Source organism: Martes martes, assembly GCF_963455335.1.
Source record: "Martes martes genome assembly, chromosome: 11".
Classification (NCBI taxonomy): Eukaryota; Metazoa; Chordata; class Mammalia; order Carnivora; family Mustelidae; genus Martes; species Martes martes.
Window position 1 is genome coordinate 832 of NC_137899.1, and position 72,089 is coordinate 72,920.

Sequence of the window (72,089 nt, forward strand, 5' to 3'; positions counted from 1 at the left end):
GGTAATCACTGTGGCCTTTTAAGTGCAGCATCCTCTATAGCTCATGATTTAAAATATGTAGAGTATTTTATTCTTAAAACAGGTGTCAGTTGTTACTAGTAGTCATTTAAATTTTCTTGAAAATAAAATTAATATGGGGGTGGTAATGGGTCTTGCACAGTGAATGTCCTCTTCAAAGAACAGCAAGAGTTCTGACTGGTTTTGGTGTGGATGTGGCAGCTTCCTGTCATAAAGTTCAAAACAGTCTTATTCCATAGACAAAAGAGGAAAAAAACTTTAGAGACACAGAATTTAAGATAACTTTACATTCATTAAACAACTACGGATAGGATTGTAACCCATTACTTACAGACCAAAACTGGAGTCAGGCTCAAAGCCAGTCTCAAATTTATCTGCTTTCTTCAGGATCACCTCAGAGCATATTTTGAGTGGGCTGTGATTGGTGTTAGTGGGGAGGGCAGGCGTATCAAGATGTGGGAGCTAATTAAATACTCTGTGACTGCAGTGTTTAGTGAAATTGAGTTAAAATCTCCCCAGGAAATTTTTCTTCATTAACTTGACCTTAAACCACTTTTTCTGGGCTCTTCTCAGGACATCTTAAAAGCCTATGTCACTTTCTCCCTACAAAATCTGTCTAAGAGCACTCTGAAACAGTGCAGACTTTTAAGATGGAGGCATCTTCTGTTTGCTCTTTGGGCAAAAGATTTTCAAGTACTAAAAGCCTCATGAACAACCTGATGCCCGATGACTTTGGTAAAGATGGCAAAGCATAAGGAAGGTTACATATTTTGAGAATGTCTAGTAATGATGTACCAGTCTGCTTGGGCTGCTTTAATAGAATACCTTAGACTGGATAGCGATGAGAACAAGCATTTATTTCCAATCATTCCAGAGCCTGGGAAGTCTAAGATCAAGGTGCTGGCAGATTCAGGTCCTGATGAGGAACCGGCTTTCAGCTGGTCACCTTCTTGCCGTGTCCTCACATGGCGGAGAGAGAGCTTTGTTCTCTTATTATAGGTCCACTAATTCCATCGTGGGAGCTCCACCCTTATGACCTCATCTAAACTTAATTATCTCCTGAAGACCAGCCCACTGAAGGGCATCACCCTGGAGATTAGGACTCAATTTATGAATCTGGGGATTACACAAACATTCAGTACATAACAGGTGAGTTTCCACGTTTTCCACCGGAATTGTACATAACGACAGAGCCCTCTTCCCCAGCGTCCATAGGCATGTGTCTTCCTGCACACCTGAGAAAGCCTTGATCACCTCCCTCTAAAAATCCGCATCCTGTCACCTGGAGACAGGTGGCAGGCAGGAATCTGAGTCTCTCTCTCTCTAACTTTTTTCTTTTTTCTTTTTTTTTTGAGATATAATTCACATGCCATACAATTAATCCATTTCAAGTGTGCAATTCAGTGGAAGAATCCCTTTGCAAGTTTTGTGGGAAGGCTACTCTTAAATGAAACAGAACTGTGATGAAAGAGAATATATGGTAATCTTTCACACATAACAGGAGTTGATTAGTGGCTGTGACACCACCAGCTCAAACACAGGAACTCTTACTCCGTGAGCTAGATGTCCAGGTTATTTGGGGAAAATGCTTCATAGATAACTCTGAACGAGTGTTGGCCATTGTTCCTCACTGGCTTGAATACAGGTCTTGCCCATTTCCATCCTTCTATTATTTGGGTGGTTTCTTGTGTTCAGCTATTTTCGAAGTGGGGTTATTTGCAATGGAACAAAGAAGGGGATAATTTTACTCGAGAATTTGGTAGAAGAGAGGTGAGAGAGAGGTTATAAAAGAAAGGGAGGAGCGTGGGGAAAGACGAGTGGAGGCTTGGCTGGGTCAGCACTAAGTTGCTAACAGTAAAACCGCTGTGCTTACTTTGGAGTCTTCGTGACATAGAATCTAATTGCACTGTCTGCCTTGTCGAGGATTTTGTGTGGGGATGGGGGCTATGTTCCTCCCTGCACTCTGTGTGTTCTTGCTACCTGTTGCCTGGGTCCACAGACAGACAGATGCGATGATGGAGTATGATTAATCGGGTGTGAGCTCATGGCAGGAGCTGCAAATGATTCAAGACTTTCACCCAAGAGTTTGGACTAAGACTATGCAGGTAATGCTGCAATCAGTCACAGAGTAGAAAAACTGCCTCAGTCTGCCAAGGGCAATCAGGGAGGGCTGTCTCAGAACCCTGTCCATTGACCTTGTGGTGGGCAGAATGGCAAAGGGGTCTGTTCATGGCCATCATGGGGTGATCGGATACTCTTCAGGCTGGGTCTCCTAATGCAAAGTTTGAGTGTGTCATCTGGACTTTTCCTCTTTTCCAGCAGAAACAAGTGTGATAAAATGGTCTTGGAAGAGCATTTGAAGGTCTTTTGTTGGTTTGTTTGTTTTAGGCTAACATCTCTTGTTCAACAGTAAGGGATGTCATTATGCTTGAAATACTACAGGCAATTTGAGTTATAAAGAAAAGCAAAAGGGATTTTCTTCAATCAGGAGATTTTTTTTAAAAACACCTTATTCCAATGACTTTTCTTTCATCTCTCCTGTTGAGGGAACCCAAACTGCACATTCTGTTGTGCAAATCAAAATGACTGATTTTCCCATTGGTCACTTACCTTCAAGTATCTGATGAAGAGGGTCTCCACGCAGTCTCACGTGTTTCAGGGAGTTGATCAAACTTGATTACATAGGACTCATAATTTTAACTGATGTCTTTGAAAATGATATCAAATATAAGAAGTGTTACATTCCTCAGAAGTCCTCAAAAGCTGGTCCTCGGAGCAGGGAGTAATTTTGGGAATGAGGAATGTGCTTCTTCATTATCCTTGTCATTATGTATTTTAACAATCCACATGTGAAGAGTTTTATACTGAGCCTGTGAGGTGAAAAAGGTTACGTTATTAATAATATTAATAAGTTCTGTGGAGTTACAATGCTATTATAAACACATGTATTGATAAAACTAGCATGTTCAGAGTTGGGAGATTTCTGTAGAAGTCAGGAATATTTAGATCATGTCAAGTGAAAGCAGAAGGAAGGGATATTTAGATGTTGTGAAAACTAGATATTTGGGTGCTGTGGGTAAAGACTTTGTTAGACTGGTAGATGCTACAATCATTCCTCATTTCCTACACACACACCTCTGCGCAATATATGCTGGCCCTCATCAAGAACCGGAGTCCTCCCCTCCCCCACCGTTTGTGTACCTGGGATGGCCTCGTGACTGGCTTTGACCTGAAGAATGTGGACTGAGTACCATTTGTGACTTCTGATCTGAGGCCACAGGAGAGAGTCATTGCACCTTCCTCTCCTTGCTTAAAAGGTGTGTCTTTGTATGAGGAACCTTGGAATTAGCCTCCTAAGGGTGAGACCCATGGACTGACAGGATCTCCCAGCTGAGGTACCCCAGATGAACCAGCCCCTGGTTGAACAGCCATGTAGGTAATCACAGATGAGACAAGCAGAAGTGAGCCTGGCCCAAACAGAATCATGAGCAAATATGAATGCTGTCTTGGGCCACCCAGTTTAAGGGTACTTCCTTAGGCAGTTATTCGAAATGCCAGTGTGCAGCCTGATGTTGAGTAAAAGGACAGAGAATTTATGATCTTGTGTTTTCTTCCTCTTTAAAGTTCAATTTAACTTGTTTTCGGCTTTTGATCAACCATTGTAAGAAACTGAGTAGTTACGAAAGCTCAGAATTACCAACCTACCATGGATGATTCTTAAGGCATTTTTATCGAAGCCCACACTGCTATCAGGCTCTCATCACTTCCCTGTGTGTAACGGCACCTCCTTTTCTAGTCCAGCTCCCTCCCTTTTCAGACTGAAAGTCTTAAGGGTCTGTCATTTGTTGGTCTCTGAATCTCCAGTTCTCAGCACAGTGCTTCCCACAAGTAACGTGTTCACTGGGTGATCATTGATGGACTGGGCACATCTCTGTTGTCCTCGTGCCAGAGCCGACGGTCTGTGCTGGCAGGTAACTCATTCTCTGACTCCAGGATCCAAATAACTGCCTGGTCGGTGGCAGCTAATCAATACTTGCTTGGGGACTGACTGATGCCTTTTGCTTATTTCTCTAATCTCTGTCAGGGAACGTAGAGGAAAGCTATATATAAAAATAAATGATTTTACTTCTGTGGGTGCCAAGAAAGTGCTGTGTGAATCTATCACCTTCAATGAGTTCCTAGCTCAGAACTCTGCATGGGAGACTGTAACGTGACTGTAAGTACTTCACGCCTTCGTCATCATTTCGGAAACAGGGAAATGGAAAGCATCTTTAAAACCCACAACTCCTGCATACATTTAAAAGGGATACCCCTGTTACAAGTGGGCTCCTTCTTACGAAGGCAAGTGTTTCCTGCTCTGTGCTAAATAGACATGTTGGCCTTAGGACTCATCAGTGTCTTTTCTGTCTTTATCAGAACAGGGGACATCAGGAAGCTGACCACACCCCCTCCCGCTAAGACAGTGGCATGGACCGGAAGAACTTCAGGGGAGATGTGGGGACACATTGCCTGAGTTCAGCTCTGAGCATGAGCAGAGGCACAGCCAAGCAGCAGGGGAGAGTCAGCGGGGCTCTTGGGTTCTAGACGCTGTCTTGCTGTGCTCAACAAAATCCCATCAGGCCTTCTCGGATTCACTATTATGTTTTTTAAAGTGACAAAACAAACCTCTGATTTGAAGAAGGGAGGACCGTGAGTGACATGTAACATAGAGACTGCCCACATGCCCATTAGGTGTCATACACTTTACATAGTTTAACCGTTGGGGTTGAGGTAAAGGTGTCAATGGTGGATGTTTAGGAAGGATCTAGAAGCAGATGCTCTTTCCAGGGGTTTGCATGTTCTGGGGACCCCCTAAGAAGCTAATGCGTGCACATGATGCATCAGCATCAGGCCAGTGGAGGAGGAGGTTGGAGAAGCTACCTCGGAAGATGGAAAAGCATCCCTTTTATGAGGTCAGTATAACCAAGTAGCCTAAAATATGTTGCAGGCTCACTTAGGTTGTGAGATTTAGATGTTAGAAATAGGAAAATTACAAGTTCGCTTGATGTCCTAATTTCAGTATGTGCTAAGGGGATAAGCAACATATGCACAGATTTTTGGTGTGTGTGGGGGGGAAGTACAGTTTGCTGACCCCAGGATACTGGGAGTAAACCAGAATTCCAAATCTCACAGGTGTTTTCTTTTGGCTGATATTAAGAATAGTACTTCCAACCTCTTTTAGGGGGGATTGTGTCCTGCCTTTTGGGTATTGTAAATAGCATTGCCATTATCTCCATATGAAAGTTTTTATTTATACACCTGTGTTCAGCCACTTGGAGTATGTGCCTTAGGAATAGAACTGCAGTAATTCTACATGCAAATTTTTGAGGAACCGCTAAACTGTTTTCCACACTGACTAAACCTTTTCACGTTCCCACTAGCAATGGGTGATGGTGTTGATTTCTTGGCATCTTTGCCAACAGTTGTGACTTTCCATTGTTTTGATTATAGCCATCCTAGTGGGCATGAAGTGGTATCTCGTTGTGGTTTTGATTTGTATTTCCCTAATGAATAACGATGTGGAACCTCTTCCATGTGCTTGCTGCCATCTGTAAGTCTTCTTTGGAACAGTATCTGTGCAAGTTCTTGGCTCCCCGTATGATTGTCCTTTTGTTCTTGAGCAGTACATAGCTTGCTTTTCCGTTCTTGTCCTTTAAAAGTGGCATTGTGAAGCATGTCCTCATTTGTCGTGGACTTTTTTCACACAATGTTATGTTCACGGATTCTTCATGCATGCTAAGTGCTGCCTTGTTGCTCACTTTGCATTCATAGTTTATGTTCCTTTATGCTTCTGATGGGCATTTCATACTTTCCAGTTTTTGCCTATTCCAAAACATGCTGCAGTAAAAATTCTAATGTGTCTCATGGTGATCATTTCTATTTGCATCTGTTGGTGCTGGTGGCTATCGAAGGATTCACTGATAATAGCTTATACCGTGAGCAATTGGTCTGAGTGATCTGGAGCCTTGGACACAGCTGGGATCCATGGGTTATCATTTCTAACATAGAATCTCCTTAAATGAGAGATTCTTGACCCCCCTTAGCAAGCAACCACCTCTTGTTATATCGGAAAGTACGTTGACATGCAGCTGTCTCCCCTTCCAGGGGAGAGGGGTTTCTAAGGACAGAAACCATGTCTTGCCTTCATTGGTTTTTCTGTCCCAGATGGGATTTGCCTCCTTTGGAGTTAATAGATGCAGTGGAGACTTAATGGACCAGATGGTTATGGAATACCAATAAAATGAAAGATCTCCCTTAGTAAATATCGTAAGATTTGCTAAGACATGGTGTTTTCTTTCCTTTTTGCTTGTCCCTAGAACTGTTTGCTCTGCGCTTTCTTAGATCACTGCATGGAGTGCTCGTACCAGTAACGGGTCAGGACCTTCCACTCCGGCTGCACATGGAGGTCCAGAGCAAAGCTGCTCTGTACTGGCCCTTCAGTGAGTGTCTTTCTGCCTGTGCCAGACATGTATTTCTCGAGTTCTTTAAAGATGCTCTAGATTATTTTATGAGTTATTTCATCAATTCTAAAGTAGATAAAACTCTAGAGCTAATTGATGGACTTGCCTTCACTTCCTTTGATGTAACTAAGAATGTCAATATTATTCACTTTGCTTATTAGAGTAGAAGATAAAAAACACTTCTGGATTTAAAGTTTGAATGGACATGGTGTATGATGTCTTTATGATGATCTTTTACCTTGTTTGCCACTAATTAAAAGAAAGAATGAGATTTCTTCAGAAGAAAAAAAATCCAAATAACAATATACTTTGGCTAGGAAAACTTTCCTTAAAATTCTCACCTGGCTTTATGAGTTTGTTATTTTTAGAAGTTCTATTCCTGTGACTTTAAAACCCTTTTTCTACCAATTATGACCGTACAATATAGACGAGATATTTATTTAGTCCATTTATAAGCCTTTTTTGTCCTGGCTTAGTTGTGTTTGTTCTAGATCACTTAGTAGATTAATGCCTGTGCTGCCTGCAGAGTGAAAGATTGGGGTTTTTAGAACTGGATAGACCTGGTTCTCTTCTTTATCACTGGAGTGTCCACAGACAACTCCCTTAATCTCCCCGTCTTAGCCTCTGCATGTTTAAAATAGAAATAATAGTATTTGCCTTGGAGGGTTGGTATGAGTTAAACCCCATTAACAGAAGAAGTACAAAGAGATTACAACACAGTAATCAAGAAGAATTGTCTTTCCTTGCAAAAGTGGGCCACACACACAGGGAGGAAACAAGGTGCCTGATAAGAGGAAACACTAGGGATGCCTGGCTGGTTCAATCAGAAAGCATGCAACTCTTGACCCCGGGCTCAAGATTTGAACCCCCCATGTTAGGTGTAGAGATTATTAAAACAATAAAAGGAACTTAAATAATAATAAAAAAACCTTAAAAAACATTTTCAGGTTTGAAGGGAATCCTGGCTTTCATCAGGGTTCATGTGAACACAGCTGGGTGATCAGTGTCTTCACGCAGGAAGGCTTAATCTGGGCCCTACCCACAGCACTGTGGACACAGGGGGTTTGGTGCCCCTCACTTCTGGTTCTGGAACATGTGCACCTGGGGGCGGACACCCTGAACAGGGGAGAGAATGTGGGGAGAGAGCAGAAGGGAACCTAGAAGGGTAAATGTTTTTCGAATCTTTCTATAAAAATAGAAGGCACTTTTCTTTTTTTAAAGATTTATTTACTTGTCAGAGAGAGAGAGAGCGAGCGAGCGAGCACAGGCAGACAGAGTGGCAGGCAGAGGCAGAGGGAGAAGCAGGCTCCCTGCTGAGCGAGGAGCCTTGATGTGGGACTCGATCCCAGGACACTGGGATCATGACCTGAGCCGAAGGCAGCCACTTAATGGACTGAGGCACCCAGGCATCCCAGAAAGCACTTTACTTTACAAGGCACCCCTGGTGACTGGGTTCTCTCATCTTCGGGGGATAAAGGCAGGCACCAGGAATAGTAGTTTTTCAGGAGACAGAGGCACCTGTTTTTGTTTTTCCCTTTTATCTCACTTGTGCAGAGAGTCTGTGTCCCTCAGAGGTATGTAGAGTAAAAAGACCTCCTAAAAATCAACCAGGCCAGAGCTGCTCCAAGTTTTGGAGTAAGAGAAGTGCTTGGCAATGTGGCACCTGTAGGCAGAACTTCTCCTGGGAGCCAGAAGACCTACCATTGTCCTGTAACACTCAGTGCAGCCCCCCAGGCTTTGTTCTGGGAACAATGGTCAGGGGGAATCTGCTCTCCAGTGAGCTACAGGCAGAGTCTTCAGGCCTCACCAGGTTGCCTTTATTTGTACTAACAAGGAGATCCTGGGAATCATTTCCAAAGCCCAAACAAGGGAACACAGGCTCCTTTTGTTAGGGTCAGGGGAGACTATTCAGGAGCGGATTTTAACATTATAATGAGGCTGAGGGAACTGTTGGTCAGTTCTGGCACTTTCTGATTCATCTGGGTGAGGACTCTTCCTCAAATGGGTTTCTGTTCTAACAGGCAACATTGATATCTAGGCAGAACTTTCTACTAGAAATTTCGTAGTTCAGGGGCTCAGGCCAGTGACAGAACCGGGGTTCGTGGTCTATTGATTTGGTCTATTCATCATATCTTTTCATTGATCCTTATTCCATGGTTTTACAAATAGAATGCCCCCAAAACAACATGTACTTAGAAGAATATGCACCATCAAAAGCTGATTTCAGGGGCACCTGGGTGGCTCAGTGGGTTAAAGCCTCTGCCTTCAGCTCCGGTCATGATCCCAGGGTCCTGGGATTGAGCCCCACATCGGGCTCTCTGCTCAGCGGGGAGCCTGCTTCCTCCTTTCTCTGCCTGCCTCTCTGCCTACTTGTGATCTCTGTCTGTCAAGTAAATAAAATCTTTAAAAAAAAAAAAAAAAGCTGATTCCAAGCTGTCATCCTGCTGCATTTCAGGAAGGCATTTCAGACTTTTCAAGGTGCTGGTAACTGCTGCCTTGTTCTTTGGTGAGGGGTTGGGGCCATGGTTTCTGTTGATTCCTGAGTCCACTGCACATTCTGAGCCACTACTCACCATATGAGCTAGAGAACTGACAGAAGTTTCAAGAAGCAGTAAGATGCTGGACAATACTCATTCAAGGGGTGCCACGTTTCTACCTAGAAACTCCTATACCCATCGAGACCCACCTCATAGCTTAATTCTTTTTTTGTTTGTTTGTTTGTTTTTCCTGAGGATGTCTCTGTGCTCTCTTCTTTCCATCTTTATAAGTAATTCTACCCTGAAATTGGGAAGACATTTCAGTTATGGTTCTGGCCACACATTGGGTGATTTGGACATTGCTTCAAGCCCTGTGTCCTGACCCTTTACTAGAATGGAGTTGGGAGTCATTCCCTGAGGAGTGGTTCTTGGTTATTTGACAACTGGAAAAGATGATGTGTACAGTCCTTACTTCCTCGGGATAGATTTTCATGTGGGCTATGTGATCCCAGGGTCTTGGTTCCCTGGAAGTCATTCCCTCCAAATTCTCCAGTGGTGGAAGCATAATTTACTTCATCCTTTTCCAGGTAAAATATTTTTCTGAATAATGGAGACTTAAATACTATTGCTGGTCCACTAGCCTAGTATAGTAAATCATACAAAGGTGGTCATATTATTATAGCTGCTGTTTGTTCTATGCATTCAACTATTATTGATTTAGTGCCTACCATACATCAGGCACAATTCTTGACACGGGCATACAGTAGTGAACAAAATGGCCCAAGTTACCTGCCCTCATAGAGCTTTATAATAGGCAGTAACGTATTATTCTGTAGAAGAATAAACAAAACTCAGAGAGTTTCTGTGGCTTTTGTCACTACCATTAGGTGGTCATCAGTGTTTGGATTTAAACCCAAGACTTATCTCAAAGCTAAGATTCCATTTATTGCTTTTGAAATGTGTAAACAATCCAAATTATGGACAGAAACAATTACCTTCCATGGGAGATTAGTATAAGTATCATTTAAGTTAAAAAAGAAAGGAAGAACAAAATATTACTCAAATGTTAGATTTGTTCCTGATTTTGGTCTTAACTAAAGCAAATGAAAATTTTGGCACTGATTATCCTTTCTTTCACTATGGTGTGAATACTGGAAAAACAGAAGGAAACCTATTTTAGAGGATCTGCCAAATAATGGAAGTGATGGGGACCAGCGAGCTCATGTCAGCCTGGGGGTGTCATCCGTTTTCTGGAGAATTTCGCTCTCCAGTCAGTAATGAGCTGCGGAACCTCACAGGAAGCAGGTGTCATAGACCCTGCAGAGGAATCAAAATACCATCATACTTGCCTAATATGACAGAATTATCTGAGAGCCACAAAAATAAAATTAATAGGAGAAAAATTATCCCCCCAACCCAGGCATTTGGTAGAAACCAGAAAATATTTCTTTGGACACAACAGTTGAAATAGGTCACTAGTGGCTTAATAGGGACACGGTGTTGCAAATACCCATGCTCTCTGTCCTTCACAGCCCCCTGCTTTTCTAGAACAGAGACGGACTAGGATTAATTGATAATTAGGCCAGGGTTTTTCCTGTCTTGGTAATGAATGTCCTGTCTCCTTGCGAGGCTGTTTGATACAATATCCTGTTCCCACATCTAAGGACCTGGAATAGCATAGGAAATCTTTCTGATAAGCCAAAAAAAAAAAAAAAAGAGGTTATAATAGCCATAAGCTTATAATATTAAAAGGGATGAGGTTTTTTTTAATGATTTCTGCTTTGGTCAGTACAATGCTTTAGTCTTCAAGGGGAGGGGGTTCCAGTTTTCAAGGTGAAAACAGAAAAACAAAGGGATAAGGAGAAGGTCATATACTTTCCTTTGGCAGCTGGCAAAAATCAATTCTACTTCAACAATGCTTTGAAAACGTTCCTGTTTTGAAAATAAGGTCTAAAGCTATGTTAAGGTTTCATAGTGGCAATCTGAAAAATCTACTAAAGACAAAAGTGTAATTTTAAAAAATATTTCATTTTCCATCATAAAATCCCATTTCTGCTTGACAGTAAATAATCTCATCAATTCCAGATTTCTCAATTCATTGAGGAAATTTTTCAAGTTCTTTGTGCAACTGTTGTGTGAGGGGCTTATGGACATGCAGAGCTGGTGAGGGGTGGAAAGGAGTCCCTAGTCCATGCCTTTGGTTCTATAATACCGTGTCTCGACATTGTGATACCATTTTTCCACATTGACCCATGGCACAAAGGTGTCCAGATCACCTTGGGCTGGTCAGTGTGGGCGTTCTCTCAGGTCCCTCTAACTCTTCCGGAATTGGCATCTACTTCAGAATATCGTTTGTCTTATAAGTCACTGCTCTGTAATGCCAAGAGCATCGTCATTTTGGCCTGTCTGCCTTCCACCTTCCCCAAATGGCAGTTCAGTGTCCCTCCTTCCCTCCCTTCCTTCCTGGTTTTGTTTATTTATCGATTTGAGAGAAAGAGAGAGAGAGAGCACAAGCATGAGTGGGAGGAGGAGCAGAGGCAGAGGGAGAGGGAGAATCTCAAGCAGACACCAGACTGAGCGAGGAGCCTGACGTGGGGCTCGATCCCATGACCCTGAGATTATGACCCTAGATGAAACCAATAGTCCAAAGTTCAACCAACTGAAAAATCCAGTTATCCCTCTTATATTTCATTTGAGGAGTGGGCATGAATGGAGAAGGGAATAGGCATTCACTTGGAGCTCATTACTGTTCCAACATCCTCAAGGCAGAATGCCTTGGGCCATATTGTTGACCCATGGGAACCTCCATAAAATGTTCCCAGAAGCTGGGGCACCTGGCTGGCTCAGTGGGTTAAAGCCTCTGCCTTTGGCTCAGGTCATGATCTCAGGATCCTGGGATCAAGCCCCGCATCGGGCTCTGTGCTCAGCGGGGAGCCTGCTTCCTCCTCTCTCTCTGCCTGCCTCTCTGCCTACTTGTGATCTCTCTCTGTCAAGTAAATAAATAAAATCTTTAAAAGAAAAAAAATGTTCCCAGAAGCTGCCTCACAGGGGAGAGGTTAGTTAACTGAGGTGATCCTGAAGGAAACATGTGGACTTCTGAGGTGCTCAGTGCATGGCTGCTACCTCTTTCCTTCTCATGCAGTTATCTGTCAGGGGACCAGGAGCCAAAGCTCAGGTGGAATCTTGGGGTTAGGGTGATCCTGATGTCTTCTCCATTCATAAACTGTATCTCATGGTCTTTCTGCAGCAAAGATTCATGAAAAGCTTCAAGTTATTAGAAAAAAAGGTTGCTAGGAAAATGCAGGATCATTAATGTGACAACAGTGCTACCTCGGTTTCATTCTGCCCATACCCTACAAATCTTTTCTTCTTCTCTTGTCTTCTTCAGTGCATGATTTGCCCCAGGTGCTGAGTGACAACTACATGATGTCCAGAACTAAATGATATCCCAGTGAAGCTAGAGGCGATTTCTTTGGTACAGGGTACTTCCAAAGAATGAAACAGTGAATGAATGTTCTTTGTGGAAATATTTTTGCTTAAACTAATGTATTGGAGGAAAATCTTTGTCACCTTGAATAAATGATAATTTGGTTGTTTGTGCTAATGCCACAGTCCTCCATACATATGGTTCAGTCTTTGGAAGGGCTCAACAAAGAAGTGGCTGAATGAAGTATGGAAATGGTAAAATTGATCAAAATTCATTCTTACTCTAGATGTGATTCTTCTGGCTTTAGGGCTGTGGGGCGGTGGGGGAGCTGCCCACAGATCCCTGGGAAGGGCTTCCAGGAAGGTTGGTGGTACACATCCTAGATGGAGAAGAAGCCATCTTCCCTCTATCACATTTTAGAGAATGACTATATTCTTGCAACTGCATGGAAACTGCTTCCAACCTGTGTTTTTTATTTAACAGATTGGTGAGATGTTGACATTTTATTTGTAAGATGATGACAGTCCTCGTTTCAATTTTAGTATATGTGCCGCCGAAGCGAGCACGATGATGACAGTCATCTTAGAATAAATTCTTTTACTTAAGGACTCTTTCCATGTGGTTAAGGCTTTGGCTGAATGTGAAGCAGAGGAGTAGGCATGGGATAGCTCATCTGGCTCATGGAACTGCCTCCGGACCTGCCAGGTTAGGAAGACAAATACCTAAGGGATAGGACATGGTTTGTGGAAAATTCCACACAAGTGCCAGGCAAAGCCTCCTCCTTTCTTAGTCTGCACACAGGGTTTGCTCTAAGCATCCCACCTGTGGGTGATGAGCAAATGTATTGCCCTTTAAAAAATATGGCAGGTGCATTCCCCCTCACATTTTCCAGATGGAGATGCTGATTGAAAGAGGTAGTTTCTATCTCCATTCCTAATGCCCCTACCCTAACTGCATACACACAGTGCAGGGATGATGTTTTTGGATTGCGTTAAAGTGCCAGAAAGTGAGGGTGGGGAGAAAAGGGAATACTTGTGCACTGTTGGTAGGAGTGTAAAGCCATTGTGGAAAACAGGATGGAGGTTCCTAGAATCTTCAAAAATAGAATTACCATATGGTCCAGCCAAGGACTGAAGGAAACAAAAATCTGGGAAACTGAAGCAGAATAATTCAGCAGTGATCAGAAAATGCTCGTATTTCTCAATATTCACATAGTTAATGTTCTGAGCTTTTTCTTTGTGTCCCAAATGGTTGTTGTCATAAGCCATTTTATTCAATCCTTAAAAAAAAAAAAAAGACCATGTTCATCAGCACTTCTATCTGAGCACTGACTACCAATTTTATGCTGTCAGAAGGAAAGGTCTCTGAATAGTGTTACAGCCTCTCTGAAATTGGGGTGATATGTTTCTGCCTAGATGAAGGCATGTTGAAACACAAGTCCCATGATCCCCACAAAGCAGATGACTGTGCCTATGTACAGTCCTCAGTGGAGACCACCAGATAGCCAACAAATGGCTTGGGGATTATTTCTGTGTTCTTTTTTTTTTCCCCCAGTAGGTAAAATGTTTATAGAATACATACATAAAAAATTAACTGAGAATATGAATCATCCCTAGAAATTGTTGGGCAGTCACCAAGTTCCATGTTCATCCTAAATTGTCAATAAAACTGACTTGCATGTAGGATTGCTAAGAATATGAAAAGATCACATAAAGCAGAGGGTACCTGTGACTTGGGTGAATGTGACAGCAGTGGCACTGAGCATCAACTATGGAGGCAGTTGTGGGGTGGTGGCACTCAGTTGGTCCAGGTGTATTGGAGGAGGATAGAGGGGACAGAGCAAGACAGGTGGGAACCTCTTCCTCCTCTGCATTACTAGGACTTGTTGCTCACTTCTACCTTTCCCCCCACCACACGTCTGCCACTTCTGCTCTACTTGAATTCAATCTCCAAAATCAATGGCCCCAAAGTTGAGCTTTTCACCTGTGTTCAAGTCTGAATTTAGAGCAGGCTGTTATTTCAACTCAAGCTGACAACAAATGTCTTGTCAATTTACATGTTAAAGAGTGGTTATAGGAGTGTACCATCTATTTAAGATTCCAAAGAGGGAGGAATTTTGCTTTTAAAAATTATTCTAGAACATTGCAGTATTTGGAAAAAAAAAAGAATATATATGTTTGTTTCTTTTTCCAATTTATTAGTCATGCTACACAGGTAGAGTTTTAGAATTTTCAAATGAAAAATAAGATTACTGGTGTCTTTTAACTGCTCAGGGGTCTGCTCTGAATGCTGTGGATTGATGAAAATGACATAAGACGGTGCACTTGGTGTCCAGGACCAAGGACATCCCTCTTAAGGAAGTTAATATTGTGCATTTCCTTGCAGCATCTCAGTTCACCGTGAGGTATGTCTGGAACTCAAAGGACTAAGGATTTTTGATTATTAGAGCAATTAGCCTTTTTTCCCCGATCACTGGTTGCCCAGTGGTGGCATGCAGTGGCCCAGCCTGGTGCTCTCTGTGTCTCCTCGCCCTGCGGTCTGCTTCCTTTACAGAATGGAGGGAACCACAGCAAGCCAGTGATGGTCTCTGCTGAAGTCAAGATGGGGCTCTGGGGCAGCAGCCTATCTCCTTAAACAGAGCCCGCTCCCTCAAAAAGGAACTGGGTGAAGTATTCAAAAACATCTTCCTAATGTTTCTCAAGCTTGCCTCTAATGGCAGTGTCTGCTTGTTTCCAACCATGAATCAAAACACAATGGTTTGTTTCCATATCATTACAGTGAAGATACTGAATATTCTTTATCTCTCCCTACACCTGGGGTGACATTAACAAGACTAGAATACTAGAATTTATTGAACCATTTTTATTCCTACTAATAGCCCAGCAATTCCAATCTGCCTGTAAGATGCTGGTTACTTTCAGCATTAAACTTATGTTCCTTTCAAGTCAGGGTTGGAGCATCACATGATGGGAGGAGAAGAGAAAATTAGGGCAGAGATGGCATAGGAAAAGAGGCTGGGGTGAAATGGAACAATTTATAAATGAGAATATTTGAGATTAATATAATAGGGTGCATTTGTACCCATGGTTCATAATAATCACAATATTTTCAAGGACATTTCTTTTGTTAAAGGTTCTGTTGCCCGAATAAGCACGGTTCACATTTTACTCGGTCTTAATGCAGCATTTATTAGATTTATTAGGATGCTTTCATATTTCCTAAACCCACTTTTAAAAATGGTTTTTGGATCTCAGTACACACACTCTATAGTGTGGTTGGATATGTGTAAGTATGAGTGTAGGTATGTCTGTTTGTGTGTAGGTACATGTATGTGTGCATGGGTATCTGTGTGTAAGTTGGTGTGTATATGTAAATGTGTGCAGGTATATAAATGGGGGTGTAGATGTGTAAGTGGGTATGTCTGTGTGCATATGTGTGTATGTGTTTATGCATGTGTATGTTCATGATTTATGTTTGTGTGTATTTGCACGTGCATTCATGCGTACGTGAGTGTATTTGTTTAAGTAGGTGTGTTTGTGCATATGTGTGTGTCTGTAACTCTTAGCGACAAATGTGACAGCTATTACAGAGGCAAAGTCTTCATGTTTGTGTTTTCAGAACACTGTAATGACAATTTCCTGCACCATGCTGACTGGCAGAAATTAAGTTGCAAAACACATGCTCTGAGTTGTACATTGGATTAACAACATTCCATTTGTTGACAGCTCTTATTGAATTAAATGTCTTTTTTTTTTCTTGTTCTATCAGTTAAGTGGCTTCAGAAAGGTACATTTTCATTTTAGAAACCATACTAATTTAAACAGCATTATAGTTCAGGTTGGAAAATATAGTAAATAGCTTTGTATTTAAAAGCTTTGTTGATATGCTGAATTTATGTTTTCATTTACTTTTGTAGTTGTTGTTGTTATTGTTGGAGGCTTTATGTTAAGTGACACAGTTACTAGAGATAAAAAAATTTTTATGCCGTAGCTGCTGAAACTAGAACCAGGGAAAAATGCTCTGGACAGAGGTTGTGAGCTAAGAGAATGTCTTCAATGTTGTGATGTCTGCTGATGAACATTCGAGGAATGGATTATATTTCTAGCTCCACAACTAATTACTTTGGGTGGCTGAGACATTCTAATTTATATTTATAAACCCAGAATGAATGAGTTGCAACTTAATTTTTCCATAATTAATTGATTCTAAGATAATACATTGTGGGATGGAAAACAGTATGAAGTGAGTGGCAGTATGTAGTTTTGTGAGCCCCATGTATGATGGGGGGGGTCTCTTCTTTCAGATTCAGACTGACTATGTCCCTTGGTAGAAGGTTTATGGAGTATAAGAAAAATTGAGCAAATACCACTGGATTTATTCATGTTCTGGTCTTTCTAAGAATTAACTTTTAGCAGTGTTAAAAACTGTATGTGTGTTTTATCCTTCATTGATTTCTGCTCTTATTTCTATTAATTTTTCCTTCTTTTTCTTTCAGCTTAGCTGTTCTCCTTTGTGTGTACACAGATGGATCAATGCAATCTACTGTGTTAACAGTCTAAGAGAAAACTAGATGATTATATGAACTGATACAGAACAACCATTTCACAATAATCAGCAGCTGGTCCGTCCACAACTAGGAATACAAGGTAATATCTTCAAGCTGATGAGCAAGATCTACAAAAATACCTGCAGATGACATCATACTTAATGGTAAAAGACTGAATATTTTCCCCATCCAATCAGGAACAGGGCAACGTCTGCCCTTACTAATCCCTGGGAGGACTCCAGGTGAGACTGTGAATTCCACTGTTGTGTTACTCAGAACAGGAGATCTTGTGTATAATTTGCAGCAATGTCAATCCTGTGGCTGCAAGAAATCGTTTTTTGTTTGTTTGTTTGTTTTTTAAGGGATTACGTGGAAACCCTTCTGGTTCTCAGGCTGTCATCTGAGAATTAAAAGACCCGAGCTTGTTCTTTTCTCTCTATAAAGACTTAATTGCACTAAAAGTTATTCATCCCACACTGCAGTCCTCAACACTGCTGTACTAGTCAAGGGCAGGAGCCACTTGGGCTCCCAAAGTGTGTGTATCACGTGGTGCTTTTTCATCATTCAGCACAGATAGCTAGTGTGGCTTGGTTCAGTTTTATACCCTGCATGCCATGGATTACTAGCACCTTGTCTTCCATGAGGCAGGAGCTCAGCACTGCACTTAGCCTGAAGGCATGAGCAAGCTAACTCACCGATCCCCTCCGTATGTGTCCATCTTTTGGAACTACTTTTGCTATCAAGTTGGGTCCTATCAGGAGAAAGAAACCAGAGTTTTTTAACTTGAGAAACTATAAAGAAGTATTAAGCTGGTATAGGAGAGTAATTCTAGAGGTGGAAGAAGAACCCTAAGTGGTACTTTAGGGCTTACAGGAGAGGACCCAAGGAAGTACAAACCTGGAAGGGGAATCTGGACTTTGTTGAATAAGGTGCCATTCTCCAAAGAAGACATACAAATGGCTAATAGACACATGAAAAACTGTTCATCATCACTAGCCATCAGGGAGATTCAAATCAAAACCACACTGAGATACCACCTTACAGCAGTTAGAATGGCCAAAATTAACAAAACAGGAAACAACGTGTGTTGCAGAGGATGTGGAGAAAGGGGAATCCTCTTACACTGTTGGTGGGAATGCAAGTTGGTGCAGCCACTTTGGAAAACAGTGTGGAGATTCCTTAAGAAATTAAAAATTGAGTTTCCCTATGGCCCTGCAATTGCACTACTGGGTATTTACCCCAAAGATACAAATGTAGTGAAAAGAAGGGCCATATGTTCCCCAATGTTCATAGCAGCAATGGCCATGGTCGCCAAACTGTGGAAAGAACCAAGATGCCCTTCAACAGATGAATGGATAAGGAAGATGTGGTCCGTATATACTATGGAGTACTATGCCTCCATCAGAAAGGATGAATACCCAACTTTTGTATCAACATGGACGGGACTGGAGGAGATTGTACTGAGTGAAATAAGTCGAGCAGAGTCAGTCAGTTATCATATGGTTTCGCTTATTTGTGGAGCATAAGAAATAACAAGGAGGACATGCGGAGATGGGGAGGAGAAGTGAGTTGGGAGAAATTGGAGGGAGAGATGAACCATGAGAGACTGTGGACTCTGAGAAACAAACTGAGGGTTTTGGAGGGGGATGGGTGAGGGATAGGGTGAGCCTGGTGGTGGGTATTAAGGAGGGCTCGTATTGCATGGAGCACTGGGTGTGGTGCATAAACAGTGAATCTTGGAACACTGAAAAAAAATTACAAAAAAAAAAAAAAAAGGTGTAGTTCCAGACCACTAGATGGTAGAGGAGTTTGCGGGATCTCCCCAGCTAGAGCTGGTCCCTAAGCACGGGCAAACCAGCAATAATTCTGGAGCCCCGGTGAGCTGAAGCTTGTAGGCAGACATAACCAGGGAGATGGGGCATGACTGTAGGTACTGTTAGAGTTAGGCTGCTGAAAGAGCATACAGTAACCACGGGCAAACCAGCAATAATTCTGGAGCCCCGGTGAGCTGTAAAAAAAAAAAAAAGAATACTAATGCATCTGACCCACAGAACCAACTAACACACACACATAAAATTGCTGAGAGCAAAGAGCTGTGTCATCTCATTTCTTGTTATCAGGATAAGACGAGGCAGTGATGTTTTCCTTCAAAAGACGGTAGCACTTCAAAAATTCCCGTCTATTTTGTTAGAAGTTACATTATTTTATACCTCTTACAAGAATTTAATTTTATTCTGACTAAAATCATGGTTTAGAAGTAGCTTAAACTTAAAAAAGAAAGTATATTTTTTATGACTGTAGGATATCGTGGATGCAGGCATCTATAGGGAAGTGATGAGTTGTCTTGGTTATTAAATACTACTGATTGGACATTATAGGCTATCCAGGGCCACTTTCCATAGTTCCTGTGATTCAGTAACATGAGAAAGTATCATCAAGGGAGCAAATTTCAAAATGTTAATAACATTAATAACTGTGAGTCCATAAAATATTTTACTGCCTATGTTTTTTCTTAATTAAAAAAATGTATATAAACCCACAGAACTGACACCAGCTCTTCCTCTCTTCTGAGAGAAAAGATTGTGGCATCATCACCTCAACGGATGACCTGAGAGATTTAGGCATACCCTTGAGATCTGTTCTCTAGATCTTATCAAGTCAGGGCAACAGGACTCTTAAGACCAGTGAGAAATATGGAGTCTCAACTAAGTGCCCAGTTTGGAAAATATTAGGTAGATGGTGAGATCTTTGTTATTATAATGAAATGCTGATTAAATGTATACTTTTTAAATTTAACAGATGTTAAAATGCCAATTTCCAAGTAATTTAATTGAGGTAATGTATGTTTCAAGCAGTAACTAAATGGAATATTTTCTAAGATTTTAAAATTATTTAAGCACTGTGCCCTTTTTTAGCTGATAATATAAAGCACAGCCTGACTTCCCGAGACGTAGAAACTGAACGTGCCTTAAGATTCTTTACAGAATTTTACAATATGAAACTTTCTGAATACTCCAGAAGTTTAAGCTATCATAGCTGAGCATTAGCTCGTGATTTTTTTCATATTCTGGACATATATGTGATATCATCTAAGGATACTATCATATTTTAAAAGGAACAAAAAGAAAAAGATATAATTGTTTTATGTTGTTAACAGTAAATATAAACAAACCAAAGGCAATAACAGAAATATTTGCCGAACTGTCTCATTTCTAAAACAGCTTCATGTGTTTGACACTGTGAGTTCTTTGATTTAAAAATAAAGCAAGCCTCGCAAACCTACCACAAGCTGCTCTGGGCCAAAGAGCATGCTGTCTGTACAGCTGAGTCAGTGGCCTCTCTGCTGGTTCACTCCATCCCACATCCCAATGGCTGTAGGCCTCCCTACAGCATTTCCAATGTGAAGAAGTCACTTTGGATGGAGGGACTTGTCCCTAACAAAATAAAGAACGTGACCCCTGAGGCCATTTCACTAAACTGTAGCTAAAACTGGACAAATAAGAGTTCTTCCCTCATTAGACCATGGCAAAGTTTTGTTTTCAGTTTCTGATTCTTTAAACTGTGCGTGGGAGCTCAAGCTAATGAAAATCTGTGAAGGAAAGGATTTTTCAGGTTTACGTGGGGAATCTAAGTCTTTTTCATGAGTAATTAAAAAATACACAAGCATTTTCCCTGTAGAGCACAGCTTCACTGCCAGTTTGCTAAGTGGCTTCAGATTCATGCAGGGCCTGTCACTGGGTGGCTACTTGGGCTCCTAAGGTTGGAGGTGAGGCCTCTGTTCAAGGTATGTCTTTGGTGTCTGCAGGGCACCAGGAGGCCTCTGTGTGGGCTCTGCAGAGCTGTGTGTGGGTATTCAGATCGGTTTCTGAGGTGTGTCTGAGAGAAGTCTCTGTGGATCTCTGTCAGAGGTCCCTGTGAAGTCTCTTGGTGTTGGCCATTGTGAGAGTTTCTGCATAAGGTATGTGTGGGAGCGCTTTGAGGATCATCCCTGGACATGGTGTTCATGAGGGCTCTTGATCTTGGCCCCTGTCAGAGGTCTCTGTGTAGGATCTGTGTGGGCTTTGTGTGGGTCTCCGTGGGAGGTCTCAGTGTGGGTCTCTGTATGAGTCTCTGTGGGAGGTCTTGGTGTGGGTCTCTGTCAGAGGTCTCTGCACAAGGTCTCTTGGCCTGGGGCTTTCCCTTTCTGGCCTTCTTGTACGATCTGGCAGGAGAAGGACGAGGGGACTTGCTCCTTCCTGTTTCTGGCTGTTCCACCAGCCTCCTGTCCGCAGCACTTCTACCAACAGGAGCGTGGGGTGCACGTCCGACTTCTCAACTCCCAGAACTGATGCCACTTGGAGGACCTAGCAGCTGCCAGGTTCAGGACTCTGCTTCCAGGGGCCTGGGGCACTGTCTGTCCTTGTCCCACCTTCCCCGGGTCCTGGCTACACTGTCACTGCTGGCCCACCCTGGGGACCTAGAGGCAGGGCCTGGCTCCAGGGAGAAGCTGCAGGAGAGCAGGACTGCACCCACTTTGCCCCCAACCCCAGATACATTCCCACATGGGGTGTCCTGACAGCATGAGGGGGGGCCATGCCTGCTGCCATCTGGATGGGGGATCCCTCCTGGAATGGGACTCTCCACCATGTGAGTGATGTGGGGGGGGCCCTGGAGGACATTGTTGGGCTGGGAGCAGGACACACAGGGGGGCCCTCCTGGACTGCACCCTCCTTCTGGACACGTCCCTTCCAGCCGGGGGTGGGACAAGCCCCATCTTGTCCTCCTGCCCTTCTGGGCTCTGGGGTAACCAAGACTAGGAGCCAGGCCAGTCCATTGGCCTCTGAGTCCCCACCAGTCCCCTGAGAGCCGTCCTTGGGCCACACGTGTACGTAAAGGTCACAGACCACAAGTCTGTCCCGGGCCCGCAGTCCTACAAGCTTATCAAATTGTGCAGAAGTTAACTTCTCTGCCTGAAGGCCTTGCTGCCTCTGGGAACCTGGCCCTCCCTGTGGGAGCTCAGGTGGCTTCTGTACAACCCCCACCCCACCCCCTCCACCACCCGCACCCCTGGACTTGGCAGCTGGAGTGGGGTGGAAACCCTGTGGGGACAGTCCCAGGACCTCTAACTTCTCCCCTCTGGGCCTGTAGGTGGCAGTGGGACACCAAGGGTCCTCAGTCGTCACACCAGGCATGGGTTCACCCTGTCACTTGGCCTCCTTCCTGGCCTCCCACCCTAAGCGCAGGGTCCCCCCGCCCACAGCCACACCCCCTCCATCCCCCAGAAGGGGAAGGGGGTGCTGGCGAGCGGGCCCCTTCAGTGCCCTGGGGCTGGGCAGGTTGGTCCCTGGGGGTCTCTGTGGCACCCCACACACCCTCAGCACCGGGAGCGAGCTTGTCCCTTGCTGCTCTGAGTGTAAGAGGGGCTGCATGGAGCCAAGATGGGATTCTCTGGGAAGAGAAGGCTCCTGGGGTGGCCGTCCTCTACTCCCCACAGGAGACGGGGGTGAGGGCAGGATTTCTCACCTCTGCCCTCAGGGCCAGCCTTGCATCTCCCAACTGCAGGCCCCACTCTGATCTAGGACTCTGTCTTCCTGGAGCCTGAACGGGATTTCTGCCTCAGGAGACCCTCCCTACAGCCACACAAATTTCAGGTGGAGGGAAAGCAGGAGAGGATGGGCAGAGCGAGGTCCCGGTCTGGGTCTTGTTCACCTTGTCGTGGAAATGGAAGGTGTGTGAGGAAGGGGGCGGGGGTGGACACCGAGGTCACTGGCCCTCCAAGGCCCCATTCATTCTGGAAGCCAAAGCAGGCCCTCAGGGAGAGAAAACCCTGATCCTCCCCACCCCACCCCACCCCCCACAAGCAGAGCACACAGTCCAGCACCACTCATGAGAAAAAAACAAACAAACATATATTTTTGGGAAACAACAAAAATTGTGGCACGGGGAAGTCATTAGCACACAGAGGATGTGCTAATGTGAGAAAAAATGGGCTTTCTTTGCATATACTCGATTTTTTCTTGAAGGAAATCTTTCTGACCAGGAAATATGTGTGAAGCATTCTCTGTCTGATAGGTTGAGACGTATTTTCGAAGACTGCATGTAGGGTAATGGTGAACTCGACCTGAGACACCTGCCACCATTGGCCGGTGCTGGCCGGGTCTTCCTGGGGGCCCCAGGTCCCTGGGGAGGCTTCCCCATTCGCCATTCCTGTCTCTGGTCAGCTGGTTCTTGCTGGGGCAGCTATGACCCTTGGGGGTACCTTGCCGATTGGAGGATATCCCTCCCATCACTCTCTTCTGGTCTGTGGAGGCAAAAGCCCTGTGGGGGCAAGAATGCCTATGTACTGGGGCCTGCAATGCCTTGTGCTGATATATCTCTGAGGTCCGAGTTCCTTGGTGGAGTCCCAATTTTTCCACCAGGATTTGTCCCACGGCTGTCACGATCATCTGAGTTTCGGCAGCCCTGTTGTCCATAACCGATCTGCTTCTGACTGGCACCCAGCTCTGGGCAGGAGCCGATGCAGGCTTGCTTTTTTGAAGGGGGCCTTCCAGTCCTTTGCTTTTTTTATTGGGATTAAGGCACTGCAGAAAATTCCTCATCCTTTGTCTAAAGTGGCTTTCTGGAAAAACATGTTCCTTTTCTGGTGGCATGAGCCGGAGGTATTTGCTCCCAAGGCTCTCTCCTGATCCTCTGGCCTGGGAAGGGTGGACTATCTCGCTAGCTCGGGAAGCCCTGATTTCCAACGGTTCTGCACACCTGTCTTCATTCTCTTCTGGTCTGGGACTCTTCTGGTCCTTTCCCTCATCAGTGGTCTCACTGTTGCTCTGGCTTTCACTTGGTTCCTCAACCTTTGGTCCACAGGGCTCTCGCTGCCCCTCACTGCTCGATCCACTTGAGCTAAGGTTATGTGACAACGAGGAAGCTGGTGTCTCTCCGCTGGCACGTTCCATTTGGGAACAGGAGGGTGACTCTTGAGTGGTCAAAATGTCTGCAGCAAGGACAGCAGTAGTGTGAGAGTCTGGCAGGAGCACATTGGTGCCACTGTCTTCAACAAGCACACAAGTGGCAAAGTCTGGAAGGAGGATGTCACTGGGAGAATCTTGAGGAAGCGCACCAGCAGTATGGTCTTCAGGCTGGTTCTCCGACTCTATCTTCTCTTGGAGCTCAACCTTACTAACCTTTGTTTTAAGGCTTACCTCCTCTGGATCTTCAGCAACCAACACTGTAGATGGTGAGGGGCTTTTCCTAGCACCTGGATATCCTGATCTCCTCAGATCCACATAAATGGCTGGTTTGTTGGCCAGCCCACTGGGTCTTAAGACGACTTTCCAAGAAGAGGCCTTCTTGGCCTCTAACGCCTCTGTGGACCCTTCAGACCTTGGAATTTGGGACCTGAGCTTCATCTTCAGTGTTGCTACCTTGTCTGGTGAGGCCTGACCCCCACTCTCCTCTTTTAGCTCATTTCTGGCCATTGCTAAACTTGAACTTGGTTCCAGGTTGTCTTTCTTGGCCCCCATAACAACCTTGCTGTGCAGGGTTCTGTTTGCGAGGCTGGGAATGGAGTCCTGAGAAGGTGATCTGCCCTCCTGTCTTGATAAAGACGTCTCTGAGGACTGATGGCCATCACCAGGTGAAGTCCCTCCCAGGGCCTGCTGGATTTGCTCACATATGGGTGAGGGAACAGGCAGGGGACTCTCTGAAGTGGGATCAGACTTTTCAGTTATACCCTTCTTTCCTGGATGGGGCTGTGGTGGTTTCCCCAAGAACTTGTAAAATTTGGCTTTTGAGGGGGCCCCAGGTACAAAGGGGGCTGAGCACAGAAAGGGGGGCTGGGGAAAGGACAAGTGTTGAGCTTCACGTAGTTTGAGATCTATGGGCTCAACAGTTTGGAGAGGTAGGTCCCACTTACGCCTCACTCGAAAACTTATGATGTGTGTTTCCAGCTTCTGCTGAGTGTTAGGACAAAGGAAGGACAGCTCATGGGAGGTGTTTACGCAGGGCTTCCGACCCTTCAAGGGTGCTAGATTTCTGATAGCCATGTGGGGTTGCGACTTGGGAAAAGCATGCCTGGCCACAAACCAGGATCGACGCACAGTCACAGGGATCAGACCCTTACTGATCTGTTCCAATTTCCTGTGCAAATGAATCTTTAAAGTCTTTTCTAGATGTTTCTTATCTGGGCCCCTGGATAAGTATTTTCCTGGATCACCCTCCAAGGCCCTTATCAAGGGTCTTCCAAACTCTTTCTCAGAGTTGGTTCCCAGAACCTTCACTGGGAACCTAGCTGAGATCCTGAAGAGACCTGTTGGTGTCCTCTTCAGACACTGCCATAGACCCTTACCAAAGTTCTTATCTAGTTGGGGTCTTGCTTGATACTTCCTGTGGTATCTGGACCTGGTCCTCCATGTAGCTTGGCTGCTTTTGCCTTTAAACACAAAGGGTCTTGACAGCCCCTGCTCTCTCTGTGCCTTACTCACCCCCGGAGATTCATCCTGAGGCCACCTCAGTTCCAGAGACAGCTGAACCTTGTGGGGCAAGCTGCTTTGTTGTTTATCCCTGCTGAGCTTCCTCTGAAGCTGTGGCTTCTGGATATTAAAGATGACAAAGTCCCCGTGAAAGGTGGAACCTGATCTGTGGGCCTGGGAGGCCTGGTGGTCCTCCGGAAGCTTGGGAGGGACTTGGCTAAAGAATTTTGGAGATCTTTTCTCCATAGTGGGTAAAGACTTCCCCCTTCCTTGTTGCTTTGGCAACAAGGGCCACTCCAGATGTTGCATTTTCATTGAGATGAAGGATCGTGTCTTATTCTGGGATGTAGGACAAGATACCCCACTGGTCCTCCTCTGGCATGGGAGAGAAGGTGGTCTTATTGGGACACAGGGTGCAAGGGGGACCTGGAGCTGAGGCAAGGTTAGCGTTGAGGGTTGGGGTTGGATCCCACACTGGAGCAATGGTGGGGCATGGGAAAACTGTGAAGATATTTGATCCCGGTTTAGAACTGGCAAGCAATTAGAGGTCCCATTGAATAAAACATAGGGAACCTGTAGTGGAGAAGAGTGAGTAGAGAACAAGGCAGTGGCCACAAGGGACTCACTGTGCAGAGAGGGGAGACCCCAGAAGAGCTGGCTGCGTTTCCATTGCAAGCGGTCTTCCAAGACCGTGGGAGATGAGCACGGCTGAGGTTGGGCCAGTGGCTCTGCTTTGTTTTTCATGTTCCAGAAGGATGGCGGGGTAGTGGTATTCTGCTCCGCACCCAACAGCTTCCACAGAGTCCCCCAGTGGTCGTCTGGGCACCACTGTTTGAAAACTGACCCAACCTTTTCTTTCTCCTTCCAACTCTTCAGTTCTACCCTTTTGCTGATTAGTAGTTCAAGGAGCTTCTGGACATCCGGATTGACAAACGAAGGGTTATGAGTCTCTATCTGCCTGTTAGTAAGATCACCCCAGAACGAGGCATCTGGTGGGTGGCAGGACACATGTTCTTGCTGGCACTTGTGTTGTAATGTGCCAGGCAAGAACAAGGACTTGGTACTTTCCCACCACCAGGACAAGGATAAAATGGGATAGCTGGCATGGCCAAGGCCTGAGATGGCTGGAATGAGAGAGGCCCAGTAGGAATTACCTGGAAGAAAGTTCTTTCTCACTGTGTCCGGTAGGATTTTTTTTAAGTTAGTTTGCTCTTCTTGGGGTCTCGCTGGCAGGGTGGAGGCCAGAGGCTGAGGGGGCCCTGTCAGCGGAGCATGAGCAGGTGATGAGGCCACGGCAGGAGCAGCGTCTTCCACAGGCTCCCTGCATGGCTGACGGGCTCCAGCTGGCGTCCCTCGGCGCACCTGCCCTGGGGCTGCTTGATGTAAGGACTGGTGAAGGCCCCCCTGGTCAGAGAGCCTCGCCAGGTGGCTGCGGGAGACAGGAGGCGTGAGCTGCCCCTGCAGCAGCCCGGGGCCAGGAGGGGACCCCACGGCCCTCCATGCCCCACACCCATGTCACAATGCTCCTGCTGTCCCTCAGCCCAGGGCTTTGGTCACAGTCTGTCCCATGGCTCCTCCCAGCCCCCCCCAACAGCCCCAGAGGCCATTCCCTGCAGCCCCAGGGGTCACACCATAGACTCAGGGAGGCCCACCCAGGGGAGAAGGGGGCAGGTTCTTTACCTTTGCAGAAGGGAGACTAAACTGTGGACCTCTTCCAGGTCGTGCAGGCAATTCCTGCAAGCTGGAAACAGGAGACTGGGTCACAGCAGAAGGCGGGGTCCAGGGATCTTATGGGAGGCTGGGTACAATGTCCCTTTAGGGGAGACCTTTGGGGGATTGGACTTGGAAGCCCCAAACAGCACTGTCCAAGGCCACATGCCCACACGGTGATTACAGGGTTCATTTTGGGGATCGCTTTGTCCTTTCCAAAGTGTTTTCTCACTCATGACCTTGCTGGGGGAGGAAGGACAGCATGGCCTCACAGAGGAATCTGAGCGGAGTTGAACAACTTGTCCACAGTAGGAGCAGGAGGTCCCGCCCCCAGTCCAGGCCCTGGGGCCCCTGCTGGGTGACACCCGTTTCCAGCCCCTCAGGGCTTTGTTCTGGCACAGAGTCTGGGAAGCCTCTGGGTTGTGCTCTCCCTCCCAGGAGCCCCCAACCCACCACCCAGGGCTCTGTTTCCTAAGGGATGGGATCAGGCCCTGGTGTCCTGGAGAAGGTGGGGCTGGGCCTCACAGCAGGGGGCACAGTGTAACTGGGGCACGCAGGAGTGAGTGGTGGATGCTCACCTCTCAGAGCCTGGCTTTTCTGGCTTCTGTTTCTTCTTCTCCGTGGCTCCACTTGGTACTGAGATAAGAGAACATGGGGAGGCTGGGACCCCCACCCCAGCAGCAGGTGCTCGCTGCTCATGAGTAGTGTGACTTCCTACATTTAACTAAGGGGGGGTGGGCTGTGATTTTCTTTCGTTTTACTCATTTCCTTTTCAAAATGGATACAAATATTTCCAGTTGTCCTTCTTTGAGGAATGTACAGAAGGATTTTTTATGTGAGAAGTTTGCTACTGTTTCTCTGCTCAAGAAACACACGCAATCTCAGACCTGGTGGCGCAGCTGGACTCTTTCACATAGGACCCCACTTTCCAAGGCCAGAGCCCCGCTCTAGCTGCTGCTTGGGACCTCCTGGGCTCAGTACTGCCCTCAATCAGCCCTGAAGGGGGAACATTCACCTGAAACACCTGTCGTGGGACGGCGGCTGGTGACCCGGTATTCAGGGGGGCCTGACCTCTGCTAGAGAGGCAGCTTTTAGCCTCCAGTCCTCAGCCACCAGTCCCTGAGTTTGGGACACTGTCCTGGACCCCTCCACCACACCTGGACTCTGGCCCGAGATCTTTGGGGAGAAATCCTCTTGTCCCTCTAACCTCTGCCCAGTCTGGCTTGTCCTGGATGGATGGTGGTCTACTATCTCCTAAGAATTCTATTCTTTCCCATCTCAGGAGTCTCTCCAGTGACTCGGAAAAGTGGAAATAGTAATAGAAAAGAAGATAGAATCACACTCTGCTGGGTCTGGGCCGAGGGTTCCTTACCTTCCTGCTCTTCCCGTGTTTTTTGCCTGGTGGTAAGGGCGGATCTTGCTGGTAATAAGAAAGTAAGAAGACGAAGAGCCCCAGTCCACATATAACAGCAAGGATGCCATTAACTGCCCAGATAGTGGGACTGGAGCTCAGCCAACCATTAATAAAGGATTCCTGAGGGAAGAGATAGTTTTCCATCTCTTTCCTCATCACACATTTCCTCACAGACTCATCAGTGTCCAATCGCACTGCTGCCCTCGGGCAACTGAGCCCTGAGAGTCAGTGACCCATCGCGCTGCTGCCCTCAGGCAACTGAGCCCTGGGTGTGGAGGTGCAGACACAAGCCTCACGCCCACATCACAGAGCTATTGTCTGGTCACAAAGGGCTCCTGAGGGAGGGGGAGGGGACAGAAGAGAAGCAGCCCCTCCCCCCACCCTGCAGCTCCATCCCTCTGCCCTCCCAGGCCTCCAAGTTCCTCCCCTCAACAGACACCAATCTCTTCTCTTTATCTATGAATATGAGTTTTGTTTTGTTTTGTTTTGTTTTCAATTCTAAATACAAGTGAAACCATATGGTACTTGTCTTTCTCTTATTTTCTTTAACTTAGTATTTTCAAGGTTCTCCATGTTACCACGACCATCACCATTTCATTATTTTTTATGGCTGAATAGTATTGATGTGTGTGACATCTTTATCCATTCACCCCAGTATACATGATTCATTTAAAACTGATGTTTTCTTATTGACTTTCTGTGTGGATGACTTTTCCATTGATGTAAACTGTTGAAGTTCTATACTGTGGGGAACCACGTGTTTAATGGTTTTGATGTCATGACCTTTTTTAAATATAAATCTTTCAAATAATTATTGTAGTTTTAGTTAAACATACTATTTTTGTCTTCACTCTAGCTTTATAAGTGATTTACCCACTACCTCTGCTGTACATATACTGTATTGCGTTTGCCTTTATGATTTTATTTTTATGTATTTTCTTGTTAATTATGTCATTTCTTTTTAGTTTAAATAAGTCCCTTCAACATCTTTTATAAGGCCAGTTTAGTGATAATCAAATCCTTTAGTTGTTTATTTAGATAATTCTTAATCTCCCTATTAACTCTGAATGACCACCTTGCTGGGTAGAGCATTCTTGGTTGCATGTTTTTCTTTTCGCACCCTGGAAAGAAAGGCAGATTGCAGTCAGCCAGCATTTTTTTCTTGTTTTTAAAAACTTATTTTGTGAGGGCCTGTATGAGGGCCTGGTTAGCCAGAGGAACTTACTTGCAAACCCTGCATATAGGGGCAGGCCAGGCCAGATGGAGACATCCAATCAGCGGGGCACACATATATTTACTGTGGTGAATTTTAATTCAATTGGTCATCCATATTGCCGACTGAGCATGACTGTGCAGTTTTCCCTGTGTGTTGCAATGTCATTGGCCACCTGTGTGTGGGCCAGGGTCAACCACCTCTATAAAGGTTAGTCTGTGAGGCTGGATGGGGGAAGTAGTAGTAGTAATTGGGGTAGTTGTCGGTCTTGTCGGGGTCGTTGTCCGGGGAGCGGCGTCATCCAGAGCGGTGGCATCCAGAGCGACCTCGTCCGGGGAGCAGCCTCGCCGGAGCAGCGTCATCCGGGGAGCGGCGACACCCAGGGAGCAGCCTCGCCTGGGGAGCATCTTCGTCTAGAGCGGCATTGTCCACAGCGGCCTCGTCTGGGGAGCAGTCTCATCAGGGTCATCATTGTCGCCTCTTTGTAAAAGACGGCCCCTACTGGTCAGTATGGTTTTCGATGCTTGGCGCAAAATAAAGCTTTGCTTGACTTTTGCTTTGCATCATTCTCATTCCTTTGATCATGGATCCTAACAATTTGTTTGGAAGAGGGATGAAAGAGAGAGAAACCGAAGCAGACTGAGCAGGGAGCCCAAGGTGGGACTCGATCCCACAACCCTGAGATCATGACCTGAGCAGAAACCAAAAGTTGGACACTTAACCAATTGTGCTACTGAGGCGCCTCCCTCAGCACTCTGAATACATCATGCTGCTCTCTTCTGGCCTGTGAAACGTGTGCTGAATAACCTGCTGGTAGCCTACCTGGTACACTTCCCTGCACATAATAAACGGCTGTTCTGCTGCTGCTTTTCATATTCTTTATCATTAATTTTTGACACTCAAATTATAATGTGGCTTGGTGTTGGGGTCTTTGAGGTGTTTTTTATTTGTTTGTTTGTTTTTCTCATTTGAATATCCCAGTGTGGTGTTTTCTTCCCCAGGTTAGGAAAGTTTTCACCCATGATTTTTTCAAGTAAGTTTTCTGCACCTTTCTGTTTCTCCCCTCCCTTTAGGACCTCTTTAATTTGAGTGTTTTCCTGATTGATGTCACATTAAGTTTCTTAAGTTATCTGTAACATTTTAAACCCATTTTTCTTTTTGTTGCTCTGTTTGGGCAGCTTTGTGTTCCACCTCAGAGACTCTTATCTTCTGTCTCATCCAGTCTCATGCTGAACCCCTTTAGTGTAGTTTTCGGTTTAATTATTGTATTCTTCATCCCTGTCACTTCTGGTTGGTTCTTTCACACACTTCCGGTTGCTGGTGAAGTTCTCCCTGTGCTCCTCCATTCTTTCCCCGAGTTCCATGGGCATCTTTATGACTATCAAATTGAGTTCATTACATGTAGATTACTTATCTCCATATCATTAACGTTTTTCTGAAGTTTTGTCTTATTCTCTTATTTGGAACATATTTCTATTTCCTCATTTTGCTTGACTTACTGTGTTTCTATATATTTGGCAAAACAACTACTTCTTCCAGTGATGAAAAGTTGCCATGTGTGGGAGATGAACTTTCTCGCTTACCCTTGTCCTGGTTCTTAGTTGTCTCCTAACCTTTGTGATTGTATAAGCAGTCTGATTTATTTCTGATCTGTCCCGGAGACCTGTCAGTGTTCCAAGGAGAGGAATCTAATCTAACACTTTTTGTTTTAGGCTGATTGGAAGTCAGACTCTCAGGCAGAAGCTTTTAAAGTGTGCAAATATATATAGTCTTGTGGGGTGACAATTGCAATTTCAGTTGGACTCCAGATTGGGAGATCTGGAGGTGTCCCTGGTGACAGTTTCAAAAATCAGGGCTCCAGATAAGTGTATAAGCTCCTTTCTGGGATGTTTGGTAGAGGCGTATTGAGGCAAAGGGGGTGAGCAAGGATGGTCTCTCTCCACTTACATTCTCTGGGAGCACCTCTGTAGTTTCTAGATGTCTGGGAGACATGAAGCTTGTCCCTCAGGTTGAAGGTCCAGAGTAAGTAAAAAGGCTTTTTTCACAGGAAGACAGCGGTTGTGTTTCGGCCTGCTGTCTATGCAGTGTCCTGGGGTTACCGGTCTGCCAAACGTGTCTTTGCATTTGTTATAGTTCCCTGGAGCTCAGGAATGCCAGCCCCCTTGGCCACCAGACCCAAACAAATAAGGGGCATCCCCTGTGTGGTTTGCACATGCCTACTGGCTTTAGCAGGGAAGCTGGTATGTGCAGGGGGCAAGGCATGTCCTCTGGCTTCAGAACGAGAACAGGAAAATGCCTTGAATGCATGCACTCATTGATTTCAGCTGTGCTGCGAGAGAGTGCCCTATCCCAGGCCCGAGGTTGGGGGCAGGGAAATGCCATGACTGTTCACACTAGTCTGCCCTTGCGGGAGTGAAGAATTGCTGCTGCCACCCACTCTCTCCAGCCTCAGCAAGGCGGTGGGACCATGCTGTGACTGCGAGCCCTCACCCTTCTTGTGAGGCAACCGGAAGGTGCTGTGTCACAGTGTGCCTACCTTGGCTAGCAGGGTAGGTGGAGAACACACAAATGGTGTCTGCCAGAGCCTTTGTCTCCAGAGAGACCCCTGACTCTCCCCTGCCCCTCGGGCAGATACCCTCAGATGAACAAATGAGTTTTTTTTGCCATACAGTCTAGGCATTTTAAAAAGTGGTGCTTTTGAACAGGATCCCAGGATGAGTGAGACCAAACATGAGCTCTTTAGAAGGAGAACCTCAGTTTCCTATAGTACTTTGGATCCCTCATCTCCCTTGGTTTTCTAATCCTGGCATCTCTGGGGAACTCATCTCTCTGGTGCAGATCCCAAGGGTTGGACTGCCTGATATGAGGCACCACTCCTCACTTTTCCAGAGGAAGCACCAGATTGGTGAGATGTCTCCCTATTGTGTGCTGGGCTCTGGGGCTTAAGTTTTTTGTGAAGACCACATCTCTGCCTCTCTTACCTGTCTCAATGACATTCTTTTATCGGTTGATTGTCATCCAGATTTCAGATCTTTTTCACAGGGGAATGATCCTTATGTAGCTGTAGATTTGATGTGTTTATGTTTACTGGAGATCAGTTCAGGATCTTCCTTTGCCGCCATCTTGAATCCCTTTCCAGAATACATTTTGATAGTGTTTTATCAGACAAGATAGTCCCTTTCCATACTACTTCCTCAGCATCTAACAGGTGTATTATGTAATGGATTTTTCCTAAAGTAATTGCTCAAATCGATGAAATAGTATTAGTTTTACTCTTCCTGACCTGTTCTGACCTTTAAACTCTCTGAGTCCTAAATTCATGTTGCATTCCTTTCTAAGATCCTGGGAGGTGTACCCATTTTAAAAGCCTTTATTTATTCAATTATTATTATTATTATTACCATTGACATTTACTGTTATGTCTCAGCACAGGCACTGATTGATGGCGGTGTTGTATGAACGTCCTCCCTGCTTCTTAACTACACTTTATGAGAGTAATGTGAGCCTTCTCTTTTTGATAATTTACTGTATTCTCCCCTGGGGACAAAGTCAGGAGTGAGTCTACTGCTGTAAGGCCAAAGAGCATGATTGATAGTATGGATATAGAACAAGCCAAGTCATGGGCCTTGTGTGCACAATGGGTTCTGTAGGTGAGGGACAGATGGGAGTGACGTGAAGGGAGAGAACTGAAGTGACACGAAGAAATAATCTATTTTTATCTTCTCTAATGGCACCAGCCTGGATCAGAAAATTTCAGAGCACACAGAACCGGTGAGTCAGAACTCATATTGTAATTATACTTCCATTATTTTCATGTGAGCTCTTGGATCATGATTTATCAGAGATTTTTTGAGACATTTTTATGGATAAATGGAAAGTGTTTTTGACAGATATCAGTCTAATAAATGACTTCAGAGACGTAGAGAGCTAGAAAGAGCATTGTTGGAAATTAGTTACTTTTTGTGAACCTAGCAGAGAACTGATGTCACAGGAAGAAGAAGCAACATGAAAACTAGAGAGTGACAGGTACTCACTGGGAGAAGTAAGAATGCAGCATTATTCAGGGCAGACACAGACTGAAGAAGTTATAAGCTCAAACAAAGATGAAACCAGGAAATTTTAACAAATTGAACAACGACACAAACAAGCACATGTTGGATCAAATTCCAAAGAATAAAATTAATGTCCATGAGTCCATATGAAAAAATAAATAACAGAAAAATTATTCATGATATAGATACAGATATTCCTGCCGCCAAGAGGTAGAGTTTAATTCCCTTCCCCTTGAGTGTGCCCTGAATTTAGTGATTGGCTTCTAGCTGATAGAGATTTGAGGGAAAAAAGTGTAACTTTTCAGCAGAGAAATCTGGTAGGTGCCATCTAAACCCCGTGATCAAGCTAACATCCCCAGTTATTAGTCAAGCTTCTGTCATGTACGTCCTGATATGATGCATAAAAAGGGGACTTACCTTTGTGCTATACTTCCCCCCAAACATAACCCCAGCCTAATTAATAGAAAACATCAGAAAAATCCAAAATGAGAGAACTTCAAATGTGAAAAAGTCTTGAAAAAGAAGAAAGGGCTGTGGGAGTATCACAGATTGAGGATGACTAAGATGATACATAACTAAATTCTATGTGTTATCCTTATTTGGATTCTGGGAGAGACAAAGGACATTAGTGGAAGACACTGGTGAAATCAGAATAAAATCTGTAGTCAACAGTGGTACCAATGTTCACTGCTCAGTATTACAGACATAACATGGTTGTATAACATGTTGACAGCAAGGGAAGCAACTTCTAGAAGTCATCAGTTTTAGCCTTACAGTAAGAAAAATCAGGACAAACTGGAAATCAGTAGCTTTTCTTGGGCTCCTCAGAGAACCAAGGTTTCAAGACTAGTTGCCACCCTGAAATTTAGAGAGGCAGGCATATCCAGAGAGACAGGAGCTGAGCCTGTGACTGCCTCCTGAGGCCCGTAGCAGGCACATTGGAGCCACAGACGTGTGGGGAGATTTACATGATATTTTCACAAATGGCTGGAGGCTGGGTGTGACTCAGTGGGAAAATCCTGGGGGCCACCGTTTTGGGGCCTTCTCCATCAGGACCCCCGTAGGTTCTCATGGTGAGGATGGAGAAAGGTGCCCTTGTGGCTTTGGAGCGGGGTGAATGAGAGGAGGAGGTAGTTGAGGTATAGGAATTATTTGGAAATATGTCCAGAGCTTTCTATAAAACAGAAGTGTGCTCTCCAGGAGAAAGAACCTGGCCTGAATGCAATTCTGAAATCTTATCCCAGTCTGTACCATGTAAAAATTAGAGACAAAAAGCATATAGAATTAAAATTATGCTTAGTAATTAAGTTTCAATATTTTCTCTTCTTTATAAGTGACCTGGGTATCTAAAGAAAACTATTAACTCAGGTTAGCATAAGGTTAAGGTTTTAAGTTACATAAAGAGCTTGGAAACTATTTTTTAACTACAAATTGTAAGTACTGTTGAAATAAGGTTGGTCAGAAGAAGGTTCAATTTGGTTAAGGAAAAATTCGCATTTTTGATAATCTGAAACAGCTGTAGCCACAGGCGGGTTTATTTAATCAGTAAACCTTTGTAAGTTTGGGAAGAATATACCCAAATAGAATACAAATGTATGATGCTAGAAACACCACTGTTTCAACCAACAATATCAAACTAGTCCTGATTGCTAAAGACCTACCCAAATTATGGAAGCTTGAATTTTGAAAATCCTTGAGTCAGTTTGTTTAAGAATATTTTTTAAAGCATATGAAAGTATTAAAAGTTAAATTTCCCAAATTTCTGGGAATTTTAGAACTGTTCAATCTGTATGTGTTTATATATCGTTACAGCAATTAAAATAGAAGTCCTTTTAAGGAATTTATGGTATAATTTTGTAATTCCACCCAAAGGTAAGAAACTATTACATATGTGTAGACACAAAAACATCCAGACAGACACAAAGAGCTTTAATTCTAAAACTTCTGCATGCATCAGACAAAAGCCCATAAATGAGAATACATGGTGCCTATTTCTGGTTGTGCACCATTACCACCAATATTTGTGGAAGAAGATCTTTGAGATTTCCTTTGGACTAATGTGTAATTTTATGAAGTCTGTGGGCTAAATTTTGGGTGAAAGACCAAGGAGAGACCCAGTGGCTGATTTGGGTGTCTCCAAAACCCATCTGAGTGGTGAAGCCTCCTGCCTCATCCTTCCAAGGAACTTCTCAGCCTCAGGTGTTAGCAGCTGCAGTGCATTGGTTCCGTTAAGTTTCTGTCTCTACAGAAGGTTGAGCAGGGGACAGTGTGTGGTGGTGGAAGAGGAGTCTCCTTGGAAAGTGGTTGTCTTAGTGTATTTGTCAGTCAGGGAGTTTCCTTGGCTTTGGGGGGTTGGCTTTGATTTTGAAAGTAGCTAATTATTTACGGGGAGCCTTCTAATAGTGACTTGGGCTCTATTTTTAGTGGGTCTTTTTGCAACTGTCATTGAACACTCTTTGTTTCTATTAAAGGGTGCTGAGTGGCCTTGACAGGAGCAAAGGTAGGTCAAGTTATCAGTGAGAGCCATTCAGGACAAAGGTAGCTAGGCATGAGTCCTGGACCTGGAGGGGGGGCCATCGGGAGAGCCAACAATACTGATGTTCCGACTGGAAAGTTATTCTCTTTCCAGAAGGTTTATGGCAGCCATGGGACAAAGCAGGCAACCATGCTGGGTAGTGAGAGGTTCTAGTAAGACAGAAAGAGGTTTGGGTGAAGGCATGTCATGTGGTGAACATCACAGACGCATGTCACTTCTAGGGCTCTCTGCTCTTCCCGACTGCACGGCCTCTGTTAGACAAACCTCCTGTATGGATTCGTAATTCTCTTCTCCCACACAGATGGCCAACCTAACACAAGGTTACCCTTCCTCTCACTAATTAACAATTCTTCTCCACTGACTTCTACTCTGTGTAAGTGAGCCATTCCACTCCTTTCCAATTGTAAAGTAGATACACTGAACATTGCAAACAAAGGGAAGGGGAAGAACCAGTCTCTTGGTTAAGCTTGGCCTCTTTTGTTCGAATCCCATTTTTGTGTCCTTCTGCTTTTTGGGTTGTGTGGTTAGTAGGAATAAGCTAATGAAGCAGATGAGTCTGAGAGGTCTGAATGTCACATAATGAACAATGCAGGAGGCCTGGCTTCTGCAATCATATGACAGAGTTCCTAGGCACAGAACACTCTAGACCCACATGAGTGGTTTGGGACCACTGGGTCAGGGATAGCAATCATTTTGTGTGAAGTCCAAATAAATAATGAGTACGTGTTCATGCAGAAGAAAATCTACTTAGGGCAAACCAACTCAGAGTGCTGAGGATAGGAAAACGAAAGGGGATCACTGTGCTTACAGACAAATAGAGAACTGAAGCTATAGGGTACTAACAGATGTCTCTACATCAGTTTAATTTGTAAATTTAAAAAATGTGTTCCTTAATTTGTTTCTAAACAACACAAAGTTCTAAAAAATAATCCCTTGAGCCAGGCAAATAATCCTCATTTCATTTCGACGTCATTAGGAACACCAGTGAGATGCTCTTGGATGTCATAACTGGTAGGCCCGAGTGTAGTTTAGGAGCCAGGTGCATTCATGATATTTCATTGTTATGCAGACATTACAGACTGTGAGCTTCTTTGTATGCAAGTTTAATAGGTTTATATTTCTTAGTAAGGCAGCTATGGAGATATATTTTTCAGCTCTCCTTTTCAAAAGAACCTGTTTTGAGGGTCATGGGAAAGTGACAGCCTCCAGCCTCGGTACCTCTGGGACTTTTGGGCCCCCAGTCACCTCCATCCTGGGGCCATATTCTGCCAAGGCTTCTCTCAGCCAATGACTGGATGGTGGAGCGGGGCTCTCCTGGCCTGATGTGGCATCTCCCTGGAGGGTGGCCTTTACTCTGGACTCCGCATCATCCTGGCTGAAGCTGTCTCTGAACTGAAGTCAAGTCCGAAGCTCTTCTTGTCCCATCCTGCCTCATCCTGTCTCCTCAATCGTCAGACCTGCATGGAAGTCGGAATGCTTTCCACTCCTATTCCTGCTTCCTCATTCTCCGCAGACATCTCCCTGGCAAATCACTCATATGACTGATTCCATCCCAGCATGTCTTTCCAAGAGAATGCAAAGTGATTAACTAAGAAAAACTAGAAAGGTTCCCCATTGGGCTCTTCTGGACTCCACTGATCATTAAAGGTGGGTCCTTTTCTGGAAAAGGACCCACCTCTGAGTGAACAGTGACACTCAGCACTACTCAACATTCAAGGCAGAAAAGCAAGGACTGGTTTTCACTTCAGATAGTGAATGACCCATTGCAGATACATACAACAGAACTTGGGAACAATAAGGGGCATCTCCAATGGGCAAGACATGCTTTATCAAGATTTAACACAGGCAAGTCATGCAGATCTTAAATATTACAGACTATATATATATATGTATATATTTCTCCAAACCTAGAAAGTTCTTAATGATTCTTTTAAGCTTAAAACATTGCATGATTCATGCCAGATTAATTCTTCTCAAGGATTTTAAAAATTTGTTTTTATGTGTGATTTTCCTTTTCTTACAATGCAAAGTAATTCATCCCAGTTAAGAGAATAAATAGGCACAATATATGTCTCCCTACACTCTCCCTTTTCTCCCTAGTCTCCTAATCTAGATGAAAACTGTCTGGCAAGGTCTCTAATTTACCAGCTAAGAACACTTACAGCACTTAAAAGGAAAGAGGGTTTTGCCTCTTGGAACTTCTAGAAACCACTCCCTCTGTCTGCAGCCCCCTGCCCACAGTTGGTTACCTGGCACAGCCCACCTCGTCTCTCATGTCTACACAGATGACCCTCCACAGGAGACCCCTGCTTCGATCCTTCATCCGAGGTAGCCCCCTCGGTTTGTCTAAATAAAATTATTTTCCTTTGTTTTCTGCCTTAGTAATGAAGGGAATGAAGATTAAAACATAGAGAGATCCCATTTCCCAACCAACAAGTTGGACACAATTAAAAAGAGCGACACCATCAACTCTACATAGCAACACGGACCTCCAGAGCCTTTTAACTGCTCATGAGGATGCAGCCACCTCAGAAAACAGTTTGTTGATGCTTCGTAGATGTGAAGATGTGTCAAATTTTGGACACAGCCATTCTTACTGTATATACTCTAAATTTCAGCCCCGTCTCCAAGATCCTGAGAAGATGCATAGCTGTTTTCACTGTAATATGAAAAATGGGGGAAAGACCCAATCCAATCAACTAGAATGGATACATTTGCTTAATATAATTTTATGATGAGATATAATAAAACAATGACCATAGACCACAATGAAAGTCTATGAGAGTTAATATTATCAACATGATACTGAGCCAGAAAGCAAGTCAAAGAATACACACAGTATATGATTCCCTCTATTTGAAGTTCAAAGTATGCAACTCAAAGTGATAGCTTCTTCAGCCATATATTCCCATCAAGTAAACTATGAGGAGGAACAATGGGGATAACCAACAGGATGGGAGTAGAGATGGACCAATAAAGGTCTGCAAAGACATGGCTGAGTTTTCTTTCTTAGGTGGAGGAGTTACGCATGGGTGTTCCTTTATTTTTATCCCTTACGTCTTCCGCATAACTTACACCCCTCATTTTGTAAGCTTTAAAAATAAAGCAAAATAATAAAGTCAACCAAAAACTAGGGGAAAGGAACGTAAGTAATAACAACACCAAAAAGTAAGCGCTATCTGCTAGAAAGTATTACGCAGGGCACAGGAAACATTCCAGGGGCTTCTTTGTGTACCAGAATCAAAGCTTTATTTCATAACATCTTAAGGATTTAGTGAGATTTTTAGCTTTTGAAATGGCGTTTCTCTGCTGCCTCCCTGTTATCCTGTTGACAACAAGTTAGTGCCAATACAAGTACTTCTGATGGTTCCTAAACCTAAAATGAAAACATAAAATTCTATTTCTTCCTTGATACATGTCCCATGACTATTTTTCTGGAGCTGGACTGTGGTTGTCTCCATACATATGGATCTCATGCCATCATGTGGCTACTCCGGGCCCCTGGGATGTTGTGGCAAAGACTCTTAGAATCTGTGACCCTGAAAAGCAGATGGGAGAATGGAGTCCACAAGAGCTGAAAGGCTGCAGTGCGTCAGACCAAACGTGTGTGGCTGCAGGCCAGTGGGTCTCTGGGTTAACAACCTTGGGGCATATGTACAGTAGCCAGAAAAGGTTTTGTTTTGTTTGGTTTGGTTTGGTTTTAAGATTTTTTTTTATTTGAAAGAGAGAGAGAGCATGAGCTGGAGTGGCAGAGGGAGAGGGAGAGAGAACCTTCGAGCAGACCCCTCTGAGCATAGAGACCGACTCGGGGCACAATTCCACGACCCTGAGATCACGACCTGAGCCAAAACCAAGAGTCAGATACTTAACCAACTGAGCCACCCAGGCGCCCCCAGAAAAAGTACTTTTAAGGAGCTAAAATACACATTACTGAAAAGAAAATTAAAATATATAATTGTGTTCATATAATTTTAAATTCAGTTTTTATACATATAGTAGAAATGCAGTAAAAAACAATTCCCTATATGTGTTTGTACAATATGCTCCTTTTTCATAACCCAACTGTGGGGATTGTAGATATTCATGTTGAATAACCAAAATGATAGTACCTTACAGAGCATTGACACCCCCCTCCTCGTTGCCCTTTCCAGGGATTCCTCTCTGAAGTGTTACCCAAACCCTCCTCCTTCAATACAATGGTATTTCCTAGGCCTGGTCCTCACCAAGCTCCTCCTGTTGTCATCCTCCACGGTCTCTGCTTCTGTAGGGGTTAGGGCATGGGGAGTTAAGGGCAAACAGGACAGTTGAATAAAAGGCGTGAGTAAAAGGAAACAACCAGATGACTCCATTTTAGAAATCCAGGTGAAATGGGGCTGTCTCTGATTGTAACACCTGGATGACTGGAGTACAGAGGAGAAGGGAAAGATGATTAAAGATGTCTGCAGTTGGAGAGGACAGCAAAATGCCTCAGAGGCCCTGGAACCTCCCTCAGGACTGAATTGTGAGACACCAAGATGGCAGGTCAGACTGAGCCTGGCAGGTCATTCTGTGTAGACCCCTTCTCACCTCAGGCCTTTTCTCTTAGTTATTAATTTTCTCAGTTCACATTTTTATTTGATAGAAAATTTGCTCTTGCAGCAGAAATGAAAAACAGACAACTCAAAACGTTTTCAGAAACGTGAAGAAATAGGAAGAGAGACACACACCTTCACTGGGGGAGGAAGCGAAAATTTGTTTCAATCCTTCCCTTCTCCTAAGAACTTCTCATTTGGTCTCCTCCAAGTCCTGATCCATCAGAACGGCCCCTGTGCCCACACCCCTTCACACAGGCTCTGCCCTTGAACCCAAGGCATGGATGGACAAGCCCTCATCCTCACGTCCTTCACCTCAGCTCCTCTACGATCTGGGTACTGGTGAGACTCTGATAATACCACATTTCTCAAGAGGAGCCAGGGAAGGCTGTTCCCAGACCCACCTGATCATAGAGAACATGTGTGTTCTGAGTGGTATCGAACCCACTGTAAAACAAAACAAAACAAAAGAAAAATACATGAGTCATAAATGTCTCATCCAAACTCCTTCCATTTCTTTCAGAAAATCTTTCATAATGGTGTAAAAAGAAACTATTTTAAAAATCTGATTTACTGGAGTGTTTTTGCTTTGCTAGATGCATGGCCTCACTGTTCAACTACGAAGACAGAATTCTTCCCTTTGAAACTGGCCTCTCAGTCAGCACCCTGATCTATCCTGACGATGCCCTGGTAACCAAACGTCATTCTTGACAACAATGGGGACTTTTTCCTCTACTGGTCCAGTAGTTTGGGGGTGGAGACAGGGCATTTGATTTTCTAAAAAAAGATGTGGTGCTTTGAGAAGCGCTGCTTTATAAGATGCCCTGTTTATTTCCGTCCTCGTTATTGTGATGCTCACCACGTGGAGTCATTAGAATCATTCCTGATAACAGAACTGAAGAGAGAGAAGTTACAAGAAGTCTCACTCCCTCTAATTCCTTGATCTTAAGTTGTGTCCTGTGCTACACGATTGCTGGTCATGAGAATATACATGAACCCCTTACCTCTAACCATCCGTCTGTCAAGAATTACGAATGTGCGGTTTGAATGAATGAGAGATCCTTGTGCAGCCCTCCCATAATTAAGACACCAGGTGTTGTCTTGAGTCTGATGTCGTGGCAGAAACCGAGCTCACCCACTCCCCCAGAGGTTGGTGGAGTGACAGCTGCTGCTGACAGCACTTCTCATTAGACCTTACCTGTAGCATGCTTGGATCATGATGCGATACTTAAAGTCGTCTCACAGGCTCCTGGTCTGATTGAACTGCACTTAATTTGAATGTGTGAATATTAATTTGAAAAGTCATATTGACTTAAAGGATAGAACTTTTTCCTGTAGGTTCAGAGATGAAGGATCCCTTGAGAAACCTGATCACTCCCAGGACTGGTGACTGGCACTCCCTGGCCCCAGGTGCTTTCTGGCTGTGGGCCAGAGACACCAGGGCCTTATTATGTGGCATGTCGGTGGGGCAGCTCACAACATGGCCGCTGGCTCCTTCCAGAGCAAGTGCTCAAGAGAAGGAGGGCCAGGGGGATGCCGACGTCACGTTGTGACCTACCTTGGCAGTGCTGTGTGTGTGCTTCTGCTGTGTATTTGTTAGAAGCAGGTCATTCAGCCTAGCCCATGTCCAAGAGGTGGGGGGACTACAGGGGGTGGGGATACAAGCAGATAGGGGTCATTGGGGTCACTTTCGAGGCCGCCTGCCACAAGGACATTTTTGAAATGCTCCTTAAATTCACAACATGAGGTAGTCTTCTCCACGTATTCTTCGTAAAGTCTCTTTAGTTAGTTTTAACATTAAACCGACATACACTGTGACTGACCTTAATTGTTGGCACATTATAATAATTTGGGTAATGCAGTTGAAATTTTTTATTACTTTAAACTTAACAGTTGGTCCCCTGGTTTTCCTATAGAAAAGTTTTTAAGATTTATGTATTTATTTTAGAGAGAGAGACCACACACATGAGTTGGGGGAAGGGCAGAGAGCGAGACAGAGAAGCAGAGTCCATCCCCACACAGAGCCCGACGAGGGGCTCCAACTCACGACCAAGATCATGACCTGAGCCAAAATCAAGAGCCCGATGCTCAACTGACTGAGACAGGCACCCCTAGAATTTGTTTATACAGAAGATTTTAAACAACCTGAGGGTTTTGAAGGGGCGGGGGGGGGGGGTGGGAGGTTGGGGGAACCAGGTGGTGGGTATTAGGGAGGGCACAGACTGCATGGAACACTGGGTGTGGTGAAAAAACAATGAATACTGTTACGCTGAAAATAAATAAAAAATTAAAAAACAAAAAAAACCCAAAAAACTGTTTAAAGGCTAATTTTTTAACTTACATTTATACTTTTTAGATCTTAAAATCAGAGAAGAGCATTGTTCATTTTACTTTAGGGTGATGAAGGGATCATCAGAAACTTTCTTATAGGATGTATTTGCTCATAGAACATTTATTTCACATTGCACAGAAGAAGCTTGAGGTGTTTTCTCTGAAGACAGGTCTGTTTCTTCTTCCTGGGCTTGGGTCACTCAAAATACATCCACCACTGGGAAAATCGCAGGCCGAGGGTCAGACGCCCCCATCTGGGCTCCCATGAATTCCACCCTAGTAGCAGTGAGCACAGAGGAGAGATGCGTAGGGACAGCTTCCTGCCCATGAACACACATGCGCCCTAGAGCATCTCCTGGGCTGCACGAAACCTCATTTTCCACTTTCAGCAGAGTAGGGACTTACTTACTACAGTCTTACTACAACCCCAAGAACACATGTGATTAAAGACAAATTCGCATTCATAAAAATGAAAACATTTTGAACTCCAAGAACTCATTAATAAGTGAAAAACAAGTCCCAGATGGGAAGAAAAAATTTTGAAAACACATGTATGATAAATTACTTGCATCCCAAATAGATTCTAAAAGCTTGCAGCTCAATTATCAGAAGACAAAAAGGCAATAAAATATAAGCTAAAATGTTGAATAGATGTTTCATCAGCGCACATGTATATAGAATGGCCAACGAGCCCGGGGCAGAATTCTCAATATTTTACCCATCAGAGAAATGCAAATAAAAACCACAATGAAATGCCACTTCATAATCGCAAGGATGACTACAGCAGAAGAGACAAGGATACCTGGGTGGCTCAGTGGGTGAAGCATCTGCCTTTGGCTCGGGTCATGATCCCGGGTCCTGGGATCCAGCCCCACGTTGGGCTCTCTGCTCAGAGAGGAGCCTGCTTCTCCCTCTTCCTTCTGCTCCCCAACTTGTGCTCTCTTTCTCTCTGTCAAATAAATAAATAAAATCTTTTAAAAAATAAAGTGAAAAAATATAAGTCAAGAATGAGCATTGGAGAGGCTGAAAAGAAATTGGAACCCTCATTCATTGCTCATGGGAACACAAAAAGATGCAGCCACCGTGGAAAACAATCTGTCACCTATTTGAAAATGAAGACGTACATTTACTAGATCACCCAGCAATTACGTTCCTGAATATCCATCCAAGATAAATGAAAATATGTGTCTGTACGGAGACATGAGCATGAATGTTCATGGCAGCATGATTCAGAAGAGCCAAAAGGTAGAAATAATCCAAGCGCCTATCCATCCTGCAATGGAGAAGAACCTCAAAACATATCAGGCTAAGTACACTTTTAAAAAGCACAGACTGTGAAATTCCATTTATATGAAATGTCCATAAAAGGAAAGCCTGTAGAGACAGGAAGTACATTAGCTCTCACTTAGGCTTGGAGTGGGAATGAAGCCAATGGCACGGGAGCACGAGCCTCTCTATGTGGTGATGGGAATGCTCTCAAACAGAACGGTGGTCACAGTGGCGGCACTCCACAGTGACTAGGCACTACCGACTTGTAAGCTAAAACTGGGTGCCTTCGGGATGTAGATACATCTACTGGCTCTGGATGCTGTGTTAGCGAGGTACGTATGAATGTGGTAAAAAATAAGGTAGTAAGGGTCAGCACTGCTGTGACGGGGGGCGTCTGTGTGCTTGATATATGGGGGCTAGTCAATGAATTGCCGTTGCCTTAATTTTGGATTCAGCCATTATTTCAGCTTCTTACCTATTATGCAAGACTGTGATCCTAAAAGCCAGTCCTGGATGTATGTTCAAAAAATGGAGGAGATGCCCAGGGGGCTCAGTCCATCAAGCATTCAGGTCTTGATTTCTGCTCAGGTCAGGATCTCAGGCCATGGGATCCAGCCCTGCCTTAGACTCTGTGCCCAGTGGGGAGTCTGCTCAGGATTCTCTCTCGCTTTCCCTCCGCCCCCCACCCACCCTGCGCTCCCTCTCTCCCTCTCGCTTTCAAATAAATAAATGAATCTTTTTATAAAAATAGAGGGCTAACCCACACTTTTTGCCAAATTCTTGTGCTACTTGGATAAAAAATATGAAATTTGTGTATCATCACCAACCGAAGGAATTATGCCTATGGTTTAGCTAAATCTTATCAATATTTGAGATTATTTTCCCTAAATTCCAATCCATAAAGTAAAAGCTCAGTCATTTCTGTTAGCAGTTTTCACTTCACAGTGAAACCAAATTATCTAATAGTATTTGCATCCACCAAATCTTAGGAAGCCATTTATATTTTTAAAACTTTGGTGGTTTTCTTTTATAATGCTCTTGTGAAATAAAAAAATAAATAAAAAACCCTTTTAGCTTCCAGTCTATAATTAGAGATACAACCAAGAAAAGAAATAAAAACTCAAACCCCAATAGCAGAATGAATTTTACAGGCTAATTAGAAACTTTGAGAGCCTCAATTTTTAATTAACACTTTCCATTTGCAAATTAGCTATAAAAAGTGGTTGTATTTTGCTGCCCTTCTCTCTGTAATAAGTATACTTTAAATAGTGAATTAAAAAAACAAAAAGGGAAAAAAATAATAATGCAAATATTTTGCTTTCTTTATGTATTCTTGTGCATCTCCTCCAAACTTCCTGCCTGCTTCTTTTCATTGTTCATGACTAATCCTCTGCTAGAATGGGGGTCACACAGGGAGAAAACACCAGTGACACCAAAGCTCTGAAAACAACCGTAACAGGAACTGTCATGCTAAATAGCAGAATTCTGTTCCATGGTGGAGTTCCTTAGCTCCCTGTGAGAAAAAGGCAGGCATCGTCCCGTGCTTCAGATTTCAGAATAAGCCATGAGAGTGTTGGGTGCCAAGAACATTCCTAAGTTGATGAAAATCTTCTTTCTGACTTATTTAGATAAACCCTGGGATCATCTGTGATTTCAGGAGGCAAGAAAATATCTTCTGAATATGGAAAATTAAGAAATTTAAGGTGCAGGAAACCACAGTACACAGTGGGAAGCCATGGGCGGAGTTCAGGTCAATGTGTCTGTTGAGGAGCAGGAGGGAGAAGAGGAGAGTAAACACGGGGGTTGGGAGAGGAGCTGTCCATGTCCTGCTGACACAGGAGCACTCATTAAATTGGGTCTCGAGTTCCCCCCAGGAGAGGAGGAGGTGCCCCTCAGTCTAACAGTGACCTGAGACCCCCACCCTCTATCTTTCCCCACCCCCTCTGGCTTATTGCTGGGAACATTCCAAGGACCTGGTAATGCCGTGGCAATTTACCTTCTCTTCTGGGTGGTGGCACTGTGCCCCCCGCCCCCTGCCCGGATATTTATTGTTCTAGCTGTCTCGGTTCCCTTTCTGGGAGAAACTTTTCACCCCCTTCGTCTGTGAATTTTTTTTTATAAAGATTTTATTTATTTATTTGACAGACAGTGATCACAAGTAGGTAGACAGGCAGGCAGAGATAGGGGAAGCAGGCTCCCTGCTGAGCAGAGAGCCTGATGCGGGGCTCGATCCCAGGACCCTGGGATCATGACCTGAGCCGAAGGCAGAGGCTTTAACCCACTGAGCCACCCAGGTGCCCCTGAACATACAAAAAATTTAGAAAATGGAGAGATGAGAACATACCATGTTCCACCAACCAAAGATATTCAGTTACTCTTTTTCTAAATAATATTTTTCTCAATATATTAGAAAAAATAAAGATTTTTATTTATTTGACAGACAGAGATCACAAGTAGGCAGAGCGGCAGGCAGAGAGAGAAGAGGAAGCAGGCTCCCCGCTGAGCAGAGAGCCCGATGTGGGGCTCGATCCCAGGACTCTGGGATCATGATCTGATCCGAAGGCAGAGGCTTTAACCCACTGAGCCACCCAGGTGCCCTTTGTCCGTGAATTTTTGGCAACCCCTTCCATCCCCCTGATCTTCACAGCAGGTGCCACATTGTAAAGTAACACCTGATCCCAGGCGGGATGACCTGGGGAAGAGTTCTTCCTGAGGAAGTTAAAATGGGACTAAAATGCTTCCCTTCCCCGCTCCTGTGTGATTCATCTCCTGGACAAAAAGCAACCTGAGATGGAAACATTCATGAAGGAAAAAAAGTGCCATGCCACCCAGACGTGTAGTAATGAAGCACACTTGCAGAAGGGGGCAGAGAAAAGAGAGAATTTGCTTTTTCATTGTTTCAGGACATCACAGTTGGATCTTGGTACCTTTTAAGAACAGATTATTATTTGACATGTTTCTAATACCAAGATTATGGTTGTAGCAAATGTCCATCGGATGTCCATCGGGCCCCCTCCTCTTTTTTTGTTGGTAGGATGTGTTCCCTGAAAGTTTAAAAACAAACTCTTCTCTTCATCTAAATATTCAAGCTGATTTCATGTTGAAGCACAGGATTTACTGCTGTTGGGCTGCTGTTACGCGCCTCTATACATTGCAGGACAAAGCTCTCAGACAGTGATTTTTTTAGCCAAATGCTACCCTTCTCAATGACAGATAACAACAACAACAAAATCACTGGACATTAAATCTTTTCTTACCGGTTGAATGACATCTTGCCTTCTTGTCCTTGCTAGCCTGCATTTGACAAATGAATAAGAAATAACTTTTATTCTTTAAGGACGAAGACCTTTGGAATTTTTGTGCCATTGCATAAACTTACCTCTCCTCACTGGCAGGATTGTGTGTATATTTTTTTCACAGATCATGTAACATTTTATTGTCCCGAAGTATTTACATGTCTGACTCCCATCTTAGACAGGGAGGTGCCACTATCCACTGGTGTGCACAACAAAACTGAGTCAGCAATGTGAGTAGAGTCTGGATAAATGAGGTTGAATGAAATGAGTTGGTTCCAGAGGATTTTTTCCCCTAACATTTTCAAAATTCCCTAAGAATCTGATGTCAACTACATGTCCCAAACACTGAAGATCAATTTCTTCTTCATGGAATACTCAAATGATCTTTGTTCTCATGTCACCCAATTGGCCCTCCCATTCTCTGTGCATTTTTTTTTTCCAGATCTGTGTTTTATTTTTCTTCACACAGTTGGAAACTTTCATGTTTCAGAAAGTCCCAAGTCTCAGGATGGAATTCTTCCCCTTCTCCTTTGCTTTTTTCTAAGGGCCATAAACCACTCCCCTTAACTCTGCCTCTCCCATTTTTGTCCTACATAGTCCCAGCCAACTCATTCCCACTCTTCTTGTCTGGAATCACTCAAAGAGTATGTGTGGCTGGGTTTCCTCCCGCCAGTGCAATCTCTTGGGAAGGACTGTCTCTCGCCTGCTCTGGATTTTGGTCTCGACCTTTACTAAAAACTTTTAGGACAGACACACTGCACAATGCACTCACTTTATCCTGGGTCAGTTTCCTGCAGTCCTTAAGAATATTATCTTACACCAGTCAGAATGGCCAAAATTAGAAAGACAGGAAAAAAAGGTGTGTTGGAGAGGATGTGGAGAAAGGGGAATCCTCTTACACTGTTGGTGGGAATGCAAGTTGGTGCAGCCGCTTTGGAGAACAGTGTGGAGATTCCTTAAGAAATTAAAAATAGAGCTTCCCTATGACCCTGCAATTGCACGACTGGGTATTTACCCCAAAGATACAGATGTAGTGAAAAGAAGGGCCATCTGTACCCCAATGTTTATAGCAGCAATGGCCACGGTCGCCAAACTGTGGAAAGAACCAAGATGCCCTTCAACGGACAAATGGATAAGGAAGATGTGGTCCATATACACTATGGAGTATGATGCCTCCATCAGAAAGGATGAATACCCAACTTTTGTAGCAACATGGATGGGACTGGAGGAGATGATGCTGAGTGAAATAAGTCAAGCAGAGAGAGTCAAGTATCATATGGTTTCACTTATTTGTGGAGCATAACAAATAACACGGAGGACAAGGGGAGATGGAGAGGAGAAGGGAGTTGAGGGAAATTGGAGGGGAGACAAACCATGAGAGACTATGGACTCTGAAAAACAACCTGGGGGTTTTGAAGGGGTGGGGGGTGAGAGGTTGGGGGAGCTAGGTGGTGGGTATTAAGAAGGGCACATATTACGTGGAGCACTGGGTGTGGTGCAAAAACAATGAATTCTGTTACGCTGAAAAGAAATAAAAAGAAAAAAAAAGAATATTTTCCCTGTCCACATGCCAAAGTCCATCCCCTTTGAATCAAGGTTCCCTTGATAATATTGCTCGAATTTCCCTCTGATCAGCCCCTGGCCTTACCTCTCAACCACGCCAGATTCTCTGCATCTTTTTATGTTTTCCCGTTTGGCTTTCATATACCCTTCCTCTTTTGAGAACACTTCTCTTCCACAATATCTCAGTTAGCATTGTCAGGATTCGAAGCTTATCCCTTGCCTGTTTTGCGGTGGTGGTCGTTTGCCTCCTTATTTGTCCTTTTCTGGGCCTAGCTCTGTTAACTTTTGCTTTATGCATTTCAAGACTGTGTTAGGTGCAGACACGTTCATAGTTGGATCTTCCTGACGAATCAGACATTTTGTCATTAGGTAGTAACCACCTTTATTCATAGGAAGGTTTTTGTGCATTAAGTCTGCTTTGGCTTCTCTGGGGGAGGGGGTTGTGGAGTGAGAAAGGCCGAAAAAAAAATCTGGGTTTCATCTCCTCAGTTCTGCCCTGTTCATCTCCTCAGTTCTGCCCTCAGTTCACTCACACTCATGGGTGTAATCACTAAAGCTGATGCATATTCCCTCTGCAAGTCATCATGTGTCTATGGTCCACATTTTACTTTGTTGTATTCCATTTTTAATTTATTTTATTTTACTTTTGTTTATATTTTTATGGTCCATATTTTAAATGATCTGACTATTCTAAAAAGCATTTACTTTGTGTTTTCATTGTGAAACATGTGGCCAAATGTGCTGACATGCCCTTCTTCTCCATGCAGCGACAACAGAGAGAGAGAGGAGAACAGCTTAGCCTTTCAGCTGTGGGACCCAGCTCCACCGGCACTGTCCCTTTATTCACACACACATGAAAATACTTTCACCATCATTGTGCAGTATCTTTCTAACTCGATGTGACATCACCACATACATAGGGGGAGAAAACCCAAAAACATCAGGGTGATTATCCTTTGAAAGGATGAAATGAAGCCCACTGCTTGGAAAAGTCCTTCTTCCTTTGAACTGTGGGTCTTCCCTGAACATTTTCAGATGCACCAGTTCAACAGAGACTTTGCAATTAATAAATCCACACCTGCCCATATGTGAAAATCACAAACAGATGAATACTTAATTAGAATCAAACAAAAGAGCACTTAATCAGGACATTTCCAAGTTTTTTACTATTCAAATTTAGCCCAGCTAAAGCTATTTAAAAGTTACAGGTACGGTCGTCAAACTGGAAAGAACCAAGATGCCCTTCAACGGATGAATGGATAAGGAAGATGTGGTCCATATACACTATGGAGTATTATGCCTCCATCAGAAAGGACGAATACCCAACTTTTGTAGCAACATGGATGGGACTGGAGGAGATTATGCTGAGTGAAATAAGTCAAACAGAGAGAGTCAAGTATCATATGGTTTCACTTATTTGTGGAGCATAAAGAATAACATGGAGGACATGGGGAGATGGAGAGAAGGGAGTTGAGGGAAATTGGAGGGGGAGGTGAACCATGACAGACTGGGGACTCTGAGAAAAAAACTGAGGGTTTTGAAGGGGTCGAGGGTGGGAGGGTGGGGGAACCAGGTGGTGGGTATTAGGTCATGGATTGCATGGAGCACTGGGTGTGGTGCAAAAACAATGAATTCTGTTACGCTGAAAAGAAATAAAAAATTAAAAAAAAAGTTACAGGTAGAAACAGTTTTTTTTTTAAAGATTCTATTTTTATTTATTCATTTGACAGAGAGAGAGAGAGAGAGAGAGAGTGAGCACAAGCAGGGGGAACAGAGAGGGAGTGAGAAGCAGACTCCCCACCAAGCCAGGACCCTGACATGGGACTCGATCCCAGGACCCCAGGACCATGACCCGATCCAAAGGCAGATGCCCAACCATCCGAGCCACGCAGGCGCCCCACAGGTAGAAACAGTTTTAAGGCAAATTTCCCCTTTATTTCTTTTAAAATTCAATTTATTTAAATTGAAAAAATGAGAACAGTTTACCAATTTCTTCCACCTCCCACCCCCAATGAATATTTATTTAGTTTTTAATATTTTTTGTCTTTTAATTACATGGAACTTGTTTTATTGATGTTTTATATGAGAATATAGAATATATGGCCTTGCATGGCTGTTTTAAATGAAATTGCACACACTTATACAATGTAACATTGATTGGTTTTATCTATATACATCTCAGGAAGAATTATAGGGAAATTATATTGACATTTTCAGTAACTACTATGCAAGCTTAAGAACTATTCTTGGAAGAGAAGCGAAGAATGGTGGTGAATTAATTAGGATCTGCATTCCACCGCAAGAAATAGTAGCTCCAAAACAATTAATGTTGTTTTTTTTTCATTATTAGAAGCTTATTTTCCCCTTCACATAAAAGGACAAGGGAGGGTGGTACACGGTGGGGCTGGAGCCTCATGATATGATTATGAGTCTTTCCGACAATCGTTCTAGCAGCTCAAAACCAAAACCACTCATTTTTGCTACAATTCTCATATATGTCCTCGACCCACAACTACTGTAGAGCGGGACCCTAGTAGTAGTGGTGGTTACCTTAAACTGTTATGTTTCACTCCGTTGGGTGCTGCACGGAGTGCACCCATTCTCATGTCTTCTCTCAACCTGCATCAAAGCTGAATGCACACATACTTTGTTCATGCATCAAACACCACTGACATTGCTCTCATGGAAGTAAGGCTGCAGCACCCGCCGTCTTCAGGGAGTCCTGCCTAGACGCTGCATTGACAGTCATGTGGCTCTGGACAAGATGGAAACAGCTCTGCTTGGGATAAAGAACAGAGCTCTGAGTCTGGAAGCAGATCAGTGCAGTATATGACATTTGTGGCTGCATTTTTTTTAAAGAGAGGAAGGGTAAAAGAGGAAGGGGGGAGGGACAGAGGGGAAAAGGGAGAGAGAATCTGAAGCAGGCTCCATGCCCAGCTCAGGGCTGGGCACAGGACTCGCTCTCACGAGCCTGAGATCATAACCTGACCTGAAATCAAGAGTCGGACGCTTCACCAACTCAGCCACCTGGGTGCCCCATGGCTGCATTTTGGTATGTATACTACACGTCCAGGGAATTGAGGAAAGACAGATATAAGGAAGTTGGCCCTCAAAATTGCTTCTATACCCCTAACTATAAGAGGTTTCTTAAAACTGATTTTGTATCAGAAAACAAACACCACTGTAAGTAACATTAACATTAGTAACAGCCCAATGGGGCAAGATGCAACCTGTGGTATTGGGATCCGTAAGACAATCAGCTGCTCATCTCACACAATGTTGAGAGATCACAGTTCTTTTTCAACTGGCTTTACGGAAGCTACAAGTGTTGCACTGGACCTCATAATAAGGTCTGCCATAAGATGGACGTCTTCACAACTGGTGGGCGTGAGGAGGAAGAGGCAGGAGGGCTGGAAGTCTGCTTCAGGGAACGTCCAGTCACATCAGTGCTGTGAAAGGAAGAGTGGGGTACAGTTTTCCTGTACGCCACAGAGACTAAGAGAGGGAGAAATAGACTTTCTATGTGGATGGAAATGCAGCAAACTGGTAGAAGTAGCTGGAGTCTAGAAAATAGTAGTAAACATTGTGTGAAAACGTGAATGAGATTGGCTGCTATGATTCCCAGGAAAGCCCCAGAAACCCCTCAAGGGGACCATACAGCCTAATGTACATAACAGCATCTGTATGTTCAGCACTGTGGCGTTATCACTCCAGAAGTCAACCAAAGCAAAAGGAAAATTCAATGCTGGGAGCCTGAGACAAAAATTGTAATTTACTGACAGAAGGGAAGGATTGGTCTAAATCATGAGTTTTCATTGGGCCAAATCAGGCTCAAGGAGCTCACTCAGAAAATCCCAGCAGGAGAAACAAGCCCTGATGCTATCTTGTATGGGCAAGCTCTGGACAAGTTTTTTGTTTGTTTGTTTGTTTGTTTGTTTTTTACTAATAGTTTGCTTGAAGTCTAATTTACTGTAGTGGGTTGAAGAGTGACCCTCAAAACTCCTGTCCTCTCAGAACCTCAGAATGTGACTTTATTGGCAGTAGGGTCTGGGCAACATAGTAGTACAGTAAAAAATCAAGATGAGATCCCGTTAGATTAGCACGGGCGCTAAATCGGATGAGATTGTCCTTGTAGGAGGCAGAAAAGGACACACAGAAACACAAAGGAGAATGCCATGTGGAGACAGGGGCAGAGATGGGAGCGATATATCAACAGTTCTAGAAACGTCAAGGGTTAGTGGCAGCCCCCAGAAACCAGGAGAGAGTGTGGAGCAAATGATTGCCTCAGAGCCTCCAGAAGGAACAGCCCGCCCTAGCCCTGTCAAAACCTTAACACTTCTGTTCAGGCACCAAGTTTGTGACTGTTTGTGATGGCAGTGCCTGAGGAAAGTGGCTTCGGAACTGGGAAGGAAGAATGGATGTTAAGGGAGATTCTGGTGACAACTTGGGAAGAAGCATGGCAGAGAAAGTTTCTCATTGTGAATATCGAGTTGTTGATGACCAGAATCTTGGCAGAAATACAAATATTAAAGGTGCTTCTGGTGAGGTCTTAAAAGGAAAAGAGGAACATGTTATCTGAAATTGAAGAAAAGGTCATCTTTGTTGCAAAGTGGCAGAAAACTCGACTGAACTGTGTTCTTTTGTTCGGTGGAAAACAGAATTTACGAGTGGCAAATATGGAGAGGTTTAGCTGAGATTTAGCTGAGGAGGTCCTGAGGATAACTGAAGAGATTTCCAAGCAGGGCTCCATGCAGCTCGTAGCAATGTGTGAGGAAGGAGATAAATTGAGGAGGGGTTGCTCAGCAAAGAGACTAGCACTTGACTGGGAGGTCCCAAGCCAATCCCAGTCGGGAGACGGAAAACAAGGCCATCCGTGGCTGATGAAGGACGCTCAGGAGAGAGGCCAAGCGTGAGGCTGGGCAACCTTCTGCTGAAGACATGAGCCGGGGCCCCATGGATCCACTCAAACATCTCAGCAGAGCCAGGAACAGAGATGGGGTTTGGCCGGAGGGATCTAACGGCATGGGTGCCCCATGATGTACACCACAGACCATCAAGGTTTCACGGAATGTTGTATCAGCAGAAACACCACCAGCGTCTCCTGAAGGAACAGAGACAGGAAGAAGTGAAGGGAGGCGGTCCAAAACCTGCGAGATTCTGGAAGCAGGAAGTGGGCTTCCAGAGGCACCTGTGGGAAAACGCGGGCTGTCCTTCAGGAACAAGGGAGAATGACTCCAAAGACACACATGCGGACATGGAGACAGAGGTCAGAGAGGCTCAAGGCCAGGCCAGCAGGACCACCCCAAGAGCCCTGGGGACAGGGCACCAAGCCTCAGAGGATCTCAAGCCTTAATGGCACTTGCTGTGCTGAGTTTGGACTCACTTGGTGACCCTCTCTTCCTCTCAGTTTCCCTCTGTGGACGTGGGAATGTCTTTCCCGTACCTGCCTCCCCATGTTGTTCTGGAAGAAGATCGCTCTTTTCTCTCTGCACAGGTCCACGGATGGAGTCTTTCTGAGTGTGGCCGCTACTCAGAGTCATACTCCTGCCTGACACGGATGATTTAGAGGATGAGATCTGGAACTTACGGGTGATGCTGGAATGGGTTAGGACTTTGGGGGACGTTGGGATAGGACAAAGGCATTTTGCTGGGGGGACAGGGGGGCAAATATTTACTACCTGGTAGGCAATGTCACTCTCTGTTGTTCAGAGTTTTATGAAAATTTTTTGGTCTATTTCCCCGTGGGAAATTCTAAATTGGCTTGACTAAAGGACCTCACCACTCACTAAAGCAAAAACGGGAGCTCAAAACCTGTTGGTGTTTTAACTGGGTTCGCTTTAAATGTATATATTAACTTAGGAATAACTGACATTTCAATTACACTGAGTATATCTGCACAAAATCTGTTGTTTAAGACAGATTTTCCTGGTCAAATTATTATTGATTCCTTTTCCCTTCTACCCATATTCCTTGAAAGACTCTCTGTGCATCTGTCAAGTCTATTCATTTGTCATCTTAGTTCTAGGTACTTCAAAAGATACAATGTAGAATTACTGACTTTGCTCAAAAACTGTCTATAATTTCACAGTGAAGATAAGAAGTCTGCATTTATAATTCAGATCTGAGAGATTAAGTAGTAAGAATCCAATGAAAACAGAAAATCTTCTTCAGGACCTAAAGAGCCTAGAAGCAAAGCACTCCCCTTTCGTATTTTCTGTACTATTTATTAGATTAATGCACCAATGGACAGTGGAAAGTGGGAAGAATATGGACTTTGGAACAGGCAGATCTGAGTTCATCACCCAGGAGCAGAGCTTCCAAATCTTGGAAGTAGCTTTCTTGCTCGCATAGTGGAAATACTGTCTTCTTTTTAGAGCTCTTAATGGAGATGAAAAGAAATAGTCTTCATAAAATATCTATCAAATAACACATGCCTTTTAAATTGTACTGTCGCTTCTGATACACTTTGGGCCTAAAGTTCAGTGAGTCCCTCACAGTGGACAGTCCAGGAAGGAAATATATTTATTGAAATGTACTTTTAGAGCTGTGCATCTTAACTTAGCTCATGTTTGTTACAGATGGAAATTGTACATCCTTCTTTAAAGTTATTAAATATCACTTGAAATTTCAAAGCATTAGGTTCATTACTAAAAAGAAATTGAATAAACAGAATGAAGAAGACTTACCTTGTGTGGAATAGAAGTTTTCCTCACGTAGGCCTTACATTACTTCAAAAAATTCTTGTCATATCTTTTGATTTTTTATTATTGATCTTGTTATGTAAATGAGGACCTTTCTTTCGTGTTTCTTCTCAATGGTGGTTGATTACAGATGTATCTTTTTATAGTGCACTTCAGTCTAGAATAGAATTCTGCAAAGCAGGCAAAAGTGACACAATTATAAATGCAGATTTTCTTCTGCAACTCAGCCCCAGTTAATGTGGATGATTAATCCATAGCTGCTTATCAGAAGTCCATTAAGGGTGTAGATGTCTGGAATATAATTATGCTGCAGCTCTGCGGGTAACTGTAGAACTATTGATCTCCCTTTTCTCTTCTTATTTTATCTCCTTAAAATTTTATGGATTTAACCATAAGTCCATGGCTCTCCAAAAGATAACTTATTGCTGACGGTGCTGGGGCAGGGTGTGGTCATTCCTTAATGAATTGTTTCTGAGGACCACAGACGTCTTGAGACTTGATTTGCTAAAGCGGCAGATGGAAAGTGCAGCTCTTCTAAATTCTAGTTTCTGGTGGGAAAAGCCAGATTAAAACTGTAATAGATAAAATTCACATACCATAAAATTCACCCATTTAAAGTGCACGGTGTTCTTCAAGTACAGTTACAGGGTGTGGAACCGCCACGACACTCTAATTTGAGAACATTCTCATTCCTTTCCCAAGGAACTTTACACTCATGCACAGGTATGCCATATCTTCTATGCTTCCCCCCATCCCGTGCTCACTATTACTAATTAGTAATATTATTAGCACACTTTCTGTCTCTAGACATTTTTCTCTTCTGGAAACTCGGTGCAAGCGGAATCATAGAACATACGGTCTTTTTTTTGACTGGATTCTCTCACTCGGCATAGTATTTTCCAGGGCCCGCCCAGGTGGTAGGATACATCAGTACTTCTTACACCGAATATTTCATTGGACGGTATACCGTATTTTCTGTATGCCTTCAGCAGTTGATGGACACTGGGTTGTTTCCACTTTGAGGCCCTTATAGACAATGTTGATGTGAACATTCGCGTGCAGGTTTTCCCGCGGACCTGTTCTCACTCCTCTTGGGGACGTGTTTACCAGTAGGGCTGCTGGATCCTGTGATAAATCTGTTTGACATCCTGAGGAACAAACCGTTTTCTGAAACAGATGTGTCGTTTTATATTCCTGCCGCAATGTATGAGGGATCTCATCTCTTCATACCCTCACCAACACCTGCTTCTGTCTTTTAATTTTAGCTGTCCTAGTGTGTCTCCAGTGGTATCTCATTATGGTTTTGGTTTGCATTTCCCTAATGACTAATGATTTTGCACATTTTTATGTGTGTGTGCCAGTTACCATTTGTATGTTTTCCTTGGAGAGAGGTCTATACACATCATTTGCCCATTTCCCACTGGTTTAGTTATCTTATTATTGACTTGTATGAGATCTTTACATATTCTGGAGAGAAGTCTCTTATCAGATATATGCTTTGTAAATATTTCCTCCCATTCTGTGGTTTGTCTCTACTTTATTTAATAGTACTAATTATTGGATAGCAGCACAAAGGTTTTTAATTTTGATGAAGCCCAATTTACCTATTTTTTGACTTCTTTTGTGTGTCATATCTAAGAAGTCATTGCCTGCCCCAATCGTGAAGATATATTTTTTATGTTTTCTTCTAAGATAAAGATATTGAATCGAATGTGTCCTCTAAGACATCTAAGACACACCACACTGAGTGTCCTTGGATGTTAGTTGATGATGGAGAGCGGGTCCTCCAGGAGGAGGGAGCCATCCCTGGGACAGGAAGCTGCATCCATGAGGAGAGAAGCCCCGTCAGTGGCAGGGACAGTGGTGGAGGTGAGGGAGCAGATAGGAAAGGAAAGGACTCTGCCAGGCACAGGTCAGAAGCACCAGTGGTCACGACCTCAATTTTTAAGAAGAGGAATTTTAAGACTATGCTTGTCGACTCAACATTTGTTGAGCAATCCGGAAACCTAATTAGAAAAATGTGCTGTGCCCCCCCACCCCGGGTGGGGTTCCCTTCAACAGGCAGCTGAGGCAGGGGGATGAGAACTCCAGGTGGGTGGCCGAAAACGTCCTCCCCAGGGAAACCCAGAGAGTGAGACCCCGGAGTGCAGGTGTGAGGGGTCGCCACACCCTTTCCTCCTCACTGTGGACACAGCTTTGTGTCCTCACTGTGCTCTAAGAGCCTGTCCCTGACCCAGATGCTCAGGCAAGTGAGGGTGGGGGCAGATGGTCCCCTGGGCACCCCCTGAGTTCCTTCAGCGAGCACGGAGGCTTGCCTGAGCAAAGTTGAATCCCCATTCCCACTTCTCAAAGCTGTCACATTCAGACTTTGGTGGTGTTAATTACAAGTATGTCCAATATAGAAAGCTAAGCTAACAGGGTAAAGAGGTGAACTTGAAGCACTTTGGAAGTAAAAGGACTGAGACTTTAACTCCTCATTACCGGAGTTGGGGTTTTGAAGGGCATGTGTTTCTGCCTAAATCATTTCGTATTTCCCAAATATTTTCCTGTAACCATGAAGAACTTTTAATCAGAAACAAAGTTTTAAAAATTACAGATGAGGAAATTCCATATTACTTCAGAGTTCTTGATCTTTTAGCAAAAAGCCGAATCAGACGGATGGGACCGGGTCCCCCCCGGGACTGAACGGGGCGCACGTTTCAGTGTTTGCCATATAATAGTTCACCGGTCCCAGACTCCACCGTGGCCAAGGTACCAGCGTCGGGCACCTGCAGGACTGAAACGTGGACCCCCTCTCCGGATCCCACTTGGTAGGTTTTCCCGAGTCCACATTCGTGTCCTGACCTGAGTACGTCTTACTTGTCCGCGGGGAGAGACCGCCCGGTGGGACCGCCCCGTCGCCCGCCCCGCGCAGGGGCCAGGTCCGCAGGCGGTTCTGGTCCAGGAAGAGCGGACGGCGGGGGTGCTGGTGTCGCACGAGAGCAGGGAGGGTAAGGGACCTCGTCCACGGGGACACAGCCCGCCTCCTGGCGCTTGCCGCGGCGGAGACGGGACTCGGCTGCTCGCGGCCGCGGTGCTGCTGGTTCCAGCCGGGCCGCCCCGGGGTGCAGGCGGCCTCGCACCTGCCGCGGGTCCAAGCGACGAGCGCGAGGGACGTCTGCGCCCCTTTGCTCAAGGTTTTACCATCTTTCTCACAGTAAATCAAAGACATTTTTTCTGGACTTCATAGCAAGAAAAATATGTGAGTATAGAGAAGATATTGGCATTATTGATCCCTTCTCGTTATTTATGATATTTGCTTTTCATCCAGCAGTTGTTTGTTACTCGTTGTCTAAGATATATTAAGTAGATAAACTGTTTTTGGCTTATTTTTGCTAGACTTTAATAGAAATAATTCGAGCTGTGAGCCGCTCATATTACACTTTTAATATCTTCTTTTTTTTCTGGCTCAGATAGTCCAAATTTTAATTCTTTTTTTTTTTCTTTTCTTTTTAAGCAGACTCCACACCCAGTGGAGCCCAAGATGGGGTTCGAACTCACCACCCTGAGGTCAAGGCCTGAGCTGAGATCAAGGGTCAGACACAACCGACTGAGTCACCCTGCTGCTCCCCAATTTTAGATTATTTAACTAGTTCAGAGTACAGATCCTTTACCTCTTTGGTTAGGTTTATTCCCAGGTTATCTTCTGGTTCTTGGTGCTATAGTAAACGGAATCGATTCTCTAATTTGCCTTTCTGGATTTTCATTGTTAGTGTGTAAGAAAGCCACTGATTTCTATACATTGACTTTGTATCCTGCCACGTTACTGAATTGCTGTATGAGTTCTAGTAGTTTGGGGGTGGAGTCTTTCGGGTTTTCCATATAAAGAATCATGTCATCTGCGAAGAGAGAGAGTTTGACTTCTTCCTCGCCAATTTGGATACCTTTTATTTCTCTTTGTTGTCTGATTGCTGTTGCTAGGACTTCTAGTACTATGTTGAACACGAGTGGTGAGAGTGGGCATCTTTGTCGTGTTCCTGATCTCAAGGGAATGCTGTCAGCTTTTCCCCATTGAGGATGATATTTGCTGTGGGTCTTTCATTGATAGATTTGATGAGGTTCAGGAATGTTCCCTCTATCCCTATACTTTGAAGCGTTTTAATCAGGAACAGATGCTGGATTTTGTCAAATGTGTTTTCTGCATCAATTGAGAGGACCATGTGGTTCTTCTCTCTTCTTTTATTGATTTGTTCTATCACATTGATTGATTTGTGAATGTTGAACCATCCTTGTAACCCGGGATGAATCCCACCTGGTCATGGTGGATAATCTTTTTAACGTGCTGTTGGATCCTGTTTGCTAGGATCTGGTTGAGAATCTTAGCATCCATATTCATCAGGGATATTGGTCTGAAATTCTCCTTTTTGGTAGGGTCTTTGCCTGGTTTGGGGATCAGGGTAATGCTGGCTTCATAAAAAGAGTCTGGAAGTTTTCCTTCTGCTTCAATTTTTTGAAACAGCTTCAGGAGAATAGGTGTTATTTCTTCTTTGAAAGTTTGGTAGAATTCCCCAGGGAATCCGTTGGGTCCTGGGCTCTTGTTTTTTGGGAGGTTTTTGATCACTGCTTCAATCTCGTTACTAGATATCAGTCTATTCAGGTTGTCAATTTCTTCCTGGTTCAGTTTTGGGAGTTTATAGTTTTCCAGGAATGCATCCATTTCATCTAGATTGTTTAACTTATTGGCATATAACTGTTGATAATAACTTCTGATGATTGTTTCTACTTCCTTGGTGTTAGTTGTGATCTCTCCCTTTTCATTCATAATTTTATTAATTTGGGCTTTCTCTCTTTTCTTTTGGATTAGTGTGGCCAATGGCTTATCGATCTTAATGATTCTTTCAAAAAACCAGCTTCTAGTTTCATTGATACATTCTACTGTATCTCTGGTTTCTACCTCATTGATCTCTGCTCTAATCTTGATTATTTCCCTTCTTGCGTGTGGAGTTGGTTTGATTTGTTGTTGATTCTCTAGTTCTTTAAGGTGTAGAGACAGCTGGTGTATTCTGGATTTTTCAGTGTTTTTGAGGGAGGCTTGGATGGCTATGTATTTCCCCCTTAGGACCACCTTTGCTGTATCCCATAGGTTTTGGACTGAAGTGTCTTCATTCTCACTGGTTTCCATAAACTGTTTGAGTTCTTCTTTGATCTCCTGGTTGATCCAAGCATTCTTAAGCAAGGTGGTCTTTAGCTTCCAGGTGTTTGAGTTCCTTCTGAACTTTTCCTTGTGATTGAGCTCCAGTTTCAAAGCATTGTGATCTGAGAATATGCAGGGAATCATCTCGGTCTTTTGGTATCTGTTGAGTCCTGATTTGTGACCCAGTATGTGGTCTATTCTGGAGAAGGTTCCATGTGCACTTGAGAAGAATGAGTATTCTGTTGTTTTAGGGTGGAATGTTCTGTATATATCTATGAGGTCCATCTGGTCCAATGTGTCATTCAATGCTCTTGTTTCTTTATTGATTTTCTGCTTCGATGATCTGTCTATTACTGAGATAGGTGTGTTAAGATCTCCTACTATTAAGGTATTCCTATCGATATGACTCTTTATCTTGATTAACAGTTTTCTTATGTAATTGGCTGCTCCCATATTGGGGGCATAGATATTTACAATTGTTAGATCTTCTTGGTGGATAGTCCCTTTAAGAATGATGTAGTGTCCTTCTGTATCTCTGACTACAGTCTTTTGTTTAAAATCTAAAAGAAGGGGCGCCTGGGTGGCTCAGTGGGTTAAAGCCTCTGCCTTCAGCTCAGGTCATGATCCCAGGGTCCTGGGATCGGCCCCCGCATTGGGCTCTCTGCTCAGCAGGGAGCCTGCTTCCTCCTCTCTCCCTGCCTGCCTCTCTGCCTACTTGTGATCTCTGTCTGTCAAATAAATAAAATCTTTAAAAAAAATAATAAAATAAAATCTAAAAGAACTCTCTATGCTATTTTCAAAATTCATTAATAAATGGCGGCTAATCACTTTTTCCACCAACTATAATCTCCATTAATTGGGTCCTCTGAATAGTACGGCATCAAAGTGAAGTTCTGAATAAAGCATCCAATAAATAATTGTATGAATGAACGGATTGATGATTCTAAGGCACTATAGTGATGAATAACCAACTTTTCAAAAATGTTATTAATAATTTTAAAAAAATTATTTTCTTTACATTTCAGTATGCATTTTGTGCAATCTGTTTTTTCATGTATAGCCATGTACATGCATATAACTTGCTACCCTGAATACATAACTTTTCCAAGCTGTTACCCATGGTGCATTGAACTTACTCTAGTAAAATAATACAAACAGAAAACTCAATAAATTTGGGAGTTCTTTTCACATTTTAAAATTTCTATGTATTTCTAAGAAAATGAAAGCAGCTATGCTTTTGTGGTTCACAAGTCATAGGAATGTAATAATAATTTACTTGTAAAACCAGAAGTTCAGGCTGAAAAGATCCCAAGAGTGTGGTAGGGCAGTGGCATTGAAATCACGATCAGGAGGAGTTGGCTATGACACTCTCAAACTCTCCTCCTGCCTGTGCCCAGGACAGAAGTTCTGAAATGTGAGAGAAACATGGGTTCCAAGGCATAAGGGACCCATTTTAATAAGGAATGGTCAAAATTAAGCATAACCTCAGAAATATTTGAGAATGTGAGAGAATTTCCTTAGTCATTAAAAAAAAAAAAAATTCATAGCTACAGTGACACCTGGGTGGCTCAGTTGGTAGAGCGTCTGACTCTTGATTTTGGCTCAGGTCATAGTCTCAGTGTCCTGGGATGGAGTCCTTCCTGGGCCTACATGCTCAGCATGGAGTCTGCTTAATGATTCTGTCTCTCCCTCTCCCTCTGTGCCTCCTCCCGCTTGTGCACACACTTTCTTTCTCTCTAATAATATAAATCTGTAAAAAGAAATCATAGCTACAAGTCACTGGGAAACTGTGGAAACTTAATATTGTGATCAAAACACAGATTGTGCTTTGATTTAAAATTTAGCTTTTCTTGAAAATAATTAGGATAGAAATGTATGTTCCTGGGTGGGAGAGTCACTCATGGCAGACCTTCACTAATCACAAGTAGGAACAGTAGAATAAACCATAAAAAGTTATGTGTTTGAAGGCATGAGATACAGGTAGAAACAGCAGTACTGAACGAACTAAAACTCCAAGGACAGCAAACTTTGGGAAAGAACTAATAACAAGCAGTTGTTATTTCCCCTGTTGTCGACAAAGGCTGGGCTGCAGAAAGAAAATAAAACTAACAAAAATTTTAGTAGACACATGAGCTGGAATCATAAAATTGGAAAGTATAGGGGACCCCAGAAAGTGTTTGCTGATTTCTACAGCAGACAGTAAAAAGCATATTCCAAAATCTCCTGAAAGGCAGTAAAATGTCCACGAACCTCACAATCCTTAGGAAGCAGTCATTCCCCCAAGTCCCCCGGCCCGATGAAGGTGAGGAGGACTGGGAGATGAAGGAGACCTGAGGAAGTTCTGGAGAGAGTGATGATTTGATACTGAGGAGTACAGCGGTGTTTTATTCAAACATATTCTGTGCTTTTACCAGAGAGCGTCTGGTGGGGGGCAGAAAAATCAGGAGAGATTTGAACACTTAACAAAATGCATGTAGAATTCAGCCATGCTGTTTTGTGACTCAGCAGCTCACCGTGTCTTTTTTCTGAGTGGCAGCCCAGTACACAGGCGTACAGCGTGTTCATCCTTTCATCTGCTCAAGGACATCTTGGCTGTTTACATTCTTTGTGAACTGTGAATGGCAATTATAAAGGTTCACGTAGAACATTTATTGTTTTCGTTTTAGCAGTGCTGCTTGTGGTATCTCATTGTGTTTTTAATTTGAACATCCCGAAAGACCAGTACTACGGTGCTTTCTGCTATATCCATTGATATTTTTATTCTGGGCTAGTTAGCGTGCTGCTGGGGATGAAATTTGGGTGATGGTGAAACTCTCTGATGTTCTAACTAAACCTCGGCTTCAGGCAATCATATTTTTTTAAGGATTTTTTTTTTTCTTTTTTAAGAGACTGAACCTTGGTTTTAAGAATATGGATGATGGGTGCCTGGGTGGCTCAGTGGGTTAAGCCTCTGCCTTCGGCTCAGGTCATGATCTCAGCGTCCTGGGATTGAGCCCCGCGTCGGGCTCTCTGCTCAGCAGGGAGCCTGCTCCCCCCCTCACCGCTGCCTGCCTCTCTGCCTACTTGTGATTTCTCTCTCTGTGTGTCAAATAAATAAATAAATAAAAATTAAAAAAAAAAAAAGAATATGGATGTCACTATTGTTCCTACCCTCCTTCCAGAAATAGAGCGTCCTTTTTCCCTCCTTCACGTTGAATGGGTTTCCATTATGCACCCCCAGCCTGTGGATTTGCCACTGTGCCCTCTGCAGGTTGGGGCTCTTATCCACTTGGGAAGATATGGGGGAAGGTAGATTTTCAGTGGTGGTCTCCATTTTCTTTTCCCAGGACCGAGACTATAATTTAATTGATCTTTCTTCTGTAGATTCAGACCTTTGTGTTTTAGGGAAAATAAGGGTCTGGGTGGAGCGTTGGCAGAGGCTGCTTTTCCCTCAGCCATTACCTTTCCTGGCATTCTCCCCATCTTCCCTGCGGTTGTTAGGTGGGGTTCCTGGAGGAAAAACCTGCAAGAGGGTGAAATCTCTCCTTTATAGTAGTGGTCCCCAGGGGCTTCATACTCTCGGTAAAGTCAACAACTTGTTCAACAACTTGTTAAAAAATTTTCTCGTTTGATATGTCTACCTGTTTATACGACAATCGGCTACTTCTGTCTCGGGGAATTAAATGCTCCGGGGCTGTTCTTCCTGCAGGAACCTGTCTCTGTGGCTGTGAATTCGGTCCTTTCATGGTCTCATAGAAATTAGTCAACTTTCGGCTTTATAGCTTTTTTCTTATTTTAAGGAGCGGAGTGATGCTCGTTCTCGCTCTCTCTATATCTAGTCTAAAATCAGAGGGAATTCCACTTGTCCAATGTTGAAGCTGTTGGCTGCTGCACTAAAGACTGAGCTGAAAATCTTTAGAGGACAAAAGTGGGTCTCTTAAACTCACCTTCTGTGTTTTAATTTTAGATATTGTCCTTTTTAATTCTAGAATATCCACTTTAAGGCTATGTTGTTGGAAGACCTATGAATCTTTCAGTTAGAAGCTATCGAGGGCCCCACCTGGAAAGGAGGGATGAGGGAGAGGGAAACTAAATCTTACCTAAGCTGAAATTTAGTGATTAGATGGAAGTTACCCACCACTTACTGTTTTTGCCTAATGGGAGAGACGGACAAGTGATGGGAGACACCGTCTGGACCCTCAAAGGTTCTTTTGTCTGAAATACGTTGCATGCAGTTAAAGATTATAAGACATGCAAGGAGGTAATACAGTATGGCTAAAACCAACAATAAATAAACAAACAAGATAATAAAACTCTAAAAAACAAGTCTGACAGAAAATAACCTTAGCAGACCTTGTAATAATTGTAATTAATATGCTGAAGGAAAAAAGAGAAAGATAGACATAAAAATGAATGAGAATTTTTACCAGAGAATTAGACATTATATAAAAGCAAAAGCCATAGCTTATAACTGAAAAAATGTATGTGAAATTAAGAACAGGATGGATAGGTTTAAGAACAGATCGTATAGGGGCGCCTGGGTGGCTCAGTGGGTTAAGCCTCTGCCTTCAGCTCAAGTCATGATCTCAGGGTCCTGGGATCAAGCCCCACATTGGGCTCTCTGCTCAGCAGGGATCCTGTTTCCCTCTCTCTCTGCCTGCCTCTCTGCCTACTTGTGATCTCTCTCTGTCTGTCAAATAAATAAATATATAATCTTAAAAAAAAAAAAAAGAACGGATTGTATAGAATAAGATTATTGAACTGGTCAATAGAAAATGTCCATAGTATAACACAGAGAAAACCAAGAATAGAAAAGAACAAGAGAGACCCGTGGGACTTACCCAAAGTTCCCAGTATATGTGCAGTTAGAGTCCAAATAGAAGGGAATTAATATGGGGCAGAAAAAAATATTCAGAGAGATATTTTATCTGTAAACATTTCTTAGGTTTTAAAAAATATAGCAATGATATCAGCAAAATGACAAAGTAGAAAATCCCAAGGACTGATTTCTACATATAACACACACACACACACACACACACACACATACATTAGAAGCTGTATGAATCAATTCATAAGAGCTCTGAAAACAGTAAAAGTTTGTAGAAACCAAGCAATAGTCATCTTAACCTCATCCCCTGCCTGACCTGGTAATAGTCTCGGTCTTAAGCTGGTAGCAACCTGGTTCCCAGTTTTCCCCTTAAACTAGAGGAACAGACTTTTTTTTCCAAGTTATTTTATACATCTGCTGTAATCTGAAAATTCCCAAAAGGCTGATGTAAGGCATTCATTCCCATCTTGCATAACTTGGAACACAAGCAGGAAAAGTAATGGGAACTGTTTGTAAACGCAGGAGAGCTACACTCACAGATGCCTGGAGCAAGAGATTCCAAGTGGAGACATAGAATAGACTATCTAAGGCCCAGAGAAGCCAGGATGTGACTCTTTTGGAAATTGGGATATTCAAAAGCAACCACATATAAGGGGAGAAATTAGAAAACCATGTCTATGCCCAGAAAAGATGTATGCTCAGAAAGGATCTGAGAGTACCTTAAACTTTCAGTAGGGTGAAAAATAAACAGAGAATCAATGATGTATGGGACAGTCCCAACCAAGCCAGCGTAAGAATTACGGGAGTCCTAGGAAAAGACAAGAGAGATAAAGGGATAGAAAGAGCATTTGGAGAAATGATGTAAACATTTTTCCAGATTGGATTAAAGACATAAATAATGTAAGCCTAAGAAGTTCAACAAACTCCAAGTTGAATAAACCCAAAGATAGTCATACTGAAACACACTAATGAAGTTATCAAAAAACAAAGGCAAAGAGGATCTTGAAAGCAGCAAGAGAGAAATGAGTGATCACATGCAAGGGACCCTCAGGAGGACCGCCAGGCAGTTTCACACCAGAAACCTGGGAGGTCTGAAGGCTGTGGGACGGCATGTTCAGAGAGCTGAAAGACGGATGCTGTCAACTGAGAATTCTATAACCAGCAAAATTTTCCTTCATTTCTGAGGGAACAATTAAAGAAATTAGACACTTCCAGATAAACGAAATCTGATAAAATTCCTGACCACAGACCTCTCCACAAAAAATAGTATATCCTTCAGATGGAAATAAAACAACTTTAGACAGCAAGTAGAACCCATAGGAAGATATAAAGATCTCTGGTAAAGGTAAATACATGAGCAAATACAAAAGTCACTTTGCTGAAAATCAAGGAAACTTGAAATGCCAAAACATCCTGGAAAAGAAGGACAAAACTGGAGGACTCCCATTTCCTGATTTTGAAACGTATTCTACACCCGTATTCTACACCAACGTGGTGTTGGAATAAAGATGTAAATGCAAATGAATGGACCAGAGAGCCCAGAAATAAACTCATACATGTATTGTGAAATTATTTTTAGCAAGGTGCCAAAACCATTCAATGGGGCAGAAAACAGTCTTTTGAGCAAATGGTCCTGGCAAAACTGGATACCTACATGGTAAAGGATGAGTTTGGTTTCTAACCTGATACCATATACAGATATTAGTTTGGAATGTATCAAAGACCTATATGTAAAGGCTAACATTATAAAAGTCATAAAGGAAAATGTAGGGAAAAGTCTTCATGACATTGGATTTGGTACTTCATGGAGGAGGACAGCAAAGCCATGGGCAAGAAGAGAAAATTAATTCGACCTCATCAAATTTAAAAACTTTGTGCATCAAAGACATTAGCAAGAGTGGGAAAAATAGCATAGAATGGGAGAAAATATTTTCAAATGATATATTTGATAAGGGGTTCATATCCAGAATATACAAATACTACAACTCAAGAATAAAAAAACGAAGAGCCCCAATTAAAAAAAAAAAATTGACAAGGACTTGAACAGACACTTCACCAGTGAAGATACACAAATAGCCAAAAAGCACATGAAAAAGGCCCAAATTACTCATTATTGGAGAAATGCAAGCAAAGCCCAAGGAGACATGACTCCACACTGAGTGGGTGGCTACTCTCAAAAAATCTGAAGACAACGAGCTCCGGTAAGGACACGGAGGACCAGAAATCCACATGCACTTTCAAATGGCACAGCTGCGGTGTGAAATTGTTAGTTCCTCAGAAAGCTGGATAATAGGATCTAGCAATTCCACTTCTAGGTGTTCACCATCCCCTCCCCAAACGGAGAGCAATGACTCACACAGATACTTGCACACCAGCATTCACAGCAGTATTACTCTTCACAGTAGCCAAGAGCTGAAAACAACCCAAGTGTCCATCAACAGAGGAATGCACAAACCAATATGGTGTCTGCATGCAATGGAATATTATTCAGTCTTAAAAAAGAATAAAGTCTTGACACATGCTCTGTATGTGAACCTCAAAAATACTACGCTAAGTGTACTGAACCAAACGCAAAAGAACAAATATATGAATCTGCTTATGGGATGTACCAAGATTAACTAAGTGCATAGAGACAAAGAGTAGGAAAAGGTTACCTGTGGCTGAGGGAAGGGGGAAATGGCGAGTTGCTGCTTAATGGGTGTAGAGTGTCCTGAATGAAGAGAAAGTTCTGGAAATGGGTTGTGGTGATTAACATCATAAAAGTTAATGCTTCTAAATTGTACAATTAAAAAAGGTTAACAGCATGCCTGGATGGCTCCGTCCGATAAGTGTCCAACTCCTGAGCTCAGTTCAGGTCTTGATCTCAGGGCTGTGAGTTCAAGTCCTGTATTGGGGCTCTGTGCTGAGTATGGCATCTACTTAAAAAAAAGGGTTAAAATGGCAGCTGTTAAAGTAAATTGTAAAACGGTACGTGTTGTGTATATTTGGCCATAATAAAAAATACATGACTTAGAAACATAAATATATAGGATTTATATCTCTATAAATATAGGATTTATATATAGGATTTATATCTCTACTAAGGTCAAGTGAAATTATTTATTTAGTATATAGTATCTATTTTTAGTCTATTTATTATATAGTATCTATTATTTTATTTAACTGAATGATTAGTCTTTCACAATAGACCAAATGATGCTGGTGTTTGTAATATTTCTTGAAATTAGCATTCTTATTTTGTAATTACTAAAGCTGTAAGAATTTTTTTCTCAAATGAATCCAGGGATATTTTTTTCTCTTATTAAGCCAAATGATAGTCATTTTTTGAAAGTTTGAAATGTCTCTCATGAAAACATGATGATAATTGCATCCAAAACTTTTATCCATTTCTTAGTAAATATTATGACTGAAGTAATCAACAAACCTCCAAACTGATAGTTATAAGTAAAAATATTTTTGAAGAATCATATAGCTTGGAAGTACTGAAAACAGCAATAATAAAATACCAAAAAATACACTTGGTAGAAAGAATCCGCACAAAAATATTGACAGCAGGTAAAACTTGACATGGTAAGAAGTTTTATTTGGTAAAATATGGACAGATAACAAAAATATTTTTGACAAAGTTGTAATGCTTAAGATCTTGGATAGTTGCATTTAGTTAACAACTGTGTGCAAAACAAAATACACATTGACATAAGATAGACTTTGTAAACTTTGAACAGTAAATCAAGTTTTTTCTGAAGTATTAATTAAGGAATTGGAACCACTGAAAATAGATTTAGTGAAAAAAAGTTTAGAAATTGGAAAGATTTTATTTTATTTTATTTTTCTTTAATTGATTTTATTTTTTACATAAAAAGTTCAGTAAAAATTGGATAAAGTGAGGAAAGATTTTATCTATAGCATCAAGGAAAACAGTATTAGGTGAATATTTTAATGAGACTCAATTTTGAGATAATTTTGCTTCAAGTTTTGTATTCTTGTCATAAATATGGAAGCAGCAAGTCTAACACATGAATTGCATCAAAATGGCAGTAACAAAACTTTGGAGCCAAGACATCTTATAACATCAGGTTTTCTGATATTTTGCCTTAAATTTTGGAAGGCTTTCATGCTTCTCTGAGAAGCAGAGACAGACAATACACTTGCTTTTGAACCGTATGCCTAGCTCTGAGGACAAGAAAAGCATTTTGTTTCAGGAAAAAAAAATGCAGTTTACCAATTTTCATTCCTGTAACAATCTTTTCAATTCTCAAAAGATCTGTATTATCATCTGTCCTCAATAAATTACTGTGGGATGATCTCAACTGAATTTCTACGTATTTCTCTAAGTTTGAAGAACTCTGGGAGAATAACTTGCTATTATAGAAATTACATGATCAGCTATATCTTAAAGTGTAATTCTGTATCTCACAAATTATATGATCTCAATAAATTATTACAACTTCTCGATCCTCTAAGTCTTCATCTGGTTCACAGACAGAGCAACGCTTCCCTCACACTTTAATGTGAAGATTAAATAGAACATGGTTTGTAAGTTGCTTGGCACATCAAATATTACTCCATAAATCACCATCTGTCTTCCTTCCAATAAAGAGAATTGTGGACCAAAGCCAGTTAATCAGTTCTTTATCTAGATAAACCTCTGTTCAGTTTTGCATTCAAATATCTTTATATTCATATTCCAAATTCATATTTAACGGATCTCATTGTTAAGTTACATTGTATCTTACATGCCTGACTCTCATTCAGGTGGGCTGTTGGAAGGCAAGGGGGCAAGTCAGATTGCTAGTTCAAGGGGCATTTGTCATTAGGACCCATGAGTCAAGGAGGGAGGCGAGGCTCATGCCAGCAGAATGGGTTGTCCTGTCGGCACGGAGGATCCTTGTTAAATTGGGGAAGTGTGGGGATGCAACACAGCTTGAAGAGCTCGGGCATCTTACTGTCTCCTTTGACTGCCACAGAATCATGTAACAAACTATTAGCAGAATTGTCCAATCCAGGGTTACTAGCCAAAGCAGAGTTTTACCTCAGAGAGCTTTCTCATATTTATATTTTATATATGTGTGTATATATATGTGTGTGGTTTGTTTTGTTTTGTTTATATATGTGTTTTCTAAATTCCTAAGCATAAGATAGAACACATAAAAGAATACGGGCAGTGGGAAATACAATTTTCACACTTCTTAGGAAAGGAGTTTTCTGAAAGGAATCGTGTGGATCGGTGGCTATTTTTCTTGAGTGGAAAGACACTGGATGTTGTCTAAGAGTAGCTTCAACAACATCAGGTATCAAAAAAATGTGACATTAATGAGCAAACCATCATGATAAATAGTTCCTTTTTCACGGTTCCAAAAAGTTTTCAGTGGAAGCACACTCCAGAGGAGGGTATGATCACAACACGTTAGAGGTCGGAAATGACAAGTTAACGGTAATAAAATTCAGGAGGAAGAGCACGGGAGAACTAAGCCCGCAGACGGGAGTTTGGTTTTCGGCCACGTCATCTTCGGTCAATCTCAAAACACTGGCTGACTTTCCTCACTTGACTAAGAAGGGAATTAGAGCACGTTCAGTTTGCAAACTCAAATGATTTTAAACTTCAGGCAGGTTAAAATAAATAATGGCTAGTTCTTTGACAGTCAAGATACATCTTCACAAATGATAGAAAAAGCCAATTTCCACACCTATGTCAGGACTTGGAAATGGATGGCTGGGTCTTGCCTGGGGCTCGCACAGACGAAATGAACTCAGAATGTGTGTGTGTGCATGCGTGTGCACGTGTGTGCATGCAAATGTGCACAGCTCATTAAAATATATTCCAGGACATGGCATTTTATGATGGAATATTCTTTAGGGTGAATTCAAGGTTTAAAATTCCATGATTTTGTAACTTTTCTTGAACTAAAAGATCTTTACCAAAGGAGTTTGAAGTTGACTCCCCCTGCTTCTGGTTTCACAACTCTTTTACAGTTTTACCTCTTAAACAAAAAGAGAATGCACAGAAATTGAGGAAGTTTTGAAATAGCTGTTCCCCT

At 43.2% G+C, this 72,089-nt stretch overlaps 1 protein-coding gene across 1 annotated transcript; it reads right to left on the reverse strand.

Moving 5' to 3' along the window:
• Positions 1–24,061: 24,061 nt before the first annotated feature.
• Positions 24,062–59,279, reverse strand: LOC308352114 (spermatogenesis-associated protein 31E1-like; the record flags this gene model as incomplete). Its single annotated transcript, XM_080818170.1, has 3 exons — positions 24,062–26,841; positions 27,093–27,153; positions 58,928–59,279. Coding segments are annotated over 3 exons (3,193 nt in total), but the record flags the coding sequence as incomplete, so codon positions are not given.
• Between the last annotated feature and the right edge of the window lie 12,810 nt (positions 59,280–72,089).